The 72,089-nt window shown below is 45.3% G+C and overlaps 1 protein-coding gene across 1 annotated transcript; it reads left to right on the top strand.

Annotated features, from left to right (window-relative positions):
- Positions 1-26,213: 26,213 nt before the first annotated feature.
- LOC123042255 (G-type lectin S-receptor-like serine/threonine-protein kinase B120) lies at positions 26,214-29,573 on the top strand. Its single transcript, XM_044464743.1, has 7 exons — positions 26,214-27,456; positions 27,792-27,890; positions 27,972-28,138; positions 28,400-28,610; positions 28,710-28,947; positions 29,043-29,193; positions 29,271-29,573. The coding sequence occupies exons 1-7, from the start codon at positions 26,214-26,216 to the stop codon at positions 29,571-29,573; spliced, it is 2,412 nt and encodes an 803-aa protein (XP_044320678.1).
- Positions 29,574-72,089: the final 42,516 nt, after the last annotated feature.

The following is a 72,089-nucleotide window of genomic DNA, read 5'->3' as shown; positions in this document are numbered from 1 at the left end:
TGAGTCCGCCTACCACTCGGGGGCTTAGCTGCAGCCCAGTGCTCGCCTAAGTTTGTAAAATCCTACCGAGTGGTGAGTCCGCCTCCCACTCGGGGGCTTAGCTGCAGCCCAGTGCCCGCCTAAGTTCGAAAAAATCCTACCGAGTGGTGAGCAAACCTCCCACTCAGAGGCTTAGCTGCAGTCTCGCACTCGCCTAAGTTTGAAAAAATCCTACCGAGTGGTGAGCAAACCTCCCACTCGGGGGCTTAGCTGCAGCCCAGCGCTCGCCTAAGTTTGAAAAAATCCTACCGAGTGGTGAGAAAACCTCCCACTCGGAGGCTTAGCTGCAGTCCCGCACTCGCCTAAGTTTGAAAAAATCCGACCAAGTGGTGAGTAAACCTCCCACTCGGGGGCTTAGCTGCAGCTCAGCGCTCGCCTAAGTTTGAAAAAATCCTACCGAGTGGTGAGCAAACCTCCCACTCGAAGGCTTAGCTGCAGTCTCGCACTCGCCTAAGTTTGTAAAAATCCTACGGAATGGTGAGCAAACCTCCCACTCGGGGGCTTAGCTGCAGTCCCGTCCTCGCCTAAGTTCGAAAAAATTCTGCCGAGTGGAGAGAAATCCTCTCACTCTGGGCCTTAGCTGCAGTCCCGTACTCGCCTAAGTTTGAAAAACTTTACCAGGTGGTTGACAGGAACGTCAAGGTCATTGCGGAGTGCCTTGCTGATGAGCTGATCAATGCTACCCAAGGATCACCCAATCGATTGGCGGGAACGTCAAGACTATTGCTGAGTGCCTTGCTGATGAGCTGATCAATGCTACTCAAGGATCACCCGATCAGTCGACTGGAATGTCAAGACCATTGCTGAGTGCCTTGCTGATGAGCTGATCAATGCTACTCAAGGATCACCCGATCGGTCAACTGGAACGTCAAGACAATTGCTGAGTGCCTTGCTGATGAGCTAATCAATGCTACTCAAAGATCACCCGATCGATCGACTGGAATGTCAAGACCATTGTTGAGTGCCTTGCGGATGAGCTAATCAATGCTACTCGAGGATCACCCGATCGATCGACCGGAATGTCAAGACCGTTGCTGAGTGCCTTGCTGATAAGCTATTCAATGCTGCTGAAGGATCACCCATCCGATCGACTGGAATGCCAAATCATTGATCAGGTGACTGTCCCTCCTCTTCCAGAAACTGCATTAAGCAAACAAACAACCGTTTGAGAGAAAAGCGGATTTCGGTCGAAGGCAGACGCAATATGTGAGATGATAAATTCGGAGGTTCTTAACAGCAGAATAAAGTCCTCATGCATCAGGCCCGAAGGAGTTTTAACGGTTACAAATCCACTCGGCATTCCGAGGCAAATAAAAGCGGCATAGTGTTTTTTAATCACTCAGCAGGAGAAGGACTGGCCGGGTCACAGAAGCTGTCCAGATTGATGCTGTCAGCGATGCGGGTGGCTGCCTCGAGGAAAGTGTCCATGAAGTCCTGGAAGGAATGCTTCTTAGTGTTTGCCACTTTGAGAGTTGCCAGCTTGTCTTCCTTAGCTTCCTTGCAGTGCACTCGGACCAAAGACAAGGCGACGTCAGCGCCACAACGAGCAGCAGATTTCTTCCACTCTTGCACTCGACCTGGAATCTGATTCAGCCGAGTCATTAAAGACTCGAGGTCTTGAGACATTTCCGCCTGAGGCCAGAGTTCGGTGTCCACTCAAGCCATCGCCGCCTTCAGCCGAGCCAGATAGTCGACTGCACTATCCAAGCGTGATTCCAATCGAAGCAAGTTCATCGTGACCTCGTCTTTCATGGGACAGTTGATGGGGTTAAGACCTATGTCGACCCGTCCAGTCTTGGCTTCAAAGTCCTGACAGAGTTCTGGTACATCACAACAAACAACGAGTCGACAGTTTCATAAATTTCAGTCGACGACAGTTATCTAACAGAACAGTCATACTTTCAAGCTTCGAGACAAGTTTCGCCGCAAGTTGTTCCAAATGAGACTCTAGCTCGCCCCTCTTGATCTTGAGACCATCAACTTCAGCGGTCAGATTCTCCTTGTCCTTCCTTAGTTGTTCGACTTGACGATTGGTGTTCGAGATAGCCGTCTTCAATTTTGCGTTCTCATCCTCCAACTTGCCGACTGAAGCCAGCTTCTGGTCCGCAAGTTTTGTCTTCTCGCGTGCCTCCTTCTGAGCAGCCGCCAGATCCAGATCCTTCTGCTCCAAAGCTTCCTTCATCCTCTCTAAAGAAACAACACTCTTCAGACGAGACTGGAGTTGGCGATTTTCACTACGCACATCTGCTTATGTGAAGTCACTCGGTTCAAAGAGACTGAAAGAAAGGCAGCGAAAAGTCTACCAGGCAGACGAAACAGTGGAATGGTTACCTCCCATGATGGCCGTTTCTTGTTGGGCAGTCTTCAGATTCTTCTTCGCCAGTTCGAGGTCAAGTTCAACGCTGATATGCTTCTTCTTCAACTCGGTGAGCCGAGCTCCAAGATCACAAGACCTCTGCAGTCAGAAAGACAAGCATTTCAGTCGACAGAAATAAGAGACTGTGAAGGAAAAGATTTACTCTAAGACTACTGCCGAATCAAATATTCAACAGTAGTCTCGGGGACTACATCTAGTGGGTGCACTTAGCGTGCCCCCACTGGATCAGATCAATACTCAACATGAGTTCAAAAAAAAGAGGACAGAGATATATATTATCAGACCCCAGTCGACTGCCAGCAGCCGACCGTGGTCTCGGGGACTACACCCAGTGGGTGCACTCGATGTGCCCCCACTGATTCGGAAAGTGCAAAATTGAAGATCTCCTGAGTTCTAATCGAAGGAACACCCACTGGGTGATTAGATACAAAGTAACGCTCAAAGATTCGGTCGGAATTCTACTGACCTGGACATTGGTCTGAAGGGCAGTGCTGGCATTGTATGCTATCTGACTAGCTTCATGTATCACTTTCACCCGCTCCATGACAAGATTCGCCTGGCGAAGAGCTTCCCTAGCGGCACTCGGCGAGTCGTCCGGAGTTTGATATGTAGCAAAGAGGGATGGCTCCAGAGGGGTCGAAGCAGTTGCTGGATCAGATGAGTGGAGTTGCACCGGTGCAGCGGGCGTCTGTGCAGTCGACCCCGATGGACGATTAGTCGTCAACGGGTTAGTAAACATGACGTTAGCCCGAACCATCACCTCAGGCACCGGTGTCGACTGCACCGGTGTCGACTGAGGGATTTGGACTTCAAGCCTCCTCCTGCTTGAACCTCCACTCTTCTTCCTCCTCTCCCGTAGAGGCGCTTCTTCTTCTTCGTCGTCAGGAAGCACAACGACGTCTTGCGGAGCTACATAAGAAGAGAAGTATCAAATTCTCAGTCAATCGACCGCCCACTCGGTTAAGCAGAACTGAGTTAATGAACTTACCAGCTTGCGAGGTGGCTTCTTCGTCTCCTGGCGCCTTGTCAACATCCATGTCGGTGGCAGCAGAGGTAGGGCTGAAAGGACACAAGAGTTGGTCGGTCAGATCAAGAAAACTTCCAGTCGACTTACAGAAACTTAAACAAGATACTCACCCTGAGGCAACGGGGACATCCATTTTGATTCACGGCAAGGTCTTCTGGATCTTGGGGGGAGTAACTTTAGGCTGCTTGGCCACCTTCTCCGTCGGCTCCGGAGTCGATGTCCGAGTGCGCTTCTGAGTACCGACACTCGAACCCACGCCTTTCCCACGCCCGCCGACCAGATCATGCTGCTGTTTGGATCGACGTTCGGAGCGTGGCGGTGAGTCGACTTCCTCCTCCTCGTCTGATTCCTCGCTCTCCTCCTCCTCGTCACTTCCCTGAGAATCCCACTCGACACTATCCTCCGTGCTCTCCTCCCCCTCCTGGGCCTGTTCCAAGGCCCGTTCACCGTTGGGCATCGAATGCATCTCAGTGAACACCTACAGAGCAAATTGGTCGAGCGAGAGTCGGTCAATATCAAGTGCAGTTGGAGCATGAATGAGAAACAGTCGGAACAAAAAGAGAACCTTGTTGGGTGGATTTGCGCTGCTGAAGGAAACGACCCGCATAGACCCTCTGGGGTTGTCCTGATTGCCTTTGATGCTCCTCAGCCACGAGGCTACTGTTGCAGGCGGCACTTCTTCCGGATGGGTCCGAGCGGTGTCGTCCGGCCTGGAATACAGCCACATCGGGTGATCGCGGGCCTGGAGGGGCTGGATGCGTCGACTAAGGAACACCTCCAACAGATCCAGACCCGTGACGCCATCATTGATAAGCTGAACCACCCTGTCCACCAACATCCTCGTCTCCATGATCTCACCAGCAGTCACTTTCAGTGGAGCAGGAGTCTGGACTCGGTCAAACGAGAAGTGGGGGAGACCGGTCGACTGACCAGGGATCGCGACATCTTGGCAATAGAACCAGGTCGACTGCCAGCCTCTAATAGAGTCGGGAAGGGTCATGGCAGGAAAGGCACTCCCTTTTCTCTTTTGGATGCCTAAACCCCCACACATCTTGATGACATGGGTTTTTGAGTCACTCGACTTGGCCTTTTTTACCGACTGGGAACGAATAGTGAAGATGTGTTTGAAAAGACCCCAGTGCGGTCGACACCCCAAGAAGTTCTCGCACATCGACACGAAAGCAACTAAATGTGTAATGGTGTTGGGGGGGAAATGGTGGAGTTGAGCACCGAAGAAGTTCAGAAACCCCCAAAAGAAAGGATGTGAGGGAAGCAAAAAGCCACGGTCGACGTGGGTGGCGAGCAGAACGCACTCACCCGGTCGAGGTTGAGGACTCATCTCCCCCTCCGACAGCCTCACCGCTCCCTTGGCGATCAACCCCGACTCCATCAGCTCGTCCAGATCCGCCTGCTGAATCAAAGACCGGATCCAATCTCCCTGGATCCAGCCCAGCGGCAGCCCCGCGCGCGACGACGACCCGCACTGCTGCTTCTTGCCCTTCGCCACATCCTTCGTCTTCTTTGCACGCTCTAGCACCGCCATCTTGTCCTTCACCATAGCGACGGGACAGCAGCGTCGGAGTGTAAGAGTAAGGTGCGGCGAAGAAGCAGAGAAAGGAGGAAGAAGAGAAAATGCGCACAGTGCAGACGCCTCGGTCCGGTCGCCTTATAAGAGGTCATTTCCCAGTGACTGACGAGTGGGGCCGGGCGATCCTGTCAAATCCCGCAACAGTCGCACGCAACGTACGTGGCGAAAAAGGCGGCACGGGAATCGAGGAATCACTGCTTATCCGCTCCGCCCGCTTTGGCCTCCCTCATTTGGCGCGCTCCCCTGAAATTTCGTATCCCGCAAAATCCGGGATACACTGCAGACAATCGTGCCCAAAGATCCCACGCTCCAACATAACACTCGGCACACGAGATCAACAATTCATTTGACTGTCCGCTGAATGGATCAAGGCAACTGAGTCGATGTCAAATATCAATGCAGGCGTTCAGACTTACAGAAAGCACTCTCAAAGTCCCGAAGCTCAGAACGGGTTCAACTTCAACCTACCTTTTACCCACGCCTTAATCCATTCGGGGGCTACTGATGAGGATACAGACCTGGGGTAGGGTCATAGGCCTGACCTACACACCCTACCCAAGGTCAATACCCCAGAAGATGAGAAGACCAAGAATCCACTCGACGATGCAATCACTCGACCAGAATTCTCTACCTTCACTCGACCATATGGGAACCACTCGACTACGTCAAATACCAGGAGTCGGTAGGACGCGCAATGGGCAGATATTCACTCCTTAGTCTTCATGGGCATTAAGAGTACTTAATGCTGGCGTTACTAGTAATGCCCCTTACTTTACGTACATTAGTTCCCTTGTAATGGAGGCAGGCTGGGGTCCTGGCGCACTCTATATAAGCCACCCCCCTCCTCTGGCACAAGGGTTCGCACTCTCTGTAATACAACACACATAATCCAATCGACCGCCTCTGGGCACCGAGACGTAGGGCTATTACTTCCTCAGAGAAGGGCATGAACTCATAAATCTCGTGTGTACATCTTCACCATAGCTAAGATCTTGCTCTCCATACCTACCCCCTTTCTACTGTCAGGTTTAGAACCACGACATGCGCTAGTTGTCAAAGGCTGCGTGCGTGATCCTCATCAACTCCTCGCTTGCCAGCCTTCTATGGTTCATCATGAGCTTCTATAGCCTCCATGAGACGCTCCATAAGGAAATTGCCAAGTACCAGTCCAGATTCTCCATGTAGACATGACCTAGAACTATTCTCGGTCAATAACCAATAGTGGAACCTGGATGCTCATATTGGCCCCTACATATTCTACGAAGATCTTTATCGGTCAAACCGCATAACAGCATACGTTGTTCCCTTAGTCATCGGTATGTTACTTGCCTAAGATTCGATCGTCGGTATCTAATACCTAGTTCAATCTCGTTACCGGCAAGTCTCTTTACTTGTTACGTAATGCATCATTCCGTAACTAACTCATTAGCTACATTGCTTGCAAGGCTTATAGTGATGTGCATTACCGAGAGGGCCCAGAGATACCTCTCCGACAATGGAGTGACAAAACCTAATCTCGAAATACGCCAACCCAACATGTACCTTTGGAGACACCTATAGTACTCCTTTATAATCACCCAGTTACGTTGTGACGTTTGGTAGCACCCAAAGTGTTCCTCCGGTAAACGGGAGTTGCATAATCTCATAGTTACAGGAACATGTATAAGTCATGAAGAAAGCAATAGCAATATACTAAACGATCAAGTGCTTAGGCTAACGGAATGGGTCATGTCAATCACATCATTCTCCTAGTGATGTGATCCCATTAATCAAATGACAACACATGTCTATGGTTAGGAAACATAACCATCTTTAATTAATGAGCTAGTCAAGTAGAGGCATACTAGTGACTATATGTTTGTCTATGTATTCACACATGTATTATGTTTCCGGTTAATACAATTCTAGCATGAATAATAAACATTTATCATGATATGAGGAAATAAATAATAACTTTATTATTGCCTCTAGGGCATATTTCCTTCAGTCTCCCACTTGCACTAGAGTCAATAATCTAGTTCACATCATCATGTGATTCAACAACAATATTCACATATGTATGTGATTAACACCCATAGTTCACATCGTCATGTGACCAACAACCAAAGGGTTTACTAGAGTCAATAATCTAGTTCACATCACTATGTGATTAACACCCAAAGAGTACTAAGGTGTGATCATGTTTTGCTTGTGAGAGAAGCTTAGTCAACGGGTCTGTCACATTCAGAGCCGTATGTATTTTGCAAATATTCTATGTCTACAATGCTCTGCACGAAGCTACTCTAGCTAATTGCTCCCACTTTCAATATGTATCCATATTGAGACTTAGAGTTATCTGGATCAGTGTAAAAGTTTGCACCGATGTAACTTTTACGACGAACTCTTTTATCACCTCCATAATCGAGAAACATCTCCTTAGTCCTCACTAAGGATATTCTTGACCGTTGTTCCAGTGATCTACTATTAGATCAAAATTGTATTCCTTTGCCAAACACAGAGCAAGGTATACAATAGGTCAGGTTCACAGCATAGCATACTTTATAGAACCTATGACTGAGGCATAGGGAATGACTTTTCATTCTCTTTGTATTTTCTGCCATAGTCGGGTTTTGAGTCTTTACTCAACTTCACACCTTGCAACACAGGCAAGAACTCTTTCTTTGACTGTTCCATTTTGAACTACTTCAAAAAATTTATCAAGGTATGTACTCATTGAAAAACTTATCAAGCGTCTTGATCTATCTATATAGATCTTGATGCTCAATGTGTAAGCAGCTTCACCGAGGTCTTTCTTTGAAAAACTCCTTTCAAACACTCCTTTATGCTTTCCAGAAAATTCTACATCATTTCCAATTAATAATATGTCATTCACATATACTTATCAGAAATGTTGTAGTGCTCCCACTCACTTTCTTGTAAATACAGTTCTTTCCAAAAGTCTGTATAAAACCATATGCTTTGATTAACTCATGAAAGCGTATATTCCAACTCTGAGATGCTTGCACCAGTCCATTGATGGATTGTTGGAGCTTGCACACTTTGTTAGCATCTTTAGGATTGACAAAAACTTTCTGGTTGCATCATATACAACTCTTCTTTAATAAATCCATTAAGGAATGTAGTTTTGACATCCATTTGCCAGATTTCATAAAATGTGGCAATTGCTAACATGATTCAGACAGACTTAAGCTTCGATACGAGTGAGAAAATCTCATCGTATTCAACACCTTGAACTTGTTGAAAACATTTCGAACAAGTCGAGCTTAGTAGATAGTAACACTACTATCTGTGTCCGTCTTCCTCTTGAAGATCCATTTATTTAACATGACTTGCTGATCATTGAGCAAGTCAATCAAAGTCCATACTTTGTTCTCATACATGGATCATATCTCAGATTTTATGGCCTCAAGCCATTTCGTGGAATCTGGGCTCATCATCGCTTCCTCATAGTTCGTAGGTTCATCATGGTCTAGTAACATGACTTCCAGAACATGATTACCGTACCACTCTGGTGCGGATCTTACTCTGGAAGACCTACGAGGTTTGGCAGCAACTTGATCTGAAGTTTCATGATCATCATCATTAACTTCCTCACTAATTGGTGTAGGAATCACTGGAACTGATTTCTGTGATGAACTACTTTCCAATAAGGGAGAAGGTACAATTACCTCATCAAGTTCTACTTTCCTCCCACTCACTTCTTTCGAGAGAAACTTCTTCTCTAGAAAGGATCCATCTTAGCAACGAATAACTTGCCTTCAGATCTGCGATAGAAGGTGTACCCAATAGTTACCTTTGGGTATTCTATGAAGACACACTTCTTCGATTTGGGTTCGAGCTTATCAGGTTGAAACCCTTTTTCATATAAGCATCGCAACTCCAAGCTTTAAGAAACGACAGCTTAGGTTCATTGCTAAACCATAGTTCATACGGTGTCGTCTCAACGGATTTAGATGGTGCCCTATTTAACGTGAATGCAGTTGTCTCTAATGCATAAACCCCAAAACGATAGTGGTAAACCGATAAGAGACATCATAGATCGCACCATATCCAATAAAGTGCGGTTACGATGTTCGGACACAGCATAATGCTGTAGTGTTCCAGGTGGCATGAGTTTGTGAAACTATTCCACATTGTTTTAATTGAAGACCAAACTCATAACTCAAATATTTGTCTCCATGATCAGATCGTAGAAACTTTATTTTCTTGTTATGATGATTCTCCACTTCACTCTGAACTTCTTTGAACTTTTCAAATGTTTCAGACTTGTGCTTCATTAAGTAGATATACCCATATCTGCTCAAATCATCTGTGAAGGTTAGAAAATAACGATACTAGCCACAAGCCTTAACACTCATTGGATCCCATACATTGGTATGTATTATTTCCAATAAGTCAGTAGCTCATTCCATTGTTCCGGAGAACGGAGTTTTAGTCATCTTGCCCAAAAGGCACGGTTCGCAAGCATCAAATGATTCATAACCAAGTGATTCCAAAAATCCATCTTTATGGAGTTTCTTCATGCGCTTTACACCGATATGACCCAAACGGCAGTGCCACAAATAAGTTGCACTATTATTATTAACTTTGCATCTTTTGGCATCAATATTATGAATATGTGTATCACTATGATCAGATCCAACAAACTATTTTTATTGGGTGTATGACCATCGAAGGTTTTATTCATGTAAACAGAACAACAATTATTCTTTGACTTTAAATGAATAACCATATCGCAATAAACATGATCAAATCATATTCATGTTCAACGCAAATGCCAAATAACATTTATTTAGGTTTAACACTAATCCCGAAAGTATAGGGAGTGTGCGATGATGATCATATCAGTCTTGCAACCACTTCCAACACACATCGTCACTTCACCCTCAACTAGTTTCTGTTTATTCTGTAACTCCTATTTCGAGTTAGTAATCGTAGTAACCGAACAAGTATCAAATACCCAGGGGTTACTATAAACACTAGTAAGGTACACATCAATAACCTGTATATCAAATATACCCTTGTTCAGTTTGCCATCCTTCTTATCATCCAAATATTCAGGGTATTTCCGTTTCCAGTGACCATTTCCTTTGCAGTGTAAGCACTCAGTTTCAGGCTTTGGTTCAGCTTTGGGCTTCTTCGTGGGAGTGACAACTTGTTTGTCATTCTTAGTTGAAGTTCCCTTTCTTTCCCTTTGCTCTTTTCTTGAAACTAGTGGTCTTGTCAATCATCAACACTTGATGCTCTTTTCTTGATTTCTACCTTCGTCGATTTCAGCATCATGAAGAGCTCGGGAATCGTTTTCGTCATCCCTTGCATTATAGTTCATCACGAAGTTATAGTAACTTGGTAATGGTGACTAGAGAACTCTGCCAATCACTATCTTATCTGGAAGATTAACTCCCACTTGATTCAAGCGATTGTAGTACTCAGACAATCTAAGCACTTGCTCACTAGTTGAGCGATTCTCCTCCATCTTTTAGCTATAGAACTTGTTGAAGACTTCATATCTCTCAACTCGGGTATTTGCTTGAAATATTAACTTCAACTCCTGGAACATCTCATATGGTCCATGACGTTCAAAAGTTCCGATTCTAAGCCGTTTAAGCATGGTGCACTAAACTATCAAGTAGTCATCATTTTGAGCTAGCCAAACGTTCCTAACGTCTGCATCTGCTCCTGCAATAGGTTTGTCACCTAACGGTGCATTTAAGGACATAACTCTTCTGTGCAGAAATGAGGATAAACCTCAGATCACGGATCCAATCCGCATCATTGCTACTAACATCTTTCAACACAATTTTCTCTAGGAACATATCAAAATAAACATATGAAAGCAACAACGCAAGCTATTGATCTACAACATAATTTGCAAAATACTACCAGGACTAAGTTCATGATAAATTAAAGTTCAATTAATCATATTACTTAAGAACTCCCACTTAGATAGACATCCCTCTAATCCTCTAAGTGATTACGTGATCCATATCAACTACACCGTGTCCGATGATCACGTGAGATGGAGTAGTTTCAACGGTGAACATCAATATGTTGATCATATCTACTATATGATTCACGCTCGACCTTTCGGTCTCCGTGTTCCGAGGCCATATCTGTTATATGCTAGGCTCGTCAAGTTTAACCTCAGTATTCCGGGTGTGCAACTGTTTTGCACCCGTTGTATTTGAACGTAGAGCCTATCACACCCGATCATCACGTGGTGTCTCAGCACGAAGAACTTTCGCAACGGTGCATACTCAGGGAGAACACTTCTTGATAATTTAATGAGAGATCATCTTAAAATGCTACCGTCAATCAAAGCAAGATAAGATGCATAAAGGATAAACATCACATGCAATCAGTATAAGTGATATGATATGGCCATCATCATCTTGTGCTTGTGATCTCCATCTTCGAAGCACCGTCGTGATCACCATCGTCACTGGCGCGACACTTTGATCTCCATCGTAGCATCGTTGTTGTTACGCCATCTATTGCTTCTACGACTATCGCTACCGCTTAGTGATAAAGTAAAGCAATTACAGGGTGTTTGCATTTCATACAATAAAGCGACAACCATATGGCTCCTGCCAGTTGCCGATAACTTCGGTTACAAAACATGATCATCTCATACAATAAAATATAGCATCACGTCTTGACCATATCACATCACAACATGCCCTGCAAAAACAAGTTAGACATCCTCTACTTTGTTGTTGCATATTTTACGTGGCTGCTACGGGCTTTAGCAAGAACCGTTCTTACCTACGCATCAAAACCACAACGATAGTTCGTCAAGTTAATGCTGTTTTAACCTTCGCAAGGACCAGACGTAGCCACACTCGATTCAGCTAAAGTGAGAGAGACAGACACCCGCCAGTCACCTTTAAGCACGAGTGCTCGTAACGGTGAAACCAGTCTCGCTTAAGCGTACGCGTAATGTCGGTCCGGTCCGCTTCATCTCACAATACCGCTGAGCCAAAGTATGACATGCTGGTAAGCAGTATGACTTGTATCGCCCACAACTCACTTGTGTTCTACTCGTGCATATGACATCTACGCATAAAACCAGGCTCTAATACCACTGTTGGGGAACGTAGTAATTTCAAAAAATTTCCTACGCACACGCAAGATCATGGTGATGCATAGCAACGAGAGGGGAGAGTAATGTCCACGTACCCTCGTAGACCGTAAGCGGAAGCGTTATGACAACGCGGTTGATGTAGTCGTACGTCTTCACGATCCGACCGATCCAAGTACCGAACGTACGGCACCTCCGAGTTCAGCACACGTTCAGCTCGATGACGATCCCCGGACTCCAATCCAGCAAAGTGTTGGGGATGAGTTCCATCAGCACGACGGCGTGGTGACGATGATGATGTTCTACCGGCGCAGGGCTTCGCCTAAGCTTCGCGACGATATGACTGAGGTGGAATATGGTGGAGGGGGGCACTGCACATGGCTAAGGAACGATCACGTAGATCAACTTGTGTGTTCTAGGGTGCCCCCTGCCCCTGTATATAAAGGAGGGAGGGGGAGGTGCGGCCCGCCCCCAAGGGGTGCGCCTGGAGGAGTCCTACTCCCTCTTGCCTTCGTGGAGAAGGAAAGGGGGGAGGGGAAAGAGGAAAGGGGGGCGCCGCCCCCCCTCCTTGTCCTATTCGGACTAGGGGAGAGGGGGCACGCGGCCTGCCCTAGCCGGCCCTCCTCTTCTCCCTCATGGCCCATCTAGGCCCAATAACCCCCCCCCCCCCCCGGGGGGGGGGGTCTGGTAACCCCCGGTACTCCGGAAAAATCCCGGTTTCTCCCGGAACGTTTCCGATATCCAAATATAGGCTTCCAATATATCAATCTTTATGTCTCGACCATTTCGAGACTCCTCGTCATGTCCTGGATCACATCCGAGACTCCGAACAACCTCCGGTACATCAAAATATATAAACTCATAATAAAACTATCATCGTAACGTTAAGCGTGCGGACCCTACGAGTTCGAGAACTATGTAGACATGACCTAGAACTATTCTCGGTCAATAACCAATAGCGGAACCTGGATGCTCATATTCGCTCCTACATATTCTACGAAGATCTTTATCGGTCAAACGCATAACAGCATACGTTGTTCCCTTTGTCATCGGTATGTTACTTGCCTGAGATTCGATCGTCGGTATCTAATACCTAGTTCAATCTCATTACCGGCAAGTCTCTTTACTCGTTACGTAATGCATCATTCCATAACTAACTCATTAGCTACATTGCTTGCAAGGCTTATAGTGATGTGCATTACCGAGAGGGCCCAGAGATACCTCTCCGACAATCGGAGTGACAAAACCTAATCTCGAAATACGCCAACCCAACATGTACCTTTGGAGACACCTGTAGTACTCCTTTAAAATCACCCAGTTACGTTGTGACGTTTGGTAGCACCCAAAGTGTTCCTCCGGTAAACGGGAGTTGCATAATCTCATAGTTACAGGAACATGTATAAGTCATGAAGAAAGCAATAGCAATATACTAAACGATCAAGTGCTTAGGCTAACGGAATGGGTCGTGTCAATCACATCATTCTCCTAATGATGTGATCCCATTAATCAAATGACAACACATGTCTATGGTTAGGAAACATAACCATCTTTAATTAATGAGCTAGTCAAGTAGAGGCATACTAGTGACTATATGTTTGTCTATGTATTCACACATGTATTATGTTTCCGGTTAATACAATTCTAGCATGAATAATAAACATTTATCATGATATGAGGAAATAAATAATAACTTTATTATTGCCTCTAGGGCATATTTCCTTCACAATGGCCATCATGATAGCCAGAAATTCTTTTTCATATATTGACACTTTTTGACTGTTTACTCCCAGAGCTTTACTGTAGTAAGCAACAGGGTGGCCTGACTGTGTGAGCACTGCGCCAATGCCAGTATTGCAAGCATCTGTCTCAATGGTGAAGGTTTTATTGAAATCTGGTAATGCCAATACAGGTGTTGTGGCCATAGCTTGTTTGAGGGACTGAAATGCAGTGTCAGCATCTGTATTCCACTGAAATGACTGCTTCTTCAGTAAGGTTGTGAGAGGCTTAGCTAATAGACCATAATTTTGAACAAACTTTCTGTAGTAGCCAGTGAGACCTAGGAAACCCCTCAGTTCAGTGACATTGGTGGGAGTTGGCCAATCTAACATTGCAGCAGTTTTTGCAGGATCAGTGCTTACTCCTTTGTCAGAAATAATGTGACCAAGGTACTCCATGGAGTGCTGTGCAAAAGAACACTTGCTTTCCTTCACCACCAAATTGTTTGCTTTCAACATATCAAACATTGATTGAAGATGAACTATGTGCTCCTCTAAAGTACCACTGAAAACCAATATGTCATCCATGAAAATTAAGACAAACTTTCTGTTAGAGCCTTTGAATATGTAGTTCATAAAGCACTGAAATGTAGCTGGTGCTGTGGCTAGGCCAAAGGGCACCACCTTGAACTGGTAATGTCCATTGTGAGTCTTAAAAGCTGTTTTGAACTCATCTGCTTCTGCCATACGAATTTGGTGATATCCTGACTTGAGATCCAGCTTAGAAAACCATTTAGCTCCCCCTAATTCATCCAACAGCTCATCAATGACAGGCAGAGGAAATTTGTTCTTAATCATGACCTCATTTAGTCTTCTATAGTCCACACAAAACCTCCAGGTGCCATTTTTCTTCTTGACTAGCAGAACAGGTGAGGCAAAAGGACTTAAACTGGGTGTAATAAGGCCTGACTGTAGCATTTCAGACACTTGTCGTTCAATTTCATCATTTTGCTGTGGAGAGTACCTGTAAGGCCTGCAGTTTACAGGAACTGCTCCAGGTACAAGATGTATTTCATGATCAAATTCTCTCTGTGGAGGTAGGGTTTTGGGATCATTGAACACAGCTTTGTTTGCTTGGAGCACTTGCTGAACTCTTCAGGTATTTCAGAACGAGGACTGACAACCATATAATGTAGCATGGTTGTTGCCCATATGTCATTTCCCTTTTCCCACTTTTTGAGTTGTTCCATTGATACTTCCTTAATTGTTTCTGTTCTAGCTGGCAGTACCCCTTGCAACCTGATAGTTTTCTGCTGATATTCAAACTGAATCCACTTCGCAGCACAGTGGCACTGCATCACACCCCATTTCTCTAACCAATCCATTCTTAGGATAATGTCATATCCTCCTAGTGGAAGCACTTGCATGGCACTGGAAAAACTATGCCCCTGAATCCGCCAGGTAAGTTCAGGTACAAACTTGGTGCAATCTACCAGTCCTCCATTTGCTACTTTTACTTGCATGGGTTTCTTCATTGTCTGGGAAGGTACTGCAACTCTGTCCAACAATGCTTGATCCACAAATGTATGAGTGCTCCCTGAATCCAGCAGTATTAACACCACCTGATTTCCAATCAGAGCCCTGAGCTGAATGGTTTTGGGATGGGATGCACCCGACAGAGCTGTGTCAGAGATGGTGGCACACTCTTCCTGGTAGTTGTCCACTAAGGCATCCAGCACTGCATCTGATATAATTTCGTGAGGATCTACCAGCTCTGCTGCTTTCAAATGAGTTGCAGGTGCAGCTGTGGGTTTACAGGTATGACCTGGGGCATACTTTTCTCCACATCCATAGCATAACCCATTTGCTCTGCGATATTCCTTAAGTTGCTTTGCCTTCCACAATTCCCCTGGAGCAAAACTCTGCTTATTTTCATTCCTGGTAACTGAATTTTTTGAATATGTTGATTTGAAGTATTTCTGTTGCTGTGTCAATCCCTCTTGTACCACTGCATACATAGCGGCCAACTGCACCGTTGCTGGTAGCTGTATTTCCACTGCTGCACGAAGCTCTTCCTTCAGCCCCATAACAAAACGAGTGACCAGGAAGGTGTTGCTGATGGTCGGCTCATAGAGCCTGATGTGATAAACTAATTGCTGGAACTGCTGTTTATATTCATCCACTGAACCACTTTGCTTGAGTATCATTAACTCTTTCATCCTTTCTCTATGTATATTCACATCAAATTCCTGTAACACTGCAGCACAAAACTGCTCCCATGTATGAAAGGCACTCTGCTGTTTGAACGCCTGATACCAGTGTGCTGCATTGTCAGTGAGGTACAGAGAAGCAGACGTGACTCTGAAGTTATCCGGGATGTGGTACAGACAAAAAAAGGCCTCGCACTTGTCCAACCAGATCCTAACATCCGTGCCATCAAATCGAGGGAAATCCATCTTAGGCATCCATTGCCGTCTGCTCGATTGATCCTCTGTTCCCTGAACTGCCGCGTGATCAATTGGGGCTGGATGATGTACCTGGGAGAAACGCAGAGGCGGACGTGGTGGTGGTGGCCCTGGCATGGCACCCAAAATCCCGTTCATCACTGCTGAGGCTGTTGGGGATGAACTCTCGCCAAATTCGTGCGGCATGGGTTGCTTCCCCAGGTGAACGGCGTGCGCTTGCTCTTGCTGAACCTTTCCCAGGGCGTCGCACGAGAGGTTCACCTTCATCTGGACCTGGTCGATGCGGGCCGACTTCTCGGTGAGCTTGGCGTCGAGGGCTTCGAGCTGTGCGCTGATGCCGTCGACGACCGTCAGCTTGCTCTGCACCACACGCAACTCGGCGAATTCCTACAGCATCCGCTCCTGCAGCGCCTCCATCTCATCCGCGAGGAAGCGCGTCTGCGGGTTCGGCTTGAATGTCGTCATCGCGGCTCGTTTTCCCCCAAATCAACCCACCTCAGGTCGGGAATTACGCAAATCAACCCAAAGGGGATCCGCGACCGTCGCCTTGGATTTGCCGGGTACGATTCGGGAAAAAAAATGGGTGCGGCGGAGCGACGGCTCTGATACCAGATTGTCACGCCCTAGGGGCAGCGAGGTTCGCCGGAGCAGGGAATCGGAGGTGGAGGAGAAGACCCAGATCGAGAGAGAGAGGTAGGAAGGTCGGAGAAGGCAGCGAGGGGATAAGATTCAGAATTTCATTTCAAATGATTGATCATCCTTACAGAAGATGACCGTTGCTTATATATGCACGGTTCGATTATGGGCCGGGCCGGCCCACTACTCAACGCCCACACACGCACCCAAGGCCCACTTGCCACTTGAATTACCCGCTCACTTCTCCTGTCCTCTGCTTGCCGCCGTCCCTGACTGTCGTCAGTGCCTTGGTGCTGACACCACTGGCGGAGGCTACCCGCGGCGGCGACCACTGGCGGAGGCGGCCCGCGGCGGACGCTGGCGGAGGCGACCCACGGCGGCGACCACTGGCGGAGGCGGCCCGCGGCGGCCACTGGCGGAGGCGGCCCGCGGCGGCGACCACTGGCGGAGGCGATTGACGATGTCGTCCGTGCTTATCATCTTCCCGCAGTGGCGGGATTCGAAGGAGAGGCGTAGGAGGGTCAGCTCTCTTGGTAAGCTAAATTTCACCCCTTGTTTGCTCTCTCTGTTCCCCTCTGTTCTACTTCTCTTGTTCTGAAATTTGTTTTCCAATTGGACAGCATGGGTTCATCGAATGGCATGACGGGCCAACAACACCATTTATCCGTGATTTGTTGGGAGATCATCAGGACAAAGTGTGGATGCTTGAGGCTGCTGTTGCTAGTCAATCCAGTGAGAGAGAAGTTGCTGCATTCATTGAGGAATTGGAGAAGAAGACTGAAGTAATTTCAGAAATTAGTGATAGGTGTGACAGGAAAGATGTGATTCAGATGTATAAATGTGCAGTTTATGGTTTGATGATCTTTGTGGCTGGTTTAGTCGCATGGTTTAATCGCTGTGTATCTGAATCATATTGGAATGAATTTAGAAAACTCAAATGAGTTGTGTATGTCTGAATTTCTCAGTTTTGACAGCTAAAGTTTTCACCTTTTGATACTTTCTACAGCAAAATTTTCCAGTTTTTGACTGGATGTGAGTGTACAATACAAATACAGTACACAGACATTTTTTTGACTGCAAGAAGAAACTACATGGACATACTTTAAGAGGAACAAGCACATTTACACCGATCAATTAGCAGTACCAGCACAGTACACTCAACACCAAATTTCAAAGTGGTCATTTGACAGTAACAGTGACCATTTTGCAGCAAACATGCAGTACATTCAGGATCATTTGACAATAACACTAAACTTAAACAAATATTGCTCGTTTGGCAGTAACACGAAATGCACTTAGGGATCACAAGCATCAGGCGATATTAAACATAAATAGTGGTCATTTATTAGTACCGGAAGGACCATGTTCACATCATAAAACTAGAGTTGATATTAAAACTACAATCATAAGCAGTACTTCATACTGACACTTCCATACAAGCACTAGTTCATTCTGACACTTTCCAAAATAACCACATCATCAAGGAACTCTAGTAATTCCCACTAGCAGTGAAATATGGCATGAATCCTGTCCCTTCTCTAGCTCCTCTCCCTCTTCCAGATCCTGTCCCTCTTCCAACTCCTTTCCCACTCCCTCCAGCAGAAGCGGATGAACTTCTAGTCACTCTGGGTGGTCTGAAGGTAGATGCAGCAGCTTGAGAGCTTGATCCTGCAGCTTGAAAGCTTGATCCAGCAGCTTGAGAGCTTGGTACAGCTGAAGCTCTAGCTGCTGCAGCCCTGCTTATCAACTCCCTGCCAGGCAACAAAAAATGGAACTTCATGCTTTCCTTCACTGTCATATGATCTCCTAAAAAGCCTTTCAGCTCTGGCAGAGAGAGCTTGTCCCGCTCAATATCTGACATTCCAATATCTCCACCCACATAATCAAGCGATGGAGCAATCCGTATGAACTCTCCCCCAAAGTGGAATCTGACAGTCAACACTTCTGCTGGATCCATGTTTTCAGCGACAAAATCCTACATTACAGCAAATACATAAACATAATTGAACTAGAACTAGAAACAAAACCATCTGACCTTAGCGAAAATTAAACCCCAAAAAAATCCAGCTTGAACACCTGTAGAACCCTAAACCTAGCGCCCGCAAGAGTGTCAAATTTCCCCCAAAAAAGCAGCGACTGGACGCTCGGGAAGAACATCGTGTACCTGCTCTTGTTCTGCAGGAGTGCTAGTCGGAGGTGGCTACGATCATCCGCTGTTCGCCATCGCCGCCGCGGAGGAGAAGTCGATGCGTCAGGGGAGAAGGGAGATGATGGGGCGAACAGAACAGCGAACAGGCGAGATGGTTCGGTTCAGCCAGTTATCCCCGTGCCTGAACCAGTTGGACCCACGATCAACAAGAGCTGAGTCAGCAATCCCAATCGCACGTCAGCGAATCCCTGTTTGGGAACGAGCTTAAGGGTGCAAAGAACTGGGATTAGAGAGGTGGGGGTGCCGATTTCTGGGATTTAAAGGTTGGGGTTCGAATTCGCCGGGTCGAACGAAGACAAGGTTTAAAACAGACTTCTCCCCTGTAGGCTCTCTCATCTCTCGTTTTCTCTCTCACACCGATGCATCCCATCTCTCTTTCTCCCCTTTCTTCTCCAACACACCAGACACCACAAATCCTGCAATGCATCACTGACTCATGACCACGCGCCGCTGTTGCGAGCTATACTAGCACCACCGCCGCGAGCTGTCTGCTGTGCACCACCACCGCGAGTTGTCCAGTCGCGCACCACGCCGGAGTTGCTCCAGTTGTACCAAGGGAATGCATGGCGGCACCCGCTGCCGCACACCACGCCGGAGTTGCTGGAACCCGCCTCGACGGGAGCTGCAATGGGCAGCAATTTTTGCTACAACTGGGTCTTTGTTTTGTTGGAATCAGTGATTTTTTTGCTCGGATTTGTAACTGGGGGTGTTTTTTGTTGGATCCAGCTTCAATTTTTGTTGCCACCGTCAATGATTTTTTCTACTACCGTTCTTTTTAATTTTTGCTGCCTCATGTCTTTGACTTTTTTGCTGAAACCAATTCCAAATTTTTGCTACCATCGTTCTTTGTTTTTGCTACCATCGTATTTAATTTTTGTTACCATCATGTGGTTTTGATTTTTTTTTGTTTTATCCATCTTTTTGCTGAACCAGCGAATTATTTTACTGGGACCAGCGAATTATTCTGCTGGAACCAGCTTTATCCATAGCACAACGCCGGCGGCTTCTTTTTCTCCCTTATGTGAGATGTGTCAGGGGAGCTACGAAATTGCAAAACTGGACCGGCGCACCATTTTGCTGGAGTCAGCCTCCAATTTTGCTGGAACCGACGATTCGTTTTGCTGCATGGGGGGAGGCAGACATAGGCGGGGCAGGAGCGATGCAACCATCGAGCCCAGCGAGTTGCGGAGGCGAGCGGCGACTGCGAGCCGACAAGTGGTGCCATGGAGCTAGAGGCAGGAGGCCGCGGAGGCAAAGACAAGCAAGCACGGGATGTGCACGATTGGCCTCGTTCGCGAGAAAAAAGAGACATGTGCGAGGCAAATCGTGTGGTCTAATCGGGTGGCTGCGCGTTTGGGCCGGTCGACCGGCGCCTAATACTCGTCTTTTTTTAGGGGTGGAAAGAATGGGAGGCCTTGGCCCAAGTGTTTACGGGCCGAAAGCCCGTGATGGTCGAAGGGTGGGCGGCCCATATAGAGCGCTCCTGATGCTCTGAGCAAAGTTCTTCTCCAAACTGTCTAAAAAAAGGTTCTTCCCCAACCCCCCGTCAGTTCCTCGACCAAGTCCTCGCCGGCCTCATTGAACCAGATTCTCTTTGTGCTCATGTACTAAAGGGCGAAGTACTTTCCAACATCTTCCATCCTTGAGGCCGAAAGTAAACCTGATATTTCTTATACTTGGAGACGTATACTTAGAGGGGTTGAGGTACTATAAAAAAGTGCTCATTTACAGATTTGGTGATGGGTCTAATGTAAACATATGGCAGGATCCTTGACTCGCAAGAGACGGGTCGCGTCGGCCATGTACTCTGAGGGGACAGTGCATTCTCACGAAAGTCTTGAAATTAATCGATCGTACTACCATGATGTGGGATGAGACGTTGGTCAGGGATATTTTCTGGGAGGAGGATGCTCAGATTATTTTGGCAACACCCATCCGGGAAGACTTTGAGGACTTTTATGCCTGGCACTATGATAGGAAGGGGTTGTTCTCAGTCAAGTCAGCGTACCAGCTATACATTGCGGAGAGGGATGGTGAGCCAGTTTCCTCTTCTACCAATGATCAAGGTGAGTTCCAGTGGAATGAAATTCGAGCAATTTGAACATCCTCACCTCTTAATAGATCTGAGCCGTTGATCTCATTGATTAATGGTGTGATTAACTATACCTTCTTACCTCACATGTAAAAAGAGGGGGTCAGACGGAGCATGTTAAAATTTGCCATGAAATTCGGAGTACCCCTGTCAGCCTAAAGTTAAGCAGTTCATGTGGAGATTTACTCATAATAGTCTGCCGCTGAAAGTGAATATTAGTCGTTAGGGGAATGAATTGTGAGAAACTTTGTGTGTGTTGCCGGAGATTAAACGAAGATGGTGCGCATCTATTTTTGAAATGTAAAGAGGTGAAGCAGCTTTAGCGGCAGCTAGATCTGGAGGACGTGAGGCTGCAGATGTGTGTGTGTTGATAATGCAAAGTCTCCATTCGCAAAAGAAATTAAAAATAATGCAAAGTCTGTTGTGCATGTGTTGAGAAATAGGAGTATTGAAGAACCAAAGAAAGTGCTCGTTGCATGCATGTTGTGGAAGTGGTGGCATAGGAGGAATAAAATAAATGCTGGGGAGAAAGCGATCCCAATTGGGATTAGGGCTGCTCAAGTGCGTCAGGCTGCGTGGGATTGACAGGCTTAAAATTAATACTGATGGGGCTTTCAACGCACAGACTACTAGCGGTGGATGGGGGTTTGTCTTTCGTGATGCGACTGGTGCAGTCAGAGGATTGTAAGAGCATCTCCAGCTGTTGGCTTCTCAAGAGGGGCTAAAAATCGCCCCCTGGGGACGCACCGGCGCTAACCCGCGCGCTGGGGGCGTAATGTCCCCCAGTCACGGCGCCCATGTTATTTTGAAAAATCTAAACACGGCATAATAATGGCCAAATTTATTGCAAACTTTGGCGAGTTCGTTCAAACTTAAACATATTTTACAAAAAAAAAAGAAAAAAAAAACTACTAGGGGCCGCCACTCGCCATCTCCATTGCCGCTCCTCGCCGTTCGCCTCGCCGCTCCCCGCCGCCCGCCGCCGGCCTCACAGTTCTACACGCCGAGGAGGCTGTAGAACCGCGTGTAGTCGCCGCCGTCGTCGTCGTCGTCGCCGCCTCCGCCGCCGCCGTCCCTACTGCATCCCTCCCCCGGTTGGCGCGTCGGGTTGGACGGTCCGGGGGCGGCCTCCTCGTCGTCACTGTCGAGGATGACGACGCCGTGCTCGTCCTCGCGCCCGCGCTTGCGAGCTTCGATATCCTCTAGGGCCCGGCGCTGCCGGACCATCTCGTCGCGGAGGTAGTCGTCCCGCGCCCACTGCAGGGCGTCCTCGCCGGAGAAGCCGCGCCGGGCTATCTCCTCGTACTTCGGGGGGAGGCTGGGCTCCGGCTTGGGCTCGACGAGGACGAAGTGGCTGGTTGGGGGGTGGAGTCGCCGATGCGGACGCCGGAGGAGCTGCGGGTGCACGCGCTGACCGGCGTGTCCTGGGGCTCCGGCTTGACAAGGCGGAGGCAGGGAGAGCCCGACGAGCGGCCGGACAAGGAGGAGGATGCGCCGGGCCGCTCCGTACGCCTCGGCGTCCAGGAGCTCCCACGACGGCGTGAGAAGGTCGGGGGAGCGGGGTACTCGAGGCACGGCGTGTTGCCGCCCTCGATGTACTCGAGGACGGCCTCCAACATGCGGCCGGGTACGCCCCACCACCGGCGCCGGCCCTCGGAGTTGAGCCTGCCGGAGGGCACTACACCGTTCGTCGCCTCGAGCTGCTCGGCGTGTCGGCGGCGGAAATAGGGCTTCCAGAGCGGGCTGTCGGGGGTGTACCGCGGGCCTTTCCTCGCCGCTCGCGGCAGGGACGCGCGAATGCACGCGATCTCCGCACGCCGCGCCGCCTCGGTGGGCGGTGGTGGCACCGGCACGCCGCCGGCGCTGATCCTCCACGACCCGGGCACCCGCATGTCCGGCGGGGCCGGGTACTCGGCCTCGAAGAGGAGGCGAGCCTCGTCCTCGTGCAGATGGCGGCGGCCGAAACCATTCGCCGCCGCGCCGTCGCCTAGGAAGCGCTCGGCCATCCTTCTAAGCTGGAGACGGCGAGAGGAGGAAAAGGAAGAAGTGGGCGCGTCGGCGGTGTAGTGTGTGTGTATCTCCGGCGCGCTCGTTCTCGGCTTATATAGGCGGAAGCGCCGCGCGGTAGGCTGGCCGGCGCGTTACGCGTGGCGGGAGACGTGGCGGCCGAGGGGACGCCCATCGCCCGGACTTCACTGCGCCGCCCGTGAGGCATCAATGGAGGCTGACCGGCGCGGCAGCGCGCGCAGCTTTGGCATTGATTCGTCGCGGGAAACGAGGCGATGAGGACGACGAAGCGGCGAGAAGGAAGTCGAGTTGCTGACGCGGCTGGCCCACGGCGCTTTCATGCCATAAAAGATTCGCCCGGCCCCCGAGCGACCCCCAGCGCGCCGGGTTCGGGTTGGTTCCGCCGGCGCCAATTTCGGCCCGAGCCGGCGAAAAATTGGCCCCTGGGGGCGCGACTGGGCCGATTTTTTGGCGCCAACGACCGAAAAAACGCATGGGGGGCCTTGTTGGGGGCGCGGCTGGAGATGCTCTAAGGATGGCCAGAGTGGGGATAACATCAGGGGCGGCGGTAGGGGTATTTTTGGGTCTTCATGTGAATACTCATAATTTTTACAAAACAATGTTGATTTTGACAAAAAAGTGACAATTTTCAAAAAACAACAAAGATTTTGGCAAAATGAATACACAAAAATACCCGATTGCAAATTCCTGTAGCCGCCACAGGATAACATAACTGGTAAAATGCACTTGGGACTCGCAAACATGCTTATGTGGCACACAATTAAAGAAGAGAGAGAATTAGAGTAATATAGATAGATACCGTATCATGTTAAATGCTATGCTACTTTGTGTCATGCATGACAATAAATATAGTCATCTATAATACTACTTTATAATATATGCACTATAAAAATAGTATCATATACTAGTATCATATGTATGATACTAATATATGATACTCCCCACTATAAGTAGCTCGTGCTATGGCTTCTCGTGGAGCTAGCTCTTAATTTGGAGTCCGTACCAGTCGATGTACATGTCTTGGTGGCCAGTCGATGTACATGTCTTGGTGGCCAGTGATTTCGCTGAGCCAGTAGCCTAATATGGAATCAGGTGTTCCATTTCAAAAAAAAAAAAATCCACGCCAACTGCCGTGATCATACCTCCTCCTCTACCTCTTCGGCAGATCAATCTGAGAGCGAATGGAGAAGACACACAGTAGCTCAGATTCCAATCGACCATGGCGTCCAGGCCCGGCAGCGGGACGAAGGCGGCGGCGGAAGAAACAGTGACATCATAGAGTCCCCCCTCCTCCCGGCTCCCGTGTCGTCCTCCTCGAACGACCCGGGGGCGACTAGGGTTTCCCTCCGGCGCCGCCACCCCCTCCAGCCTCTCCTCCCCTTGCCGCCACCTGAGGGACGCCAGGCAAGCCTCGGTGGCCGCCGATGAAGGTGGTGGCGAGGCCTCTCGTCGCTTCGCTCCCCTCGCGAAGGGTCCCAGACTCGAGGGCGGCAGCCTCAGCCGGCGAGGCGGCGCAGCCTCCGCGCTAGGCGGCGCTCACGAGATGTGGTGGCCGGCCTCCTCGGCTGCTCGGGCAGCGCGGAGCCGGCGGGTGGTGGTCGTGGCGCGGTCTCTTCCCCTCCAGATCTGAAGGTCAGGTCTTTTTGTTTCTCCTCCTCTGCTCACTCTCCTCCCCTCCGGCTGTATCCTCCCGGCAGCTTTGGCTGCTAGTTCCGGTGCTGGCATGGTGTTGGTGGCATAGATCGAGTCCGGGGGAAACCCTTGGCCGGTTCTCTGACCACGGCGGCGACGGCGCATGCATCGCCTTTCTTCTTCGAGGCGCCGCTGAGGACTCCTCTATCCATCCCTTGTCCAAGATCCCGGGTGAAAGCCCAAAACTTGTCTCGGGTTGGGCGGCGGCGGCGCCTTGCGCGTCGTTCCCTTCTTGGAGGCGCCACCTTAGGTTGTCTGGTTCTTCGGGTGGGTGGCGCCGAGGTACGAGAGCGCACGACGGCTTCGAGTCCAAGCAGAGGCTTGTTCCAAGCTTCGGCCCTGGGTCTTTGCAGCTTTCTTCTTCGACGATCCTCCCAGCGGCTTTCCTTCTGCTCTCGGTTGGCCAAGGAAGGTGGTAGTGCAGCTAGTGGGTGTGCCTACGGCTCGGCGAGGACCGTGAGCTATGTCTGCTCTGGGTCTGGGCCGACACCTTCTCAAGCTCTCGGGTGAGCACCCAACGACCCGACAGTCCGGCGCCTTCGAGCCTAGGCGAGAGGAAAGGATTCCTCTTCGGCGTTGGAAGACAGGTGTTCGTGGTCCCAATCCAAAGTTACGGCTGCTCTCGGTGCTTGCGGGCCAATGTCTAATCCCCGAGGCTTCCCTGTTCCCCTGTTCTTGGTGCCGCTGTGCAGCGGGCTTCTACATTACTTGCATGTTTTCATGATTTTCTTTGTGTGTAGTAGTGTGCGTTGTGTTATAAGTTGTTCTATCAGCTCCTTGTATATTTCGGTCGCTCATGTTTGGTGGCTTTGTGTAATCTTGGTCGGTTGATGGCTTTGTTAATTCAAAGTCAGGCTCTTCTAGAGCATTCGTTCTAAAAAAAAAGGCGGCGGCGGAAGGAGTTCGCCGTGGTTGAGGGAGCAGCAGGACCCTCCATCGGACGCACGCGTCCAAGCCGTGAGTTTTCCCCTGTCGCACTCTCATTTCCAATGTCAAATCCCCCCGATGGAGACTTCGAAACTCAACACCTAGCAACGAATTTTTCCTTGCGCAGACACATACTACTCGTCACGTAGTTCAAGACTTCAAAAGTCAAATCTCGTCGAGGACTTGTTCACGCAGACACATACGAGTACTACTCTTGCTTGCATTGTCCAATTTTGACTTGGCCGGAAGAAAAATCCCCAACTACAAGTCCACTCCCTGCAACAGCCAGCCCAATTGTTCTCAAGAACTATGTAGTAGTTTCCTTCTTCCCAGGAAGATGAAGCAGGCCGGCACGCCGTGCATTCCAGTTTTGATCCTCCTATTCTTCTTCAGTCCATTCTGCAGATCCGATGACCGGCTGTCGTCTGCAAAGCCGCTCTCCCCCGGCGACACTATCGTCTCCAAGGGCGGGGACTTCGCGCTCGGCTTCTTCTCCCCGGACAACTCCAACGCGAGCCTGTACCTTGGCATATGGTACCACAACATGGCCGGCCGCACCGTCGTATGGACCGCCAACCGCGACGATCCAATCGCCGCCGCTTCATCTCCAACGCTCGCCATCACCAACAGTTCTGACCTGGTGTTGTCGGACTCCCAAGGTCACACTCCTTGGGCCGTGAAGAGCGACATCAAGGGCAGCATGGGAGTTACTGCGGTGCTTCTTGACACGGGGAATTTCGTCGTCCAGTCACCAAATGACACGTCCATTTGGCAGAGCTTTGATCACCCTACCGACACACTCCTCCCAGGTAGGACCATGTTGAGCAAGAAGGGCCATGTGGTGTGGCGCATTATTGCTTCTAAGGGCCTCAATGACCTGTCAACTGGAGTCTTCTCTATGAGCCTTGATCCTAGCTCAGACCTTCAGTTTTTCATTTGGAACGGGACTAGGCCCTGTCGCCGCCGCATCTTCAACGGTGAGATGGCGGTTGGCACACTGTACCAGAATACTGTCTTGTATGAAGCTATTATCAGGACACGGGATGGGTTCTATTATGATTTTAGAGTTTCTGGTGCCTCACAGTATGCACATCTTAGGCTCGACTACATGGGTGTGTTGACTCTGAGCTTGAACAACCGCTCGTCATGGAGAACCACCACCGCACCCCCAGCTAGCTGCAACGTCTACGCTTCATGTGGCCCGTTCGGCTATTGTGACTACACGGCGGCTGTCCCAACATGTAGTTGCCTCGATGGGTTTGAGCCCTCTGGTCCTAACTTCTCAAGCGGATGTAGAAGAATCGAAGATCTGAAATGCAGCAAGCAAAGTCATTTCGTGACCTTACCTAGGATGATGCTCCCCGACAAATTTTTACGTGTCCACAACAGAAGCTTTGGCGACTGCATGACTGAGTGCAGCAACAATTGCTTGTGTACAGCCTATGCTTATGCCAACTTTAGCACTAATGATGCTACGGCCGACCAGTCAAGGTGCTTGGTTTGGACAGGGGAGCTTATCGACACAGGAAAGTTTAGCGACTATGGCGAGAACCTGTACCTCCGGCTTGCCAACTCTCCTGGTATATGCACCAACTGCATTCTAGGCTTCTAGCCTTATGTTAGCATGTCATTTAATGTTATCAGATAAACACCAACATTTAAGCATACTAAATTTATGAAGTTAACAGTATATCAGTAGCGGACAAATACTTCTTTTGTGTCCAACTACTCTGGTGTAAGCGTATTGATAGATCTATGAATATTCTATACAAGCATAATGCAATATTAGATCCCTTTTTAGCATAAGCCCAGCAGTAATTCTAGAGGGTTATGTGTAGCAGTTTTATTCGGTCAATGGTTCACTCATGGCTGTAAATTAGCGATGTGCTAAACTTATACAGGATTCGTTTTGCAGTTCAAAAGCATAGCAAATTGGTAAAGATTGTACTCCCAACCTTGGCATGTGTGCTGCTACTTGCTTGCATAGCCCTTGTCAGCATATGCAAATACAAAGGTAGAATGAAAACCGACCCTTATTTTCAAAATTCTACTTCTTTTTACGAGTGTTAATAACAAAAGTATTAATCTTTAGCAGGCATACGGCAGAAGGGACCGACGCTAGGATACCTTAGCTCGTCCAGTGAAATGGGTGGTGAACATGTGGAGTTTCCATTTGTTAGCTTTGAAGATATTGCTGCTGCAACAGATAATTTTTCTGAATTTAACCAAATTGGAAGCGGAGGTTTTGGTAAAGTTTACAAGGTACTCCCTCCGTCCGGAAATACTTGTCATCAAAATAAATTAAAGGGGGTGTATCTAGATGTATATTAATTCTAGATACATCCCTTTTTATCCATTTTGATGACAACAAGTATTTTCGGACGGAGGGAGTAACATATATAAAGCCTTACCTCCACAGTTATAGTAGCACGTTCTCTGTTTTTGAAGAATACGAAGAATACTTTTATCTCTGGAAACGATTGCTTTCATTGTTTAACAGTTCAGGATATACAAAACATGTAGGGAATGTTGCAAGGTGACAAAGAAGTTGCTATCAAAAGGCTTAGTAAGGGCTCTTCCCAAGGGATAGAGGAGTTCAAAAATGAAATAATTCTGATTGCGAAATTGCAACACAGAAATCTTGTTAGACTTCTTGGTTGCTGTATTTATGGAGATGAGAGGTTACTCATCTATGAATACTTACCTAACAAAAGCTTGGACACATTCCTTTTTGGTATGTTCAGGCTTCTGATGCATATTACAAGTTTTTGATTAACCAAAAGAACATCACTCATTACTGATGATATATTTCATTTATTTTTCATCTTTGTAGACGATACAAGACAATATGTGCTTGATTGGTCCACACGCTTCAAAATAATTAAAGGGGTAGCGAGAGGACTTCTTTACCTCCACCAAGATTCAATATTAACTATAATTCACAGAGATCTCAAACCAAGCAACATATTGTTGGATTCTGAAATGACTCCCAAAATATCAGACTTCGGTATGGCAAAAATCTTTGGTGGAAACAAACAAGAGGCAAACACTACCCAGGTAGTTGGGACATAGTAAGTAATTCAATGCACTAGCTACGTCTCAAGGTTCTAATTTCTATTGTCTACTTTATCCCAAATTATGCACCTCTTTGAATTTTCTAAAACAGTGGTTACATGTCACCTGAATATGTGATGGGAGGTGCCTTTTCTGTAAAATCGGACACCTATAGCTTCGGTGTTCTTCTCTTGGAGATTGTAAGTGGCTTGAAGATCACCTCGCCGCAACTCGTAATGAATTTTGTCAGCCTTACAGCTTACGTAAGTATGTATAAATGCATAGAATCTCAATATATCAAACATAGTAACTTGATCATAAGTTGTTTCTATTGGCTTAGGCATGGAGACTGTGGGAAGATGAAAAAGCAACAGAACTAGTGCACTCTTCGGTTATTGAGAGTTGTTCACTTGATGAAGTTCTACGGTGTATCCATGTCGGGCTCCTGTGCGTTCAAGACTGTCCGAATGATAGGCCACTCATGGCATCAGTTACTTTTATGTTGGAGAATGAAAGTGCATTGCTCCCGGCACCAAAGCAGCCTGCATATTTTGCTGTACGAAGCTTTGAACCTGGAAAGACAAGGGAAAACATGGAAAATACTATGAATGTAGTGAGTATCACAACACTTGAGGGGCGTTAGATGGGAAGCTGTATACTTTATCAGAAGCTGATACTTTATGATGTACAAATATGTGGAGTGCAATTTTTTCAGTAGGTTGTTGTGTCGTAGTGAAAAAGCATTGGACAGCGCAGGGGCCACTACCACCAGAGGGATCTCACTGTCAAGGGCATAGAAAGAGCACCCAAGGAGGCCTTGGCCGTAAAGCTTAAAGGAAGTAGGTTTATGGCGGTTCTGATAGTCCACCATGAGGTGGCCATCTTCTCTGCATATGAGACAGAAAGGTGGATTGAAGCAGCGGGACTGGAAATGGTCGGGCTGGTGGCATGCAAAGTAGGTAAGATTAGGGTTGGGTGGTTGGGGAAGCGGAGGGGACGGACGAGCCAGTGGAGGAGGGGAAGGGAGCAAGATCCCATCGCCCAGGGCAGCAGAAGACGAGCCGGGACCGGACGCCGAAGAACGACGCCTAAAGGCACCAGATCCAGCGCCCCCATGCCCCATCAGGCGCTCACTGGGCCCCGACGAGGTGCTAGAGGAGCGACCACCACCACGAGCCAGGGGAAGCGAACTGCGTGGAGGAGGAGGGGGGGACGGGAGCCAGGACCAGAACCGCCGCCAGCCGCCGCGGCCTCCTAGGGGTCGACCCCAGATCCGCCCGATCCGGGGGCCTCCGACCCCGAAAGGGCCGCGGACGCCGCCGCTGACCGAGTGCGCTCATCCTTCTGGAGCCACTCAGGCCCCGCCGCCCAGGCCTCGCGGTCGCGGGCCACTTGCGACCGAATCGCCTGCCCGGCCTCAAGCTTCGAACGGAGGGACGACTCGAGCTCCACATCCGCCGCCCCATCGCCCGAATCCTCCTGCCGCCGCTTCTGGCCCAACATGGCCTCACTCGATGAGCCACGAGAACGATCCATGGCCACAACAGACGTGAAGGAGAGAGAGAGAGGGGTGGGGGAGGAGGGGATCTGCGATAGAGAGGGATGCGGGGGCGGAAGCAACACAGATCAGATCGAGAGGAAGGAAACCCTAGGAATGAGGGGCGGAACCCTTGCGGACCCATAAATATCCGGAGCACGCCAGGCCAGGAGGGGCCGCATAGGCCGGGCTCGCAAGAAGGGAGGGGTCCGCTGGGCCAAAATAGGCCCAGGGCCCAGAATGGAAAGAGGGGGAAATTCAGAGGACGATGTTAGCGGTGGCGGCCCAAAAGGAACAGACGGACCAAACAGGGCCAAAGTGGGTCGAGCCAGGGGCCAACAAGCCTCCATCGCCGCTGCCAGCAGCGTTGGGCCCAACCTGACCAGCGGCGACGAGGACGGAAGGGAGCAAGAAGGACGCGCCAGACCACCGACCCACAAAGGGCCAGCCCCAAAAGCAGCACGGTCCGGCGAGGAGACCGTCCCCGAACGGCTCCGCCGATGACCACGCCCAACCTAGACCCAGCCAGATCCAACCGCCGCATCAGATAGTACCGGCCGACCGTGCCCATCCGGGGTAAATTTCCGGACGCGCCCCGTCGGACCCGACCTCAGCGCCGACGCCACAGCAGGAAAAGAAGCAGAGGCGAGAGGGAGAAGGTCGGAATCGGAGTCAGAATCAGCCTTGCCCCCATCAGCAGATAAGGCCTAGAATTTGTTGTCGAAGCCAGATCCAAGGGTGGGAGGACGAGGAGGGGATCCAAGGGAGGGGGAGATGGGAGCACCGAAAGAAGAGATTGGTGCCGGAGACGGAGGGGAAGCACGGGGGGAGGAGGAAGCAGGGGCGGTCCGCAGTTGCTGGAGGGAGCAGGACGATGGGGTGGAGGAGGTGGAGCACGGGAGGGGACAGGAGGGGGAGAGGAGAGCCATCTCCCACTGTCACCAACCGCCTCCAGTAGCTTGTGTTTCTTAAGGGTTTACTAGGTATGTTTCCAATTTCTGTCTTCTGTTCTGCTTAATTGCTAACCTAGCTAACCCTGAAAGTGATCAGCATGAACAGAGCTTCTCTCATTAAAAAAACAGAGCTTCTGCCAGTTCCTAAAAGGAAATGGAGTACAGATGATTGGGGTGTCAATGGTGATTACGAAATGGCGGCAAAGGATGTGCTCTATGTCATGGCGACAGTGAGCCTGAAAGTGCTCATCATGAACGCTAGTGATGCACTCCTTCCGTTCACTTTTGCAAGTCATTTTGGATATTTCAATATGGACGACATATACAAAATGAAATGAGTGAATGAACACACTAAAGCGCGCGCGCGCGCACACACACACACACACACATATAGGGTGGGTCTATTATGATAACACCCCTTAAGACCTTATTCTGCACACCAAAACACCTTATTCTGCACACCACCAACAGATCACGTCGCCGCCCCTCCCCTCCCGACCTTCTACCGCGGCAGCGGCCTGGGCTAGCCGCCGCCCCTCCCCTCCCGGCCTTCTTCCACGGCGGCGGCCTGGGAGAGATGCCGACCCTCCCCTCCCCGCTTTCTCCCGCGGCGGCGGCCTGGGAGCGACGCCGCCCCTCCCCTCCAGGCCTTCTTCCGCGGCAGCGGCCGGCAGTGACGCCGCCCCTCCCCTCCCGGCCTTCTTCCGCGGCGGTGGCCAGGCAGCGACGCCGCCCGTCGCCTCTCGGCCTTCTTCCGCGGCAGGCACCAAGCAACACCAGCCTATCGGCCTTCTTCCACGGCAGCAGCTCGGTAGCGCCGCCACCGAACTCCTCAGGGCCTGCAATTAGCTGTAATTCTTCAGATGTGGATTGGTGCTGCCTCGACATCAAACCAATTCGAGCAAGGAGGAGTGTGCGCAAGGTTTCTTCATCCACTGTAGCTTCTTGGAATAAGTCTGCATCAACCTTCAGAGCAAATCCTCCTTCCCCATTCACATTGAGCAACGTCCAGACCGCCCATGAACTTCTGAAGGGCAAGTGGACTGCACGGGCGAACGTGAAAGTTGTGCAGGAGGACGAGAAGGGAACTTCCTCCTGTAAACGCAAGAAATCACTGCATCACGAGGTAAGCAGTAGACTTCCTAAACCATCTTAGTGTAGTTATCATAGACAAATCAGTACAAGCAGTACAACGCGTGATTATGCAGTACAAAACTTATGCAGTGTGGTTGCTTCAGTTCGTTGTGGGGGAAAATGCAGTACGCTTGTATAGGTTCATTACATATAACGATGCAGTGCGGTTGCTTCAGTTCACCTTGAGGGGTGATGCAGTCACTGTGCATTGCTTCGGCAGTACCATTTTGAACACATTGCAGTTCGCATGATTCAGTTCATTTAATCTGACAATGCAGCTCGGTCATTTTGTGCGTAGGAGATGACGTTCAGCAGATACAAAATGTCGCGCATAATTGACAGCACTGAGAACAACAACTTTCAGAAGAGTGGATATTCTTCTGACAGAGATACTGGCTGGGTTACCCCTGAGATTCCTCATGGATTCTTCACGACGACAAACAGGGTGCAGTACTCTCCACAAGAAGATTTTTCCCAGGAAGAAGATGTAGTTGAAGATGACGATGATGTCACATTCGTCTGGGAAGGCACTCACCAACGCGATGATAAAGACGATGACGATGAAGATGAGCCGATAACAGTTCTCAACCCAGAGTATAAGCATGAGTTCACTACGTTTGGACAGCATGTCCGAACAGATAATGATGACGCAGTTGAACACGATGTTGCAGCAGATGATGATTATGTCTATGATGATGTGCCACTGCTCCAAAATTTTAAAACCAATCCACCGAGACATCGTCACAACACTGGATTACCACCACGTCCACCTGCCGCACCCCAAAACAGAGCTCAGCGTCCACCTGCTGCACCGAAAAACAGAGCTCCAACCAGACCTGTTGCATCAACTTCGACGTTGCGACCACCAACGGTGCCTCGGTCAAAAGTAAATAGCAGGTACAAATCCTCCTCACCATTACAGCCGCGAGATCCTCAACTACACACATCTGCTATAACCCGGCCATGTCCAATACAACCCGGCGAGCTGCAAACACCATCAGGCGAACGACTCTACACACATGTAAGTTTATGGTCTGAAAAAAATAGTTACAGTCCATACAGATAACATTGCAGTGCACACTGATATTTCTTGTGAGCTTTGGCTAGGAACATTGCAAATGCTTTATTAAACTCGTATGCACTCCTCGTATTCAAAAAATAGAACAGAACAAATTTTCTCATATAGCATTTCAATTAATGCAGGATAAAAACATGCCGCTCAACCTCGTACCTGCTGCTGGAATGAAGTTCACCACGTACGAAAAGGCATGGGACTTTTACAACAATTATGCAAGATGTGCAGGGTTTGGTATACGCAAGAGGGCAAAACACAGGACAAATGCCTACATTGTCTGCTCAAGAGAAGGGGTCCACAAGAGGCTGTGTCAGATTATCACCGGGTACGTCAGAAGACATCAAAAAGGATTGGCTGCAATGCAAAGATTAGAGTTAAAAAAAGGAAGGATGGCAAATTTGTGATAGAAATGGTTCAACTCAACCACAATCACAAGATGCTGGAAAGCCCCGGGATGCTGTTGCACATGCGATTGCACAAAAAAGACGATCCTTTGATAGACCAGTTAGTGAAAGACATGCAACTGGACAACCACACACATGCTCAGATGATGTCGACGCTGTCGCGTATGACCGGTGGTCTGCAGTACATGGGACATACTAGCCGCGACTGGGTAAATAGCTAAGCACGTAACAGAGCATATCTCTTGAGCATTCTGTCTGTAATTATTCCCTGTTTGGTGAGATAAGTTTGAATTGTCTATGAAAATGCAGGAAACAGAAGTTTGCCAGAGAAGAGTCTGAAGATGATGTCAAGAAACTTCTGAATTTCTTCGAGAAAATGCAAAAGATAAACCCAGAGTTCTTCTATAATTATGATGTTGATGCAGATAACCGTGTAAGAAACGTCTTTTGGGCGAACGCAAGTTGCAGAGGATCGTATGAAGATTTTGGAGACTGCGTTACATTTGACACGACTTATAAAACTAACAAATTCCACATGCCTCTGGGAGTGTTTATGGGGGTGAACCATCATCTACAATGCACCATATTTGCTGTTGCACTCGTGCGAGATGAAACAATACCATCATTTGAGTGGGTTTTCAAAACCTTTCTGAGGTGTATGAACAACAAGCCGCCAATCTGCATGCTCACAGGTACAAAAAATAAAAAACACCTACATACTTACGTTTTGTTTTGTTTTGTGCACTTATATTTCTTCCATCTATCTTGCAAACACACAAACAACTTAATAAAAAAACACTGTTTGTCTCTTCTCAGACCAGTGTTCTCCGATGAAGGCAGCATTAAAAACTATCCTCCCACAAACTCTGCATAAGCTGTGTCGGTGGCATATCATGAAGAAGTACAAGGACCACCTCGCCTTGCTGTATAAGGCGCACGAGAAGCTCAAGGACGAACTCAATGCAGTGCTGAACCACCCACTAATGCCGTCAGAATTTGAACGAGCATGGAAGAACCTCATTCAGAGGTACAACTTGCAAGACGACGAAGTGATGAATTCACTATGGGATGACAGGCACGAGTGGATCTCAGCTTACTACAAGGAAATTTTCTGTGCTCGGATGACTTCCACACAGAGAAGCGAGAGCATGAACCGCATACTGAAGAAAAATTTTGTCAGGGAGAAGCATGATCTCCATCTGTTTGCTCAGCAGGTGGACAAGTGCATTCCGACCAGGAAGGTCGTCGAGCATGCAGAGACAGTAGCAAATGAGGTAAACAAAATGTCAATCAAAAACTGCTTAAAAAATATGAATAAAAAAACAAACAATTTTTTCATTTCTCTGGATCGTAACAGTGCATTTGTGATCATGCAGTCAGAGGTAAAAACAACAACAAAGTTTGGCTTCGAAGTTCAGCTATCAAAAGTGTATACAAGAGCAGTGTTTGCAGATTTCAAAGAAACACTCTACCGTAGCACTGCATTCAGAGCAGAACGGTGCCCTGGGAACCCGACAAAGTATCTAGTACACCACTACAACAGATCGGATGCATTTGACTGGGCAAGGCATAATTTCCAAGTGGTCGCCGATGAAGAGAAAGGTGTCTACGAATGTGAGTGCAAACTCTGGACACACACAGGTGAGACTCCTAGCAAAAAAAATTCTAGATTCTCATAGTCATGCACGAAAGCTAACTTACTGAAATTTAAAAGTACATATGCATGTGTAATTCACGAAACCAAATGAAGTTCACTTCTTTAAAAAATGAACAAATAATGAAAAAAATACATGTTTACTAATTTCATGCAGTTCACTTACAGAACACAAAAAAATGTGTTTGTCTGCAGGCCTCTTCTGCGTCCATGTCTTATGCATGCTTTCTCATTTGAGAGTACTCAACATTCTTGAGGTGTACATCATGAAGAGATACACTCGTAACGCAAGATCAGATGCAACGTTTGACAGAAGAGACTACGAACAAACAGCACCAGATTGAACCTCGCTTTTTTGCCGTAGAAAATTGCTGACAGAAACAGCAATGGACCTTGCAAACAGAGCGACAAGGTCAGACGCTGGGTGCCACAGAGCGTTGTCTGGTATGAGAGCACTGATAGAGGAAGTTGACGTGCTCAATGAAGAAGAAGAAGAAGAAGCAAAACTAAAGCAAGCAGAGAAATACCAACATGACAATAAAGCCGAGCAAGAAGAAAAAACTGAACACATTGGAACTGGTGCTATCAAAAAAGAAACAATTCTTCCACCTCCTGTTTCAAACACAAGAGGAAGAAAGAAAGGGGGAGACGCAAACCAGAAAAAGGTGGCATGCAAGGACAAAAATGATGACAAAAACAGTAATCCACAGCCTGAGCTGGACAGTGATGGTCGCCCACTGGGAGTAAGAATGTGCAGAACATGTAATGAAGTCAGCGGCCACAATTCCAGGACGTGTAAAAAAAGAAATGAACAAGAAAAACGAGGACATGGAGATGCACAACAAAACAGAAATTCCACTCACAACACTAAGAAATGGACGAAACCGAGACGTTGTAGTATCTGCAAAAAGAGGAAGAGACACAATTCAAGAACTTGCCTCAAAAGAAAAAGAAAAAGATCAGAAAATGAGGAAGACGAAGAAGGTGAGATCAAAGAAGAATATGATGACACAACTGAAGAAGAAATGGCTTATGAAGAAGCAGATGGAGAAGAGGAGGAAGAAGAAGAGAGTGAAGAGGACGAAGAACGTGAAGAAACTGAAGAAACAGTGGCTTATGAAGAAACAGATGATGAAGATGATGAAGGAAGAAGAGAGTGAAGAGACTGAAGAGATTGAAGAGGACGAAGAACATGAAGAAACAATATCAACAAGACCACCATGAGGAAATGCTTCAACCAGCACGCGGGGATCAAAGAAGGATGCAGTTCTCACCACTGGAAAACTAAAGCAGCCAACAACCAGCACGCGGGGAGCAAAGAAGGATGCAGTTCACAGCACTAAAAAATCAAAGCAGCCAACAACCAGCACGCGGGGAGCAAAGACGGATGCATTTCACAGCACTAGAAAACCAAAGCAGCCATCAACCAGCGCGCGGGGAGCAAAGAAGGATGCAGTCCACATCGCTGAAAAACCAAAGCAGCCATCAACCAGCGTGCGAGGGGCTACAAACACAAAGGTGCAGAGACAAGAACCAGCAACACCGCCATGGAAAACAAAAGAAAGTGCAACATTAGACACGCTCCAGTCACCGCGCAGAAGCAGCAGGCTAACGACCAAATAGATGAACAAACAATAAATTAATCGTATGCATAGAAATTTGCTTAACTCTATGACTTATGTATCAGTTTAAATTTTGTGTAAACCATGCAAGAAGAAAATGGTATATAGAGTATACCATATATATATAGCAGTCTTGAGTAAAACATTGACACATTTTGATTCAAAAACCATGTAAAAAATGATGTTAGCTCGCTGCAGTCCAACAAGTAGTACATATAAAATGCATTTCAATATGTTGTATGGAACTTGCAAAAATGCAGTACGCTTCGAACTATCATGCAGTACTATAGACTAACTACATGTAGTACACACAATGCAAATTGGGAAAAATGTGGAAACATGTAATGCTCAGCTGACATATAAGCAGTTCACATACTGTACCCATGCAAACACAAATTTACCGTTGGATAATAATTGAAGCGGTTCAGATCACAAAAGTGCTTATTACAAAACACATCACAAAGATGAAAGCGTTCAACATGCAGAAGTACTTATTACAAATCAACCTCATAACCTTAGCCAATCACATCAAACGTGATTCTAACAGTACGATCCTCGAGTTCAAAGAAGTTGAGGACAACAACTTGCTCAGACTTCAGGCCGCTATCAACGACAAATTCCTTCCACCCTTTGTGCAGACACAGCCGCCCGTCAACGCTTACACTGTACTTGGCTGGTTTAAGGTATCCATTACCAAGAACAACTTCAAGAATTCCTTTCTTCTTGAGCTGCACATACCTAACAGCTCGCTGAGGAATTTTCTGTAAAAAATAATAAAACTGTTTGAGAACGAAACTAGCAGTACAATTCTCATGTTTTGAACAGAGATAGATGAAGTGCACAACAGTCCAACAAGTAGTACATATAAAACATTTTCAATATGCAGTATGGAACTTACAAATATGCAGTTCTCTTCGAACAATCATGCAGTGCTATAGACTAGCTACATGTAGTACACACCATACAAAATTGGAAAAAATGTAGAAATATGAAGTGCTCAGCTAATATATAAGCAGTTCACATATTCTAACCTGTAAACTAAAACATAAGCTACATGCACACGAGGAAAAAAACAAGAAAATAAGAACACATTGCAGTACACTTCAAAAAACACAAAGAAAAAAGTGCGTTCCTAAAATACTACAAAAAAACACTAAGAAAAAAAATCATATCTAACGAAACATACCATCTTGTAGTGAGTCTCCACATCTGTCGGCGTAAGCTGATGGACAAAAGGACTCGTGCAGCCAAGGCCACGGCGAAGCAGCGCAGAATAGAACGCAGATACGTTGATCTGGCCCATATCCAATCCTTCTGTGAATACTGTACCATATGCAAGCTACTCGGCTCGCCCAGTTCGGCACAATACCTTCCCACCATGACGAGCACGACGGGCCTGCGAGCAAGCTAAACAATTGCAGTACCTCGGCACACCACAACCATGGCCACAGCAGAAGAGATACGCACAGGGGCCTGGAGCCATCGCAACAAAAACCTAGAGAAAGGAGAGAACTTGTGGCTAGAGGAGAAAAATGAAATGCAAACGAAGGGTATAAGTTAGCCTTCATTTATATAAGAGGAATGCAAAAAGGTCAAAACTGAAAATTAAAGGGGACTCAATGGAAATTATGTTCCCAAGAATAAAGAACAATCAATGAAAGCTTATGTTACCATAGAAAGAGGAACGGAAAAGGAAGGTGTACTTTGACTGCAGAAATTCCCACGAACAAAACCACAGATCATTAAAAAATAATACTCTGAGAAATTATAATCCATGGACCATTTTATGTGTGCAGTTCTCCAAATTCGTACCAGGTAGTTCACTATATGTGTGCATGAAGTGCAGTACGTGCTTTTTGGCACAAAGAAGGATGCACGCAGTGCAAGATGTGTACACCTGCAGCACAGAACTATGACGAATGCAGTGCACACCCGTACACTAAGAAAAAAGGATACGAAAGAGGAAAAACAATAAAGAAAAATGATACCAATGCAGTACACAAAAATGTAGCCCAGAAAATGTGCAGTATGGTATGCGTGCAAATGAAGTACTGAAACTAAATTAATGCAGTGCACGCATGATTTACTAAAAAATTGACCACCCAGGTGCTACCGGCCCCAGCCAGTCTCGTAATAGGTCTGCACCCACAGAAGGGGAGTCGTTCTGAGCCACAGTGCATGGGGCCGGTTGCACGTGGGCCCACAGGTCATAGAGCATATAGCTACGAGCGTCGTGTATAAGCACCCAGATAAGTATATGGAGGAGTTCGACCAGTATGCCTCGCCAGCGCTTATAAACAGGTCGGGCGCGCCTTCCGCGGGCAAGGTGGGACTAAACATTAGGACGCACACACAGTGAAACGGGAACAAAGCCGTGCTCACAGGCCGACTTGGACCCAAGTATGTATCTAAACTAGCCGAACAAAGGCCCAACAAGGCCGACTAAGAAAAAACAATAAGTTTAAAAAGTGGGGCCCCCCCACCCCCCCTTTCCCTACCCCTCCCGTACCAGCGATTGCAGCAGGTACAAACAAAAACAAGATGCCGTACGTAGCTGTAAACAATACAGTGCACTACGTTACACGATGCAGTGTGGTATGGCAATCTAGTTCCCGATTACCCCTACACGAATAAATAAACTCAAAAAACAGTGATGTACGCACATGTATACACAAGTGCAGTACTGAATTCTAGATGATGCAGTGCAGGACTATATTTCAATGTAGTTCATTATCGCACAGGATGCATCTACAAAACGTAACAAAACGCCCGTTCACATAAAAAATGGTGGTTAAAAAAATGTGCTGATAAAAAAAACCACCTTAAAAAAAACCCCACGTTCGCATACATACACCCGATCGGAGCAGTTCCATCGCCACAAACCCACGATCACAGATGCAAAACCAACCCACGATCCGCACAACCGCATCATCAGCGCGATCGTGCAGTTCATCCGACGAGGCCATCCCACCCCGCGCCCTCCCCTTAAATTCAGACCCCTGCCAAAGGCCTTCTCATCCACAACAACACAAGTATCCATTGCGCTCCCACCACCGGCGATGACGTTCACCGACGAGTACAAGGGCGACAACGCCGTGGAGGCGCACAGCAACACCAAGTTGCACGTCATCCACACCAACGACAAGAAGTAGATGGCGATCACCCTCGCGCAGTACGAGCGCCACCTCAGCCTCCAGCGCCACAAGATCATCGGCATTGATCTCGAGTACGACAACGACCCTGAAGCGACGCAGAAACCCGCCCTCTGCCAGCTCTCCATCGGCAAGAATCACCCGGTGCTGCTCTTTCAAATGAGCGGCACTGAAAGGTGCACCGTCTTCGACAACTTCCTCGCCGACCCCAGGTACACCTTTGTAGGCTTCTCCATCGACGGCGACAAAACCAGGCTCGAGCGCGTCAAACTGGAGGTCGCCAACTTCGTCGACATCCAGAAGGAGTGGAGGGTGCCCGACGCAACCAAGCCGTTGGACTCCCTCGGAGACGTCTCCAGCGTGCTCATCGACGACTACTACAACAACATGAAGAAGAAGATCACCGACGCCGAGCACCAGCGCTGGGCCATCCTGCCTCTGTCCAGGAGGCACATCGAGTACGCGGCAAAGGACGCCTACGCAGCGTACAAGATATGGAACCGCATCACCCTCACCCAGGACGGCCTTCGCCGTGCAAAGCTGGAGAAGGAGGAGCCACCCAAGAAGCGCGCCAGGAGAAGCTGGGGATGGGGAGAGCCTGACGGGTGAAGAAGAAGATGGTGCCGGCCAGGAGCCAAGAATGGCAGCGTTCTTTTAGAATTATCATCAAATTTGCTTTGTGTTGTTTGCTTATGTATCGTTAGTTTGCTTGTGTGCTGAACCTAGTTTGCTTGCCATGCACAATCGCCTGTAATGATGAACTCAGATTATGTTAGTTTGCTTTCTGTTCAACTTAGCTTGCTGGTGATGAAATTGTCGTACAGAATGCAAACAGGATGCATGCAGTGCAAGTTGCGCACGAATGCAGTACACTGAATTTGTCGAATGAAGTCTTAACATACCCAACAAAGCAGTGCACGAACATAAATTTGAAAAAAGGAATACATAAGAGCAAAAACACAAATAGAAAAACGCAAAACACGTAAAATAATTCAATACAGTATGGAAGTACACGAAAGTACAGCACAGAACCATAATGAGTGAAGTACAGGTATGATTTACAAAGCAGTGCACTCCCATACATTAGGAAAAAAGATTAACTGATAGCAAAAAGACGGAAACAAAAAAAAATGACAACTGTACATGCAGTACGCAGTGTGTATACAATGCAGTACAGAACACTGATCAATGCAGTGCACACTCCAACATTGAAAAACAAACACAGGGCAGAAATATAAAAAGAAAAAAATTGACCACCCAGGTGGCACCGGCCCCAGCCAGTCTCGTAATAGATCTACGCCCACAGAAGGCAAGTCATTCTGAGTCACAGTGCATGGGGCCGGTTGCACATGGGCCCACAGGTCATAGAGCATATAACAGCGAGCGCCGTGTATAAGCGCCCAGATAAGTATACAGAGGAGTTCGACCAGTATGCCTCGCCAGCGCTTATAAACAGGTCCAGCGTGCCTTCCGCGGGCGAGGTAGGACTAAACATTAGGACTCACACACTGCAAAACAGGAACCAAGCCGTGCTCACAGGCCGACTTGGGCCCAATTACATCTTCACTACCAGAACACACGGCCAACAAAGCCCACTAAGAAAAAACAATACGTTCAAAAATAAAACATTAAAAAGAAAAAATGACAAACATTTCTTAAATGAATAACAACAAACAAAATAAAATGTGCGTCGGCACTGTAAGAATATTAATAAATAAAACACAGGAAGCCCAATGTCAACGTACAGATGCAGTCAGCGACGTACAACAACGCAGTTCTCCACGTGAAAGCACAAACTATTTTTTTCTTCTGAATTGCAGTTATCTTCCCTCTGCAATGCAGTATGGCTGAAAAAAGAATGCAGCCCTGTTACTTAACCAAAACACTCCGACAACCCCTAGACACGTTACCCTCCATCCACACAAACGCTGTATTACCACAAAGATCAAGAAAAGAAACGAAAGAACACCATCAAGAGAAGAAAAAAAAGTGCATCTGTGTGAATCAAACTGCAGTACACTACGTGGACCTGAGCAGTTCATTTCTGGTAGAAAAGAAGTGCACTGACTTGGACAATTGACCGAAAACACAATCATCACATTTTCTGACAGTTGTGTCAATACATTGATCTAATCACGAAAAAAGAGGCGACGACGTTCCGGATTTCCAACGCACTAGCAAGAGCCTCCTCATAGCAGAACCTCTCGGCAGTTGCCACGTAAACTTAAAACAGAGCCCCACCACGCTACCGCCCAGCTCCACCTCTCCCACGTCCTGTCAAGGAGAGCAGAGGAGAACACACAACTGCTTCGTCCCCCCAAAAAACCCAATTGCATCTTCTTCTCCGCTCTTCCTTTCACTAACCTCTCTCTCTATAACAAACACCAGAGGACACATGAGAATCATGGCGGATGCACCTCTGTGGAAGCAGCGCCGCAAGTACACCAGGGAGCTCCACGACGTCCACCTCCACGGCAATCACAAGCTCCACGTCCTTTGCACAAGCAAGGGCAAAGACGTGGACAAGATGATATCCACGTTCAGGAGGAAGCTCGGCGGAATGCCCGTCAAACTAGTCGGCATTGATGTCGAGTACACACACTACGAGAAGCCACAGCGTGCAGCGGTACTACAGCTATGCGTAGAAAAAGAATGCCTTGTCTACCACATATCTGCAGCTAAAGACAGGTAAGAATAACTGTTGCTTGCCAATATTGATTTTAAATTTTCTTCCCTGCAATTGCCATAATATTTAACCTTTGGTTCTCATTCTTGAAAAAGTGTGGCATATGAATTTATTGATAGTTTTGATCTGGCTCCATGTATGTCACTCATCTGTTCAATTCTTGAATGATATTATCTAGCAATACACGCAGTTTAATTATAGTTTCTTCACTGCAACATTACCATACAAAACATGTATGAAATTAGGTTCAGGAATACAAGCATACACAAAACATGCATTATTTATGCAATCTATTATCAGATTTAATAGTTATGCTGAACAAAGTATTAGCAACTGCTCAATGCAACAGATTCAGATATCCATATTGCAGTTCAGTTTCAGAAAAACACAAAAAAAACATTGCTAGTTCTAAAGAAATAAAATATATTCACTATATACAAATATATTGCAGGCCAATGGAACTAGACAAATTCCTAATGAATGATGAGTACACCTTCGTCGGATTCGCTATTGAAGGAGACAAAAGCAAGCTGAAGGTATCTGGTTTGGAGATCAACTCCAACAACTACATTGATATTCAGGTTGAATGGAGAGACCCATACAATAAAAAGAAGTTTGACTCTTTGGCTGATGTTGCTGGCAGGATGATAGACATTCACTACAATGACATGAAGAAAAAAATTAACCGCAAGGAGGATCATACTTTGTGGGGATTTTGCCCGCTGCCAAACAAGCTTATCAAGTATGCAGCAATAGATGCATTCGCAACATATGAGTCATGCAGAATCATCTACGATGTCATAATGGGACTAGACAGGGCAAAAAGAGACAAAGAAGAAAAGAAGAAGAACAACAAGACTGTAATCCAATACAGCAACTAGAAAAAATCAGAGGTGTGTTTAGTCTCACTTTACTTTAAGCGTTGTGGTGTTCTTTGTTTCATGTATGCAAGATTTTGATAATGTCCATTGCTTCATATCGAATATTTCTTTTATAAAAACAATGTAAGTTTGCTTGTGATCAATTGCTTTTGCAGAAATTAGTTTGCATTAGAACAAGTATATACACAAATTTGAAAAATTTAATGAATGACACCAAAACATAGTATGCACATACAAAACATAACAGTCCACAAAAAATAGTAATTATATAAAAATAAAAATTAATATTGATATATCTAAAAAATATAATCCATGTACATTTCTAAACAAACGTCAATACAGTTCACAGAACCAACATAAGGCAGTTCAACAAGTGTATCTGTGAAGTGCAGTACATGCATAAATGAAGAACGACGACAAGGGCCCCAACACAAACACTTGGTACACGAAGTGCAGTACTCAACGTTGGTGAAAGCAGTACAAATGTCAAGGGCCCCAACACATAAATGAAGAACGACAGGAGCCCCACCCCCTGCTCGGCCTCGCGCTAACGCACGCAGTGCGCTTGGTTGACACGCGCAGTGCGAACACTCTGTTTTTTTCCATCAAAGGGGGAGCGCGCAAAACCACCACCCCCTCCCTCCCCCACACCCTAAGATAGACAGGGGGCGACGGGGTATGACGGACTCGCCTACGCATGCGGCGCCGCGGCAAGCCGCGTCGCCGCCTACTCCGGCTCATTCTAGGCTCGGCCTCGCAGGGGGATGTGGAGGGGGGGTCACGACCCCCCCTCCCCACCCCCTGCTCGGCCTCGCGCTAACGCACACAGTACGCTTGGTTGACAGGCGCAGTGCGGACATTCTGTTTTTTCCATCAAAGGGGACGCGTGCAAAACCACCACCCCCCCACACACCCTAAGATAGACAGGGGGCGACGGGGTATGACGGACTCGCCTACGCATGCGGCGCCGCGGCAAGCCGCGTCGCCGCCTGCTCCGGCTCGTTCCAGGCTCGGCCTCGCAGGGGGATGTGGAGGGGGGTCACGACCCCCCTCCCCACCCCCTGCTCGGCCTCGCGCTAACGCACGCAGTGCGCTTGGTTGACAGGCGCAGTGCGGACATTCTGTTTTTTCCATCAAAGGGGACGCGCGCAAAACCACCACCCCACCCACACCCTAAGATAGACAGGGGGCGACGGGGTATGACGGACTCGCCTACGCATGCGGCGCCGCGGCAAGCCGCATCGCCGCCTGCTCCGGCTCGTTCCAGGCTCGGCCTCGCAGGGGGATGTGGAGGGGGGTCACGACCCCCCCTCCCCACCCCCTGCTCGGCCTCGCGCTAACGCACGCAGTGCGCTTGGTTGACAGGCGCAGTGCGGACATTCTGTTTTTTCCATCAAAGGGGACGCGCGCAAAACCCACCACCCCACCCCAACCCTAAGATAGACAGGGGGCGACGGGGTATGACGGACTCGCCTACGCATGCGGCACCGCGGCAAGCCGCGTCGCCGCCTGCTCCGGCTCGTTCCAGGCTCGGCCTCGCAGGGGGATGTGGAGGGGGGGTCACGACCCCCCCCCCCCCCCCCCTGCTCGGCCTCGCGCTAACGCACGCAGTGCGCTTGGTTGACAGGCGCAGTGCGGACATTCTGTTTTTTCCATCAAAGGGGACGCGCGCAAAACCACCCCACCCCCCCAAACCCTAAGATAGACAGGGGGGCGACGGGGTATGACGGACTCGCCTACGCATGCGGCGCCGCGGCAAGCCGCGTCGCCGCCTGCTCCGGCTCGTTCCAGGCTCGGCCTCGTAGGGGGATGTGGAGGGGGGGTCACGACCCCCCCTCCCCACCCCCTGCTCGGCCTCGCGCTAACGCACGCAGTGCGTACAAGAACAATACAAAAAATATATAGACAACTAAAAAAATTTGGGGGGGGGACCCCCCACCCCCCCCACCATGTACCTTAACGTACAAACAAATAAAAAAACCAACTAAAAAACACAAGTATAGGCAAAAAGTAATGTGTTTTTTGTTCTGACAAAAAAAGCAGTTCGGTGTCATAAAGCAATGCAGTTTCGGCATGCACACACGTGCAGCACTTTGCTTTGAATGCCAAAAAATAAATGCAGTTCTCTTATATTGGACAAAGAAGTTCGGCATCAAATGCAATACAGTTCATCAAACACGTATCATACATATAAGCATGACAAAATGCCAGTTCGCATAGACCGTGGTCGTCAACAAAAATTAAAATTATACACTTATATATATTGTATCAGTTATTGATATAAAATACACATACATATACAAATTCATCCACATGCGCTGCCGCGTAAACGAACAAGAAGAAACACAATGACAAAAAAAGTCTTTTTCATACATAGTCAGCACACACAAACACAACATCAAAACCTAGCTATTGTCCACGCACAGCCTTTTGCACCCAGTAGAAAAACAGTGCCCCAACTGATTGTTACTGCGTCTGCGACTGCGTCCGCGATTGCGACAGGGAAGTGAGCCCGAAGTCCGCAATCAGTTCACGTAACTCAAGAGGCATGTCTTCATAACACAACATGTTCAAAGGATTGAACAACACCTAGAACATGTACTCCGCCTTCCAATCTCCAGTAGCAGGCTGAAAAAAGAAAACAAATGCAAAAAGTGATTATAAAAAAAGGTTGTCATAAAGAACTAAAAAGTAAAAAAGAAAACAGAGAAGCGGTTACGTCGGATTTCAAAATTTTCTCAACTAGACGTTGGCTGTCATACAACTGCGCAATCCTCAGAACATAGATTCCACACTCATTTGCTCCCTGCGCTGGCACGACCGGGTAAGATGGCTTCTCTGCCAATTTAACCCAGTCAGGAAGGTTCCTCGATTTATACATTTTTTCACCATAAATCGCCTTCAGCAGCTGAGTCATCCTCCTCATCTGGCAAAAAAAAGAAGCACAAGGTAAGAATAACACACATCATGGATCAAAAAGTTGATATTCAAACGAATCCAAAAAAAGTTGTTCTCAAACATCTAAACAATCTCTCTTTTAAGTGCACGTGAGAAAAATGCAGTTCTGTCGCGCATATGTTGAAGTTCACTACATAAACAATTGCAGTTTATAAAAAAATACAGTGGGAGAAACACAAAGAAAGCTTTACGGTTGGCAAAGAAAAAATAACATACCACTTCAGTGCAATCTGCGTGGTAGTCAGTCCTGCGCCACCTTGTCGTGACATCAGGATGGCCAGTGTACTTCCTACTGTCATGGATATCAAGGGTCTGGCGATGCTGGTTCATCGTGTATAAGGAATAATGACCATCCTTGAATCGCGGCATCATAATCTGTTCGCATAAAAAAATGAAATCAAAAGTTCTTTCGACACGTACCACCAGGACCACTGTTCCAAAAATAACTATAAAAAGAAATGTAACAAACCAGGAAAAATAAATGACAAAAAACAATGAATTTACCAGTTTTGCATCCAACAGGTTTGCGCCGTCGTTCACAAAAAATTTGAACTGATTAACTGCATCTTCTAAAACAAACGAGCTATGCACAACTGGCAACACAGGATTTCCGTCATTATCTCTCGCCACAGAGGTTTCCATTTGAAGAACGTACTGTACACAAAAAAGAACAAAAAAAGGACATGAAAAAAAAGAATAAACAATGCAAGCAGGCATGGACATGAAAAAGCCAGTGCAGTAGGAAAGAATGACAGCAAACGTTTACCGTGATAAATAAAGGTGAAAGTAGCAAACGTTCACCGGATTGATAAGCTAAACCCAATTCAGGGTCTTGCTTCCAGTACTTGATAACAAAATCCATGATATACGAATCCATTAAAGCTCCTTTGCCAAATGTATCATAGATATAGTCGAAATTGTAAGTATCGACATCATCACCAAAAGGACCATGCACCATAAAGAACGCGTTCCTGCAGTAAACATACACAGATGGGATCAATAAAATTAGAACTAAAATCAAAACACACAAAAAGCATGAAAGGGCACACGCATCACATAAAAAACTTACTCGCGGTGTTTGGTTACAAAATCTTTGCTGAGAACAAGATCCTTTATTTTAATCGCCTCATCCATATATCTGAACCTCGGAGGCTTCAATTTCTCTATAGAGCATCTCAACTTAAAAGCCCTCTCACCTGCCCTCTTGTTCGAAAATACTTCAACCTCATCCAAATGAGGACGATTAATTGCTGCACTCCTAGTCCTAGTTACACGTGCACACGGTGTAACAAAATCATCATCATCAACATCATATACATCATGTGGAGAGCTAGGTCGAGAGACACTTCCACCATCAGGTCCAGACGCCACATTTGTGTTCAAACCAGAATTATCTGGAGAGATTTCAATGACATAATCCTCCATAACCACATCAGAACCCTGGGACTCAAACAGTGACGTACAACCTTCATGAAGCCCCCAATCAAAACCTAAAAACATGCAGAAAAAACATGGAAGCACTCAGTACAAAACACAAGAACCTGAAAACATGTATAGAGAAAAAATAGAATGCAGCCCACTGTTGTATACATCAATGCAGCCCACATATCTACAACAATGCAGCCCACATATAAAAATAACAATGCAGCCCACTGTTGTATACATTAATGCAGCCCACACTTGTATAAAACAATGCAACCCACATATAAAAATAACAATGCAGCCCACTTCTCTACATCAATGCAGCCCACACTTGTATAAAACAATGCAGCCCACATATAAATAACAATGCAGCCCACTTCTCTACATCAATGCAGCCCACACTTGTATAAAACAATGAAGCCCACATATAAATAACAATGCAGCCCACTTCTCTACATCAATGCAGCCCACACTTGTATAAAACAATGCAACCCACATATAAATAACAATGCAGCCCACTTCTCTACATCAATGCAGCCCACATATAAAAAATAACAATGCAGCCCACTTCTCTACAGCAATGCAGCCCGCACTTGTATACAGCAATGCAGCCCACATATAAAAATAACAATGCAGCCCACTTGCCCATAAAGAAGCGGAACCAAGCAGTAGTCAAAAATAAAATAAAGCGAGGATGAAGAAGTTCAATAAAACAACCTTTATCTGCAAAAATTAGAAGTGATGTTAAATCAAGGCAACACTTCCTCGATGTTAGCCAGCTATAGAGCATGGCCTTTCTGATGTAGCCAATGTGCTCCACCCCAAACTTAGCAACTCGAACACCATCCCATGTCTGCAAGAATTGAAACATATAGAATCCACAATCATGCCTGCAATAAAAAGAATAAAAAACATCAGTTTCACAAAAATTAAGTGAAAAAAAACTTGAACGGTATGACACAGAAGGGCTGTAAAGAACGCACCCATTTGGCTGCAATGGGACAATGACATGTTTCAACACAAATCCATCAAGTGTGGGAGGATTTAGCGGCTCATCAGAACTCAAGCTACCTTCTTTCCATGCACGCTTGATATTTTTAACCATCCTCCTAAAAACCCTGACCGCATCAGGGCTGCCAGGTTTGTTGAGCGAGTCAAGAAATTCAAACCGCCTTTCTTTCACATTTAACGCAACTACACAATAATGACCAACACCATCCCTCGTATCTGGCGGATCAAAAGTTGCAAAAAGGACCTGTTGGAAGCATGAAAAAATAAATAAAATTATTATAACAAGAAAAAACAGAACGCTATAAAAACAAAACAGGCAAAATACACATAAAAAGTCTCTCACCATATCCTTTTTATCAACACGCTCCTCGGCTTTTGAAGAGAACATCATTTTAACACTCCTGCCTACAGTACCACCATTCCAAATATTTGTCTGCCAAATCAAAACCAAAAATCAAATAAGCAAAACAAGTCGTCGCACGAAATCAGAAAAGAAAATGAAAAAAATAAAACAAAAATTTCTGCATTCTTACACAAATATGGTACGGGACAACCATTGTCGGAGATCTCTTAAACTTATCTACCAGCAAAGAAACCCCAAGATCTACAAGCCTTGTAGTGAGCATCCCTTTATCCCAAAAGGATTGACCAACTTCGCCAATGCTAATATCACCCATCTCAGTTTTAAAAGCAATCATGTCCCTGAATTTTTCATGAAAAACTCAAACATAAGATACTAAAAAAATAACAACAAATAAAAACGGGTAAATACAAAAATTAGATAATACATATGAACAAAACAATTTCTAAAAAACCATACTTCTTCTTCTTGTCCTTCCGAGCCCTTGTAACAGCAGCGTACAACTCATTGTATCTTTTCAGAAGAGCTGGATCAATGCTCGACGGTGTCACAACAGGGAGTTCATCATCTGCAATAAAAAAGATGAAGTTCACTTATCCAAACAATGAAGTTTAAATATTAAGATAAGGGAATTCTGCTAGCTATTTTGAAAATCATAGACAAAAGATCAAAGTTTCACTTATCATTAACATCTAATACAGATACCATAGTAATTAAACAACATGAATGAGAAAAACATCAAACTGCACTGTTAAAAAAAACTCTTGCCTTCAGTGTCAGAGTCTTCAGGCTGCTGTTCTTCAGAACTGAGCAAAATATTTTCTTGCATAGGTTGCGACGAATCCACCACAACCTCACTGGACTTTCCTTCTGCAGCAACATCAGCATTCTCTCGATTTACAACAGTCTGGTCAACAGCAGCTTCCTTAGATACTTCAACTACATGAGGCTCCACTATCAATACTTCCGGAACATCATTGGACACCAGAGACACAGGGGAAGAAACAACACTAGCAGCAGGGGCAACATTCTCCAGTGGCTTTTCAATGCCAACATCAGAATCTTCATGCCGACTGGTGGGAACAGCATCATGGGATCCTTGAGCTACAGAAGGATCTGCACACTCAACGGCAACCGATACAGAAGCATCAACACTGGCACGGCCATCAACAGCACAACTGCCCTGATTCAGATCAACGTGGACTTCCACGTTTGGTTCTCCAACCTGTGGAAAGTTTAAAAAACACCCAGTAACACAAAAATAAGCATGGGGATAACTAACACAACAACACACAACACACTTATGTCAAAAGACTGCTGGCAACATACACATAACAACTACAGTCCACATATACAAAACAACACCAACACACGTGTGTCATACACAACTACAACTGCAACCCACATATACATAAAAAAAAGAAATGCAGTTCCATTTGACAAACGTTGCAGTTCAGTTATGTTAAATACTGAAGGTCACTTATGTAAATAAGTATGGATCACGCATGCCAAAAAGAACTGCAGTTCACTTATGTCAAACAGTGAAGATCACACATGTAAAACTATTGCAGCTAACATACGCAAATGAAAATGCATATGGATGAACATAACAGTGTACATCAAGTTTATAACAGACAACAAAAAATTAGATTACAACCCACTAACAGAACAAGTAACACAATTATACCTTATCAGCTACAACATCAAGAGGGGACGCTGCATCACCCAAGACCTCATCCTTCCCAGAGCCATCGTAAGTCTCTTTGTACACATCACGAGCAGCGACACCAGTCTACGGGCATAGAACAAACCAAAAAAGAGAAATAAGATGGTACCGACCAAAAAAGAAAAAACTCCAACCATGCACAAGCAGTACACACTTCACAACAGAGAAGTACACAAGAAAAATATGGGAACCAAACAAATGTAAGTTCAAAGAAAAAGGGAAGCATGGCAGAACAGACATGGCAGGAGTATTTATACCTGACCAACTCCATCGTCTCTAGTTCCATCGACACCAGAAGATTCCACTCCAGCCTATAACAAAAAAAAGTGAGGAGCAGTCAACATAATACACAAAAAAGAGGTCCAAAGCCACAAAAAACATAGAACATACATTATCAGCACCAACGCCAGCGTCCTGACGGATCATTTCATCCACAATATGCCCAGCATCCTTCTCATACCGACCGCATTTTTCTTCTTGTGAATGTCTCAATTGAGCATACGAAGAACGAACATTTGTCACTGCAATCTTCAGGCTTTCGATCACACCACAATCAAAATTGTGAGCAGCAACAATATCTTCATCTCGTGGGCCATGGCCAACAGGGAAAAAACCAGCAACTGTCCTCAACCTGTCACCAGAGGTTGGCAAATCTTCAGTCAGCTTCAAAACCTTCAGAAGAAGCTCATCAATCTCCTCATGCTTTTTGCCGCCAACAAATGTCTGTTTATAAGAGCTTGTATTATCAAACATCTGTCGAGGCATGAAACCACGAGTATGCGGCACCTCATCATCACAGCCAGGAAGCTGACTACAGATAGGCTCATAAAACCTATCATGAGTGCTAGGCCCCGCATCAGAGCTGCCGTGTACAACTGCAACAGGACGGTTGTACACAATATCACCTGACGCCTTCCACTGCAAAAAAAGAGAACACGCAAAGAGAAGTACACATGTGAGTACTAGAATAGTTCACATTTATAATGACTGCACATTTTTTTTAAAAAAATCTGATATTAAAAAATCAGGTGCACTAACCGGCAGCTTCCCAAATTTGTAACTTTCCAAGTAAATCTTTCCCTTCACAAGCACATCCTCATTGTACAACTTCATCAGGTCCTTGGTCATCAGGTATGACGCACGTGGCGTCAACGTGTGCATGACTGAAAATTTGCGAAGCTTCAAGCAGTCAAGATACATAATCAGGGGGACAATGGCACAACCCTCTGCACAATTCTGCTTGCTGCCTTCTGATTGCCACCTAACCACAGCTGCCTGCAACTCATCAACAACAAGCTGACAAAAGTCCATCTGAGCCATAGCCGCATAATCCATGTTCTCTACCATCGCAGCAACTCTACCCAAACGAACTGCAGGCCCCGGGCACAGCAAATTCTGGTAAAGTATAAGGAAGAACACCTTTACAGCAAGGTCAACACTCACATAATCATCTTCCTCCACCAACACCTTCAACTTCTCAAGCAAGTCCTTGACACCTATACTTTTTGAACGGTCAAAGCCAAGCTCATCCTTGAGGGCAGTCAACGATTCATCATGACCGCTGGAAGCAGGCATGGGTGCAATGTGACTTCCCATAGGTAAATCAAAAATGTGATGAACTGCATCACGATTGATTCGAAGAACCCTACCATTCCCAAAGTCCATTAACATAGTGGCAAGGTCAATCACTCCCATCAAATAGCACATAATAATGCGCGACACATTTTTCTTTACTGTCAGATCAAAGACAACACCAAATCCAACATCCCTAACACGACTGCAATGCGCCTTTTTCAACAAAGAAGCAGCCTTGCAAACAGTGGGAAGTGACAAACGCACGGTCTTGTTAAATCGAGAATCATCTCCCTCACCATCATCTTCAGTTGCATTGCTCTTACTAGACTTCTTCCTCTGTGTAAAGGGAAATGCAGTCCACATTAGAAGATTAGGCATAAAAAAAGAAAATACAGAAAGAATAACAAAATGAAGGAAACGAATGCAGTGCACTTCAACAAACCTTTGGAGCAACATCCACCTCCTCGCCAGAATCACCACCATCTTTGTCAACATCATCATGGGCATGCTTGGGTACAGTCTTAGATGAACCACAGTCTTTGCGTCTAGAAGGATGAACACCCTTCACATAATCAGCAAGCAAAAAGTCGTCGTCATCAGAATTGGGACCTTCAGTGACATGTAGTCGTTTGCGCTGAGGATCATCACTTGCGCCAGCTTCAGCGGTTCTCTTGCCAAGATTCTTCTTCATTCCAGCAACACGTGGACTCCGCCGAGGTGTACCACCTTCCTCAGCAACAGTACTCAACCTCTTCTTCATCTTGCCAAATTTACCACCATTGCCACCATCTCCAGATCTCCTCTGCTTCTCCTTCTCAGCAAACTCTTTTGACTCAATTTCAAACCTCAACTTCTTCTTGCTTTGCTTCAACTCATATTGACGAACCTGTTCCGGGACCATCCAATCCTGTGTAACTTCCTCTGTACCATCAACAGACTGCGACTGTGTTTCAGACAAGACAGGACGTCTCTGATCAAAGCTCACACCAACATTACCCTCTGCAAAATAATGGTCAATCAATTGAGTAACCTCCTCAAACCCAGGCGCCCCAGCATGGAAAACAGACACTGCGTCAAAATAAAGTTTGACTATCCTCGTTAAAAATTGCACAAAAAGAACAAATGCAGTACAGTTATACATATAAATGCAGTGCTCCAACCATAAACTCAAAATAAAAAATAATGCATTGCACAAAAAACTTGAATAAAACAACAATGCAGTTCACACATACATACAGTGGAGTTCACATACAAAAATAAATGCAGTACTGCACATGCTAAATCCACGGTTGTTCGCAACAAAAATGTCGAACTAGATAAAACAAAGCATACACAAAAATAAACAAATTAATCACATACCAGAAGGAGGGGCCACACTTATAGGAGAAGATTCAATCGGCGAATTCACTTGATGTCCTCCCTCGACACCATGATCCTTACCACCAGGACAAGGAGAGACAATTGGTGTATCATTATGAGCACTGCAATCACCTGCTGGATTCAAAAAAAACAAGAAAAAAGAAATTATAAAAACATCACATGACAAAATAATGCAAACGAACGCTGACAACTAACAGAGCATAACCCAATATGCAGGATGAATTAGGAAACTAGATAAACACCAAACAAAATAAACAAAGTCTAAGGAATAAGCACTCCACATACCCTGAACTCCTTCTCCCTGCCTTCTCGGCGAACACATAGAGTTTCCCTGCAACACAAAGGACGAAGTGACAGACATAAGCAACAAAATCAGCGAAAATCTCACGAAACCCTAGATCCGCATTGCTACACACAACTATCGACTTCAAAACAAGATAAAATCGACTGCCTACGAAAAATTACACAAGAATAAAGAGCTACAACAACTACAAGAATAACAAAAACAAGGCGAGGGGACAATCAACACCGAGCCAAGCGGAACGTACCGAAGAAAAGTATGCGGCGACGGCGGCGGGAAGGGGGAGGGGGCCGGGACGGGAAAGGGTTGCGGGAGCGCAGCGGCAAGGGCTCACGGAGCGGACAGCAACGCCGAATGCAGGAATAAGGGCCTCTTGAGGGCGGCGGTTCTCCGGGCGACGGCGGTTGCTGCGCGCGGACGGTGGTTTTGCTCGAGGGAGAGATGCCTCGGGAGAAACTGCAACAACTGAGAGGGGATTGTTCTCGGTCTCTTTCTCTGACACCGGAGCGGTGGAATAGCGTGGAAACGACACGCAGGAGGCCCGCGTTTCGCAAAAAGCGTCACAAATAACGAGCCGGCCCAAAAACAGCCCGGACAAAATAAACCAGTCTACATCAAAACGCACATATTACTAAAAAACAACAAAAAAACACATGATGTAGTTCTCTGTGAAGAATCATGAAATTTCAAAACGGTAAAACAACAAATAAAATACATACAGTTCGTAAAAAAAGTTAAAATGAAAAACAAAACGCATGTTAAGAAAACACATCCAGAAAAAAAGTCTACCTTCAATTAAGTGCCACACAAAAAAATGTGCCCCCCTCCGCTCTCCCCTTTAACCTCCCGTACAGTGAAGTAAGCACAGGCAAAAAAAAACAAATGCAGTACGCACTGCTAGAAAAATGCAGTGCATTTCTATACGGGATGCAGTATGCCATTATGCATTTCTTTTCGGGATGAAGAAAAACGCAAAGCGGAATAAGTTAACGCAGTGCGGAAGTACACGAACTTGCAGTACAGTATCATAAACAATGTAGTACAGTCGTATTTTACTAACCAGTGCAGTCCCATACATTCGAAAATTACAAAAAAGTAAAAACACGGGATCAAAAATGAGAACTGTACATGCAGTAAGGAATGAAGTTCACACCTAGTACATAACCATGATCAATGCACTGCACCAATGATTTACCAAAAAGTAGTGCACTCCACATCATAAAAAACATACAAAGAATAAAAACTGATCACCCAAATGATACCGGCACCAGGCACCCAAAAATTGACAACGTACATGCGTCTCTGAAATACACGAACACAGGCCCAACAAAACCGACCAAGAAAAAACAATAAGTTCGAAAAAAAAGTGGGGGGGGCCACCCCCCCTCCCATTTCCTATCCTTCCCGTGCCAGGGACTGCAATAAGTACCGGCAAAAACAAGATGCAGTATGGGTCCGTAGAAGTATGCAGTGCATTCCGATGCGCAATGCAGACCGCCGAAGCATATAGCAAAGACACGCAAAAAATGATGAAGTACACACATGTATACAACGTTGCAGTTCTGATTTGTACGCGACGCAGTGCGTAATTGTAAGCAATGCAGTTATGTTGTCATGCAGTATACATCTATAAAACATGACAAAATGCCCGTTCGAATATAAAAAGGTGACGGTTAAAAAAATGTGCTGATAAAAAAAACCATCTTAAAAAAACCCACGTTCGCATACATACACCCGATCGGAGCAGTTCCATCGCCACAAACCCACAATCACATATGCAAAACCAACCCACGATCCGCACAACCGCATCATCAGCGCGATCGTGCAGTTCATCCGACGAGGCCATCCCACCCCGCCCCCCCTTAAATTCAGACCCCTGCCAAAGGCCTTCTCATCCACAACAACACAAGTATCCATTGTGCTCCCACCACCGGCGATGACGTTCACCGACGAGTACAAGTGCGACAACGCCGTGGAGGCGCACGGCAACACCAAGTTGCACGCCATCCACACCAACAACAAGAAGCAGATGGCGATCACCCTCGCGCAGTACGAGCGCCACCTTAGCCTCCAGCGCCACAAGATCGTCGGCATTGATCTCGAGTACGACAACGACCCTGAAGCGACGCAGAAACCTGCCCTCTGCCAGCTCTCCATCGGCAAGAATCACCCTGTGCTGCTCTTCCAAATGAGCGACACTAAAAGGTGCACCATCTTCGACAACTTCCTCGCCGACCCCAGGTACACCTTTGCAGGCTTCTCCATTGATGGCGACAAAACCAGGCTCGAGCGCGTCAAACTGGAGGTCGCCAACTTCGTCAACATCCAGAAGGAGTGGAGGGTGCCTGACGCAACCAAGCCGTTGGACTCCCTCGGAGACGTCTCCGGCGTGCTCATCGACGACTACTACAACAACATGAAGAAGAAGATCACCGACGCCGAGCACCAGCGCTGGGCCATCCTGCCTCTGTCCAGGAGGCACATCGAGTATGCGGCAAAGGACGCCTACGCAGCGTACGAGATATGGAACCGCATCACCCTCACCCAGGACGGCCTTCGCCGTGCAAAGCTGGAGAAGGAGGAGCCACCCAAGAAGCGCGCCAGGAGCAGCTGGGGATGGGGAGAGCCTGACTGGTGAAGAAGAAGATGGTGCCGGCCAGGAGCCAAGAATGCCAGCGTTCTTTTAGAATTATCATCAAATTTGCTTTGTGTTGTTTGCTTATGTATCGTTAGTTTGCTTGTGTGCTAAACCTAGTTTGCTTGCCATGCACAATCGCCTGTAATGATGAACTCTAGATTATGTTAGTTTGCTTTCTGCTCAACTTAGTTTGCTGGTGATGAGATTGTCGTACAGAATATCTGTGATAATTTGTTTTCTGTTGTCTGCTAATGTATCACTAGATTTGAGTAGTGCAGAAAACGAAAAATGAGTTGCAGTCTGCAAACAGGACGCATGCAGTGCAAGTTGTGTACGAATGCAGTACAGAATCCAGTATAGAATCTGTCCAACGAAGCATTAACATACCCAACAAAGCGGTGCACGAACCTAAATTTGAAAAAAGAACACATAAGAGCAAAACCAGAAATGAAAAAACGCAAACACGTAAATAATCAATGAAGTACAGAAATATATGAACGTACAGTACAGAACCATAATCAACGCATTACGCGTATGATTTACAAAGCAGTGCACTCCCATACATGGGGAAAAAGATTAACTGATAGCAAAAAGACGGAAACAAAAAAATGACAACTGTACATGCAGTACGCAATGCGTATACAATGCAGTACAGAACCCTGATCAATGCAGTGCACACTCCAACATTGAAAAAAAACACAGGGCAAAAATATTAAAAGAAAAAAAAATTGACCACCCAGGTGGCACCGCCCCAGCCAGTCTCGTAATAGGTCTATGCCCACAGAAGGCGAGCCGTTCTGAGTCACAGTGCATGGGGCCGGTTGCACATGGGCCCACACGTCATAGAGCATATAGCAGCGAGCGTCGTGTATAAGCGCCCATATAAGTATACAGAGGAGTTCGACCAGTATGCCTCGCCAGCGCTTATAAACAGGTCCGGCGCGCCTTCCACGGGCGAGGTGGGACTAAACATTAGGACTCATACACAGCGAAACAGGAACCAGCCGTGTGCTCATAGGCCGACCTGGGCCCAATTGCGTCTTCACTACCAGAACACAGGGCCAACAAAAATAAGAGAGGCCACTGAAAATTTTAAAAAAATGCCACATACCATACACAAACACAGGCCCAACCACGCGTTCGTAGTTTGTCGTTATATGACAATGCAGTTCGCTGTTCTCAAGTAAGCAGTCCTATTCCTTCTTGAATGCACTCGTGTTCACTCAATCAGACCCAATCCACCACCTAACGCCAACCACAACATTTATTACTTTCATTGCTCGATTGGTTGCATAAAAACTTATCCATTCGTGCTACAGACTAAAACAACTCCTCCCCCCGTTCCTCATTTTCCTCAAAATGTAGATCTAGGGTTCATCACATCCACAGCTCTTCCCTGGAATTCCACTGAACCCGCCATGGACTGCAAGTGCGGGTGCTTGGCAAGGATGGCGCCGGTAGCGGACACATGCGTCTACGTAGAAGGCCTATAGCTCACCAACACCGAGTGGCGCAGCATGCTCGGCTGCCTGATGATACCCAACAGGGGGTTTCGTGCGCCATTTCTTCATCGCCTCACAACCACAGATCTACAGGAAAGTTGGGTATGTTTTCCACTCACAATTTTTGGACATAATCTAGACCGCAAATACACATCTGAATATATAGTTCAATCAATTTGTTCAATAATATCAACAAAAAATACAAAACAGAATTTGTATTGTTGTTCAGATCTGTTAGCTATTAAGACTAGATGCTTCCACCTATCTTTCTTCAGTACCACACCATGTATCGACATATGTACAAAAAAAGGGTTAGTAGATAAGCGTTGCAGTTATATTAACATGCTGGAGAAGTACACTGTTACTGATATTACAATGCACACATGTTGCAGTATAATATATATCACAGTAAAACTAGGAGTCAATTGCGTACATAAGTTTGTTCATACATTACAACTACTTTACAAAATACAATCATATGTATGTAACTATTTAAGTAAACATAAACAAATCATACTAAGTATAAAACAAAAACATTTGCTGTTTACTTATAAATTCTTTATCCACCCATTACAATATGCAGAAACTGCCATCCGTAATAAAAATTCATGCTTCGAGTTCAGGGAAGCTTACTTTGGAGACAGAACACAAAAATGGCTATGGAGACATGGAAGCTGACTACCACATCGACTCTGAAGACTGCATCAACATAACTACTGGTTGGAAAGATTTTGTCTCCCACAATGGCTTTGAGGCTGGAGAAGTGGCCATGGTCTTTTTTCTACAAAGAAGAAGACTCCATCAAGTTTACAATATTTGCACTCTAGGCTGTCTAATATGAAGCAACAATATTTCTAATGCTTTGCTTATGCTGTATGCTTTTAAAATTATGTCAATCAAACAAATTGAACAATGCCTATTTAAAGTATGCAACCTCAACTACGTCATTTTATCATCCTTTTTAGACAAAGTTGCTATTGGCAGTAATGCAGTTCTCTCGAACACATAGTGCGGTACTAATAATAACAAAAGGCAGCCCTCCGAACAGTAACAAGGAAATGCAAATGGTCGAAACTTTGCAGTTAACATATGATGCTCAAAAACAATTCTCATAGTATGCAGTTCAAAAAAATTCTTATAATAACTATTCAGCTAACACAAGCGTATCATGGACCATCCCTTCTAATAGCAGAATAGAACATTAACAACACTGCTAATGCAGTACAGAAATGCATATTATGCAGTCATCTAGAACACAGAATGTAGTAAACACAGAATGTAGTTTACGAAAAGGAGAAATCTCATAAACAGCCATAACCACTGTAATAAAGCTACAATGAAGTACACTACCAAAGAAAATGCAGTGCACTACAACGTATGCCGCGACTACAACAAATAAAATTAAAGCAGTAAAACTACAGACAATGTGATAGACTGATAGAGGTGTCAATTTCACTCGCACTTCCATAACTCGCCTAAAAATTCTACAGCCACTAAACCATCGAAAAATACACCCGCAAAAATTTACATGGAAGATATGGCAACTTGACGAACAGCATCACCTTTCATTTAAAAAACGCGATTCAAAAAATGACAATTATACCCGCAATACAATGAATTCAATCCTACAACAACAGTAATTACAATATTCAAACACGCGTGGACGGGCAAAAATCAAAAAAATCAACAAGAACAGAGGAGCGGACGAAGCTCACCCGCCCGCACAACCAACATATCAAGAATTGAAAACTAACTCCTAAAAATTAACGAATTATAGAGTGAACAAACCGATTAAAACGAACGCAATCAAAGAATTCCTACTAAATAACAACATCCGAGCACAAAAAAAATCGCATCTGACGCGAACACGAACGAACAGAGAAAGCTCGTCCGCCAAATCCATCGATTTGCAAGCACTCTAGTATATTTTCCTGTAAATCAGAAAGAATAAAGCTAAAATGAGATGCAGACACAAACTGAATCATCCCGCGACACCCGATTCCACATAGAACGCGCGGGCGGAAAACCGGAAAATGAAGCAGTTCTCCCGTGAAGCATTGCAGTGCTCAACGTAAAGACGATGCAGTGCACTTGCGTTCAGCGTGCAGTGCGGAAGTGGTGTGCAGAATAGTTATTCTGCTAATATTAGCAGAATAGACCGTCTGTATATATATATATATATATATATATATATATATATATATATATATATATATATATCCAATTCAGAAGAATTTTTTTTGGAACATCCTATAATTTGGAACTGAGGTAGTAGTTCTTTCTCCTTCTCTCGCGAGTGTGCATGTGAGAACGATGTGTTCGCGTTTCGGTCTCTTAGCTAGATTAGCAGGGATCTTTGACGGGGCAGCGAGCATAGCCACAATGACTGATCTATTTAAGCTCTCGGTGATGCAATCACTATATACCTTCCTGTTTGAATGTATTTTCATTCAAGTTAATTATTATCAGCATTCGATCGAATAGAATAATGTTTTCTGTGCAAATCCCCCCCCCCGGATATCTTAATTGTTCATAAAATGATTCCGCATGACCCTCAAGGGAAAAGAAAAAGAAATGATTATGCGTCCAACTCAATTTCTTTTTATTTCCGCACTTTCAGCTCCAGTTTGAGGATGACTGATACGTCCATTTTGCATTATGCTTTTATACCAATATTTATTGCATTATGGACTGTTATTACACGTTATGTCACAATACTTATGGCTATTCTCTCTTATTTTACAAGGTTTATATGAAGAGGGAGAATGCGGCAGCTGGGATTCTGGGCTGGAAAAGGAGCAAATATTATAGGCCTATTCTGCGCAGCTCCAAAAGTCCTGAAACTCCACGAAAGTCATTTTTGGAATTAATAAAAAATACTAGCGAAGGAATGACCGTCAGGGGGCCCACACCCTGTCCACGAGGGTGGAGGCGCGCCCACCCCCCTAGGGCGCACCCCCTGCCTCGTGGGCCCCCTAACAGGCCTCCGGTGCCCATCTTCTGCTATATGAAGTCTTTTACCCTGGAAAAAATCATAAGAAAGCTTACGAGACGAAACTCCGCCGCCACAAGGCAGAACCTTGGCGGAACCAATTTAGGGCTCTGGCGGAGCTGTTCTGCCGAGGAAACTTCCCTCCGGGAGGGGGATATCATCACCATCGTCATCACCAACGATCCTCTCATCGGGAGGGGGTCAATCTCCATCAACACCTTCACTAGCACCATCTCCTCACAAACCCTAGTTCATCTCTTGTATCCAATCTTTGTACCAAAACCTCATATTGGTTCATGTGGTTTGCTAGTAGTGTTGATTACTCCTTGTAGTTGATGCTAGTTGGTTTATTTGGTGGAATATCATATGTTCAGATCCTTAATGCATATTAATACCCCTCTGATTATGAACATGAATATGATTTGTGAGTAGTACGTTTGTTCCTGAGGACATGAGAGAAGTCTTGCTATAAGTAGTCATGTGAATTTGGCATTCGTTCGATATTTTGATAAGGTGTATGTTGTATATCCTCTAGTGGTGTTATGTGAACATCGACTGCATGACACTTCACCATTGTTTGGTCCTAGAGGAAGGCATTGGGAAGTAATAAGTAGATGATGGGTTGCTAGAGTGACAGAAGCTTAAACCCTAGTTTATGCGTTGCTTCGTAAGGGGCTGATTTGGATCCACATGTTTCATGCTATGGTTAGGTTTACCTTAATACTTCTTTTGTAGTTGCGGATGCTTGCAATAGGGGTTAATCATAAGTGGGATGCTTGTCCAAGAAAGGGCAGTACCCAAGCACCGCTCCACCCACATATCAAATTATCAAAGTAACGAACGCGAATCATATGAGCGTGATGAAAACTAGCTTGACGATAATTCCCATGTGTCCTCGGGAGCGCTTTTCTCATATAACTTGTTCAGGCTTGTCCTTTGCTACAAAAAGGATTGGGCCACCTTTCTGCACCTTATTTACTTTCATTGCTTGTTACCCGTTACAAATTATCTTATCACAAAACTATCTGTTACCTACAATTTCAGTGCTTGCAGAGAATACCTTACTAAAAACCGCTTGTCATTTCCTTCTGCTCCTCGTTGGGTTCGACACTCTTACTTATCGGAAGGACTACAATAGATCCCCTACACTTGTGAGTCATCAAGACTCTTTTCTGGTGCCGTTGCCGGGGAGTGAAGCGCCTTTGATAAGTGGAACTTGGTAAGGAAAATTTTATATAGTGTGCTGAAATTTACTGTCACTTGTTACTATGGAAACTAATCCTTTGAGGGGCTTGTTCGGGGTATCTTCACCCCGACCAGTAACAAAGAGTTGCTCCTCAACCTACTGAACCTACTGAAAATGTTTACTTTGAAATTCCTTCGGGTATGGTAGAGAAACTGCTAGCTAATCCTTTCACAGGAGATGGAACATTACATCCCGACTTGCACCTAATCTATGTAGATGAAGTTTGTGGATTATTTAAGCTTGTAGGTATGCCTAAGGATGTTATTAAGAAGAATTTTTTTTCCTTTATCTTTTAAGGGAGACGCATTGACATGGTATAGGCTATGTGATGTTGGGATCCTGGAACTATAAACGATTGAAATTGGAATTTCACCAGAAGTTTTATCCTATGCATCTTGTTCATCGTGATCGTAATTACATAATTTTTGGCCTCCCAAAGGAGAAAGCATCGCTCAATCTTGAGGGAGGCCTAATTCAATGTTATATTCATGCTCCAATCATGATCTCTCAAGAGAAATGATTATTCAAAAAATTTATGCACGGCTTTCTCTCAACAATCGCACCATGCTTGATACTTCTTGTGTTGGGTCTTTTATGATGAAGACTATTGAATTCAAGTGGGGTTTATTGGAAAGAATTAAACGCAGCACTAAAGATCAGGATTCCGACGATGGTAAGGAGTCAGGTATGACACCTAAGTTTGATTGTGTTAAATCTTTTATGGATACCGATGTTTTTCGTGGATTTAGCACTAAATATGGACTTGACTCTGAGATAGTAGCTTTTTTCTGTGAATCATTTGCTACTCATGTTGATCTCCCTAAGGAGAAGTGGTTTAAATATAATCCTCCCACTGAAGTAAAAGTAGTTGCACCCATTAAAGTTGAAAAAAATACTATCACTTATAATGATCATATTGTCCCTACTACTTATATTGAGAAACCTCCTTTCCCTTTTAGGATAAAAGGTCATGCTAAAGCTTCAACTTTGGTTCATAAGAGTAATACTAAAACACCTACACCACCTGAGCAAATTAAAGTTGAACCTAATATTGATGTGGTCAAAGATCTCTTGGCTGATAATATTGATGGGCATGTTATTTATTTCTATGGTGAAGCTGCTAGAATTGCTAGATCCGATGCTAAGAAACATAGACCTGTGGTAGGCATGCCTGTTATTTCTGTTAAAATAGGATATCATTGTTATCATGGCTTATGTGATATGGGTGCTAGTGCTAGTGCAATACCTTATTCCTTATATCAAGAAATTATGCATGATATTGCACCTGCTGAGGTAGAAGAGATTGATGTTACAATTAAGCTTGCCAATAGAGATACTATTGCACCAATTGGGATTGTTAGAGATGTTGAAGTCTTGTGTGGGAAAGTTAAATACCCTGCTGATTTTCTTGTTCTTGGTTCCCCACAAGATAGCTTTTGTCCTATTATATTTGGTAGACCCTTCTTGAATACTATTAATGCTAGAATTGATTGTGAAAAAGATGTTGTTATGATTGGCTTGGACGATATGACTCATGATTTTAATTTTGCTAAATTTCGTAGACAACCCCATGATAAAGAATTGTCTAGTAAGGATGAAATTATTGGTCTTGCTTCTATTGTTGTGCCTCCTACTGATCCTTTAGAACAATATTTGCTAGACCATGAAAATGATATGTTCATGAATGAAAGAAGGGAAATAGATGAAGTATTCTTTAAACAAGGACCCATTTTGAAACACAACTTACCTATTGAAATCCTAGGGGATCCTTCCACCACCCAAGGGTGATCCCGTGTTTGAACTTAAACCATTACCTGATACTCTTAAATATGTTTATCTTGATGAAAAGAAGATATATCTGTTATTATTAGTGCTAACCTTTCAGAGCAGGAAGAGGAAAGATTATTGAAAACTCTGAAGAAGCACCGTGCTGCTATTGGATATACTCTTGATGATCTTAAGGGCATTAGTCCCACTCTATGCCAACACAAAATTAAGTTGGAAGAAGACGCCAAACCAGTTATTGATCACCAACGACGGTTAAATCCTAAGATGAAGGAAGTGGTAAGAAAGGAAATACTAAAGCTCCTAGAGGCAGGTATAATTTATCCCGTTGCTGATAGTAAGTGGGTAAGTCCTGTCCATTGTGTCCCTAAGAAGGGAGGTATTACTGTTGTTCCTAATGATAAAGATGAATTGATCCCGCAAAGAATTATTACAGGTTATAGGATGGTAATTGATTTCTGCAAATTAAATAAAGCTACTAAAAAGGATCATTACCCTTTACCTTTTATTGATCAAATGCTAGAAAGACTATCCAAACATACACATTTTTGCTTTCTAGATGGTTACTCTGGTTTTTCTCAAAATACCTGTGTCAGCAGATGATCAAGAAAAGACCACTTTTACTTGCCCTTTCGGTACTTTTGCTTACAGACGTATGCCTTTTGGTTTATGCAATGCACCTAATACTTTTCAAAGATGCATGATGGCTATATTCTCTGACTTGTGTGAAAAGATTTGTGAGGTATTCATGGATGATTTCTCCATTTATGGATCCTCTTTTGATGATTGCTTGAGCAACCTTGAACGAGTTTTGCAGAGATGCGAAGATACTAGTCTTGTTTTGAACTGGGAGAAGTGCCACTTTATGGTTAATGAAGGCATTGTCTTGGGGCATAAAATTTCTGAAATAGGTATTGAAGTAGATAAAGCTAAAGTTGATGCCATTGAAAAGATGTCATGTCCCAAGGACATCAAAGGTATAAGAAGTTTCCTTGGTCATGCCGGTTTTTATAGGAGGTTCATTAAGGACTTTTCTAAAATCTCTAGGCCTCTGACTAATCTATTACAAAAAGATATTCCTTTTGTCTTCGATGATGATTGTGTAGAAGCATTTGAAATACTTAAGAAAGCTTTGATTTCTGCACCTATTGTTCAGCCACTTGATTGGAATTTACCCTTTGAAATTATGTGTGATGCTAGTGATTATGCTGTAGGTGCTATTCTAGGACAAAGAGTTGATAAGAAACTAAATGTTATTCAATATGCTAGTAAAACTCTAGACAATGCCCAGAGAAATTATGCTACTACTGAAAAAGAATTTTTAGCGGTTGTATTTGCTTGTGATAAGTTCAGACCTTATATTGTTGATTCTAAAGTAACTATTCACAGTGATCATGCTGCTATTAAATATCTTATGGAAAAGAAAGATGCTAAACCTAGACTTATTAGATGGGTTCTCTTGCTACAAGAATTTGATTTACATATTATTGATAGAAAGGGAGCTGAGAACCCCGTTGCAGACAACTTATCTAGGTTAGAGAATATTCTTGCTGACCCACTACCTATTAATGATAGCTTTCCTGATGAACAATTAGCTGTCATAAATGCTTCTCGTACTGCTCCATGGTATGCTGATTATGCTAATTACATTGTTGCTAAATTCATACCACCTAGTTTTACATACCAGCAAAAGAAAAAGTTTTTCTATGATTTAAGACATTACTTCTGGGATGACCCACACCTTTACAAAGAAGGAGTAGATGGTGTCATTAGGCGTTGTGTACCTGAGCATGAACAGGAACATATCCTACGCAAGTGTCACTCCGAGGCATATGGAGGACACCACGCTGGAGATAGAACTACACATAAGGTATTGCAATCTGGTTTTTATTGGCCTACTCTCTTCAAAGATGCCCGTAAGTTTGTCTTGTCTTGTGATGAATGTCAAAGAATTGGTAATATTAGTAGACGTCAAGAAATGCCTATGAACTATTCTCTTGTTATTGAGCCATTTGATGTTTGGGGCTTTGATTATATGGGACCTTTTCCTGCCTCTAATGGGTATACACATATTTTAGTTGCTGTTGATTACGTTACTAAGTGGGTAGAAGCTATTCCAACTAGTAGTGCTGATCATAACACCTCTATTAAGATGCTTAAAGAAGTTATTTTTCCGAGGTTTGGAGTCCCTAGATACTTAATGACTGATGGTGGTTCACATTTTGTTCACGGTGCTTTTCGTAAAATGCTTGCTAAGTATGATGTTAATCATAGATTTTCATCTCCTTATCATCCATAGTCTAGTGGCCAAGTAGAGTTGAGTAACAGAGAGCTTAAATTAATTTTGCAAAAGACTGTTAATAGATCTAGAAAGAATTGGTCCAAGAAACTTGATGATGCATTATGGGCTTATAGAACTGCATATGAAAATCCTATGGGTATGTCTCCATATAAAATGGTTTATGGAAAAGCTTGTCACTTACCTCTTGAACTAGAACATGAGGCATATTGGGATATTAAAGAGCTCAATTATGATTTCAAACCTGCCGGTGAGAAGAGGTTATTTGACATTAGCTCACTTGATGAATGGAGAACCCAAGCTTATGAAAATGCCAAACTGTTTAAGGAAAAAGTTAAAAGATGGCATGACAAAAGGATACAAAAGCGTGAGTTTAATGTAGGTGACTATGTGTTGCTTTTCAACTCTCATTTAAGATTTTTTGCAGGAAAACTTCTCTCTAAATGGGAAGGCCCTTACATTATCGAGGAAGTCTATCATTCCGGTGCCATAAAAATCAACAACTTCGAGGGCACAAATCGGAAGGTGGTGAACGGTCAAAGAATTAAACATTACATCTCAGGTAACCCAATAAATGTTGAAACTAACGTTATTGAAACCGTAACCCCGGAGGAATACATAAGGGACACTTTCCAGAATGTTCCAGACTCCAAAAAGGAATAGGTATGTGGTACGGTAAGCAAACCGACTCCAAATTAATTCTAACATTAGTATTTCTCCGTTTTGGAATATTTAAGAAAATAGGAAAATAAGAAGTAGTCCGGGAAGGACACGAGGCGTCCACGAGGGTGGAGGGCGCGTCCTACCCCCCTGGGCGCGCCCCCTACCTCGTGGACACCTCATGTGCTCTCCGAACTCCGTTTTCTTGCACAATACTTCTTTTGGTCGGTAAAAAATCATTATATAATCTCCCAGAGGTTTTGACCACCGTATCATGCAAATATCCTCTGTCTTTGTTTTGAGCTGTTTTTCTCATAGATCTAGATCACCATGACGTCTTCAAGCGCCCCCAAGGACAAGTTTTTCGAGAAGGTCATCAACCCCTACCTCGCGGAGGTGCTGCGACACCCTCAAACCATTGAGATGCGTGAGGGGGTGCTGCACATCCGCGATGTTGAGGGACCAAGGAGGACTGAAAGCGTGGAGACAAGGCTTGAAGCAATGGAACAACAAGTTTTCAAGTGCCAAGGGATGGTGGAACGCGGACTTAACGCCAACCAGATGATGATCGCGGAGTTCACCAACAAACACAAGCTGGATGCCAAGGACATTGGGGAGACCATCTTCAAGCTTCATGAGAAAATCGAACACCTCCAAGCCCAGATATATGACCTGCAAAATCAAAACTGTGAGTATGCATATAGATTCAAGAGGATGAGTTTGGCTGCAGATTTGAGGATCTCGTAGACTCGATCATCTTTCTATGATGGGGAGCCTATGCCTTGGAAGATGGAGGACAAGCCTACACCTTCTTCACCAGCAAAGGAGACATAATCACATGGGTATGGGCACCCCCCTTAGCAACTGCCAAGCTTGGGGGAGGTGCCCCGGTATCGTATCACCATCACACTCCTATCTTTACCATTTTTCTTAGTTCGATCCTTTTGGTAATATCTTGATCTAGTAGAATAAAGTTTTCGTATGAATTAGTTTTGAGTTTTGCTTTGTGATCCCTCTATGTAATCGAGTCCGTGAGCTATTTATAATAAAGATTAGTGTTGAGTCAAGGGCTTTGCTATCTTGCTATGATCTTGAGAAAATAGAAAGAATATAAAGAAATAAAAGAGACCATGTTGATCTTATGGATAGTAATGAATTCACACATAAAGAGTATGAGGCATAAAAGTTGTTGAGAGTTGGCAAACCTAGTTTTGGTCATCGTTGCAATTAATAGGAAGTAATAAAGAAAGAGAGGTTCTCACATATAAATATACTATCTTGGACATCTTTTATGATTGTGAGCACTCATTAAAGTATGACATGCTAAAGAGTTGATGTTGGACAATCAAGACAACGTAATGGGTTATGCTTTCTCACATCTTAGTTAAAGTATATTGTCATGGATCATCCAACATGTTGAGCTTGCCTTTCCCCCTCATGCTAGCCAAATCCTTTGCACTAACTAGAAATTACTTGTGCTTCCGAAATAGCCTTAAACCAGTTTTGCCATGAGAGTCCATCATATCTACCTATGGATTGAGTAAGATCCTTCAAGTAAGTTGTCATGTTGCATGCAATAAAAATTGCTCTCTAAATATGTATGACTTATTAATGTGGAGAAAATAAGCTTTGTACGATCTTGTGATATGGAAGTAATAAAAGCGACGAACTGCATAATAAAGGTTCATATCACAAGTGGAAATATAAAGTGACGTTATTTTGCATTAAGATTTCGTGCATACAACCATAAAAGTACATGACAACCTCTGCTTCCCTCTTCGAAGAGCATATCTTTTACTTTATGTCTTATATCTTACGCAAGAGTCAAGGTGATCTTCACCTTTCCTTTTTACATTTTATCCTTTGGCAAGCACCTCGTGTTGGAAAGATCCTGTATATCTATATATCTATATATATATATATATATATATATATATATCCAATTGGATGTAAGTTAGCATGAACTATTATTGTTGACATTACCCTTGAGGTAAAACGTTGGGAGGCAACACTATAAGCCCCTATCTTTCTCTGTGTCCGATTAAAACTTCATAACCATAAGTATTGCGTGAGTGTCAGCAATTGTGAAATACTAAATGATAGTTGAGTATGTGGACTTGCTGAAAAGCTCTTATGTAGACTCTTTCCTATGTTATGATAAAAATTGCTTCAATGACTGAGATTATAGTTTGTTAGTTCTCAATGAAGTTTCTGAATCATACTTGACATTGTGAATAGATTGTTACTTGAGCATAAGAAATCATATGACAATATATATATATATATATATATATATATATATATATATATATATATATTGTTGTTATAAGAATGATCATGATTCCCTCATGTCCGTATTTTATTTTTATCGACACCTCTATCTCTAAACATGTGGACATATTTTTCGATATCGGCTTCTGCTTGAGGACAAGCGAGGTCTAAGCTTGGGGGAGTTGATACGTCCATTTTGCATCATGCTTTTATACCGATATTTATTGCATTATGGACTATTATTACACATTATGTCACAATACTTATGGCTATTCTCTCTTATTTTACAAGGTTTATATGAAGAGGGAGAATGCCGGCAGTTGGGATTCTGGGCTGGAAAAGGAGCAAATATTAGAGACCTATTCTGCGCAGCTCCAAAAGTCCTGAAACTCCACGAAAGTCATTTTTGGAATTAATAAAAAATATTGGCGAAGGAATCAGCGTCAGGGGGCCCACACCCTGTCCACGAGGGTGGGGGGCACGCCCCCTGCCTCGTGGGCCCCCTGACAGGCCTCCGGTGCCCATCTTCTGCTATATGAAGTCTTTTACCCTGGAAAAAAATCATAAGAAAGCTTACGGGACGAAACTCCGCCGCCACGAGGCGGAACCTTGGCGGAACCAATCTAGGGCTCCGGCGGAGCTGTTCTGCCAGGAAACTTCCCTCCGGGAGGGGGAAATCATCACCATCGTCATCACCAACGATCCTCTCATCGGGAGGGGGTCAATCTCCATCAACATCTTCACCAGCACCATCTCCTCACAAACCCTAGTTCATCTCTTGTATCCAATCTTTGTACCAAAACCTCAGATTGGTACCTGTGGGTTGCTAGTAGTGTTGATTACTCCTTGTAGTTGATGCTAGTTGGTTTATTTGGTGGCAGATCATATGTTCAGATCCTTAATGCATATCAATACCCCTCTGATTATGAACATGAATATGATTTGTGAGCAGTACGTTTGTTCCTGAGGACATGGGAGAAGTCTTGCTATAAGTAGTCATGTGAATTTGGTATTTGTTCTATATTTTGATGAGATGTATGTTGTCTATCCTCTAGTGGTGTTATGTGAACATCGACTACATGACACTTCACCATTGTTTGGTCCTAGAGGAAGGCATTGGGAAGTAATAAGTAGATGATGGGTTGCTAGAGTGACAGAAGCTTAAACCCTAGTTTATGCGTTGCTTCGTAAGGGGCTGATTTGGATCCACATGTTTCATGCTATGGTTAGGTTTACCTTAATACTTCTTTTGTAGTTGCGGATGCTTGCAATAGGGGTTAATCATAAGTTGTATGCTTGTCCAAGAAAGGGCAGTACCCAAGCACCGGTCCACCCACATATCAAATTATCAAAGTAACGAACGCGAATCATATGAGCGTGATGAAAACTAGCTTGACGATAATTCCCATGTGTCCTTGGGAGCGCTTTTCTCATATAATAACTTATTCAGGCTTGTCCTTTGCTACAAAAAGGATTGGGCCATCTTTCTGCACCTTATTTACTTTCATTGCTTGTTACCCGTTACAAATTATCTTATCACAAAACTATCTGTTACCTACAATTTCAGTGCTTGCAGAGAATACCTTACTGAAAACCGCTTGTCATTTCCTTCTGCTCCTCGTTGGGTTCGACACTCTTACTTATCGAAAGGACTACGATAGATCCCCTACACTTGTGGGTCATCAATGACCTTCTCAAAAGGATGGAAAAGATACACTCCGTTGGGCCTTTTCCACACATGTCATATAACTGAAGTGAGAATATTGAGCAAAAGTCCATATGGCGGACATCTAGACTAGCAACTATCAATCCCTCAAGGGAGCTCCTATTTCACGCGGGGCCTCATTTCATCGGGAAACCCAAAGTGGCTCTATTTCATTTTCTTACACTTCATATCATTTAATATCCACCCCTTTAGTCTTGTAGACGTAAGA

Source organism: Triticum aestivum, chromosome 2B (genome assembly GCF_018294505.1).
Source record: "Triticum aestivum cultivar Chinese Spring chromosome 2B, IWGSC CS RefSeq v2.1, whole genome shotgun sequence".
NCBI classification, from domain to species: Eukaryota; Viridiplantae; Streptophyta; class Magnoliopsida; order Poales; family Poaceae; genus Triticum; species Triticum aestivum.
This window is presented reverse-complemented; position numbering and strand designations above follow the sequence as displayed.

Coding starts and splice junctions, on each gene's coding strand:
- LOC123042255 (XM_044464743.1), top strand. CDS start 26,214: ATGAAGCAGGCCGGCACGCCGTGCATTCCAGTTTTGATCCTCCTATTC. Junction 28,139..28,399: donor GTTTTGGTAAAGTTTACAAG/GTACTCCCTCCG, acceptor CAAAACATGTAG/GGAATGTTGCAAGGTGACAA. Junction 29,194..29,270: donor TTGTCAGCCTTACAGCTTAC/GTAAGTATGTAT, acceptor CTATTGGCTTAG/GCATGGAGACTGTGGGAAGA.